The sequence below is a fragment of the Ascidiella aspersa genome, chromosome 3, assembly GCF_963924565.1.
Source record: "Ascidiella aspersa chromosome 3, kaAscAspe10.2, whole genome shotgun sequence".
Lineage (NCBI taxonomy): Eukaryota > Metazoa > Chordata > Ascidiacea > Phlebobranchia > Ascidiidae > Ascidiella > Ascidiella aspersa.
The window spans coordinates 19,305,478-19,376,308 of NC_139449.1; the positions used below are offsets into that span (position 1 = coordinate 19,305,478).

Sequence of the window (70,831 nt, forward strand, 5' to 3'; positions counted from 1 at the left end):
AAGTATAAATCAACCGAACTTGATGCTGTACATCAGGGATATTTTTATGCACCCAATTTTAGGGCCAGGTTGAAGGGAATTTTTTGCCAGTTTTTAGGAAATGTTTTAAACAATGTGCAAACCATTATGGCATGTTGTGCCATGTGAACGCATAACTTCTGCAAAATTAGGCTGTATTAGTGCTCTATGATAAATCCCAATATATTGAGCAAAATTTTAATATCTTTGTGCTCCCAAGAACGGTCAGCGTTTTGAAAGTTAATTGTATTATGGCGTCACTTTACCAAGTAACTTTGTGATATACTTCGATAATTTTCATTAACTGAACTCTTTGTGACTTGTAAACTGATCATTTTCTATATAATTCCAAAAAATGTTAATTTTTGCCATTTTTTAACCGAAAAATTTGACCGCTTGCGGTAAATATAGGTATGACCACCACACGGTAGTTCTCTTTGGTCAAACCAAGGCTTATATCGCGTATATATTGTATAGGTATTGGCAGTTGTGGGAATCAAATATATTTTGTCAGCCGGTTCTATCACAAAAGTCATATGTTTCAGTCGGTTCTGTTACAAAAAGTCTATTTTTCAGTAGTCGTCTGAATACTTGTACTTATGACGCAACAATTCGATTTTAGACAAACAATCACAAAGAAAAATACTACAATTATAAAAATTAACAAAAAGTTGAAACTTGACTAACCGCAGTCCGCATGCGAAACAAAATGTTGTGCTGAATTTATCAAATTTACGTAATATGACGTCATACTTGACGCTATAAACCAAGCTAAATACCATGTTATTACGTTGGGATTTGTGCGCAAATGTACAACTGTAGACGATTTGAAGGCGACAAGACATCGCGCCAAGCGCAAAGAAATCGCGGCTTTTTGGTTCAAAATGTTTTAATTTATATTTAGAGGGGGCGTCACACATTGATCACAGATAAAAATATATGTACATTTTTTGATATGTTGTTATTAACCAAGTGGCCAGGGGCGTTAACTCATGCAGCTTTTGAGGCTTTACGTTGCCGATGTGTTTGCCAAAATATTTGACATATTGAAAAACGGTATAAATCGGGAAAAACAAAAACATGGCATTAAGTAAATTTGGTTGACAAAATGTGATTCGGATGTTTCAGAGGTTGGAAAACGTCCGTTTTACTAATTTCGTTTATATATTTTTAAGACGGAATATTAGGCTACGTTTGACAAAACTTTCGTTTAACAGAGTCACAGTACAAAGGGCGACTTTTGTTTAAAAAGACGCCCCAAAACGCGTGGAACTTGGCGAAAAACAAAAGAGATTCGCGCGAAACGCGAAAACAATTACCTTTTCTGTCTTTAAAACAGGCTGAAATAGAGTTTGGCGGGGTTATAGATCCGTCCTGGAAAGAGTGTTTATTTGTGTTACAACCAAACATGTGAGTCGCCCTGGTTTTTATTTTAAGAAAAATGAGTCGCGGGCTAAATTAAACGGCTTGGTGGACCGTATTTTGCCCAGGTCTGATCTAGGGCGTCAAAACGTCGACAGCAAAACGGCCGATGCCAGACCAACGTTCCCCGATTGTCCCAAACCCAGTACCTACATCTTCAGGCGTTATTTTAGCTATTTAGGCCATATTCCGATGCAATTATGTTTAGGACGTATTCCGGCAGATTTAGGTCTTATTTTTTTGATATTATTCTGTACTGAATATTAGCCTATACTGCGTATTCTCCCATATTATGTCGTTGGTCCAAATCAGGGGTTGGCAAATATTTTTTCACGCGGGCTGTATGAGAAACTTAAAATGTTTTGGCGGGCCAGGTCAAAGTAGGATTTAACTTTGTTGACCCAAAGTTAAGATTAGACGTAAAAAATTTCGCACAAAAAACTGACAATGTTTTTTTTTTGCTTTTTTGAGGCCTTAAGTTACCGATGTGTTTGGTGGTCAAAACGTGAGTCGGAATGAAAAATGTGAATGTTTCAGAGTAGAAAACGGTCGGTATTTCGTTCATATTTCAAAGACGGAATACTTTCGACCGAAGCGGGAAAAATATACAAATATTAGGCCAAGTTTAAACTTTCGTTGGAGAGAGTGCCGCTATTTGTCTTTAAAGATGCCCAAAAATCCCGTGGAACATACGGGAAAAGCAAAGAGATTCGCGCGAAAGGCGTAAACATTTTCCTTCTTAGTCTATAAAACAAGCTAAAAATAGAATTGCCGGGGTTATGACTAAATCCGTCCCTGGACAGAATGTCTATGATACAAACAAACATGTAAAAACTCGCCAATGTTTTCGTTTAGGCTATGTATTTTAAGAAAAAAAAGCCACGGACCGGATTAAATTACTTGGCGGGCCGGATCGGCCAGCGGGCCGTATGTTGCCCAGGTCTGTTCTAAATACTTTGGTTTTATACATTTTTCTGCTTTAAGTACTGTTGCTTTTTAGGTCTTATTGTGTGTTTCCATGCTAACCGGTTCGCTGATCTCATACAATTTCGTGAGACGGTTCTATGGAACCGGTGCGAACCGGCTGAATCCCACCACTGGGTATTGGCCGTATTGGTGTCGCCGTATGGACGCCCTAGCCTAGTTAACACTTCAGCTATACGACCGAGATAGGAACAACATCAACGTCGGAATAACACCAAAATAGGACTAATACCTAAAAGTCGTAGTAGGCCTACCGTCTAAATCGGAATAAGACATAAACGGTCAAAATCAAGCCTAAATAAAACAACATTTTACCTAAACCCACCCCTAAGTCCATCACTAACTCTCCTAATGACTTCACCCCTAACCCAATTTCCAACCCCACGTATTATACAGCAATAACCAAAACAGGGGCAAAAATCCGATACCACAACAGCGGCGCTGGTCAAACTAGGGCGTCTAAACGTTGACACCTAAACGGCCAGTGCCAAACAAATGGTCCCCGATCGTCCAATATATTCATACGATTTTGATCTTATTCTGTGCATTACTGCGTTTGGCTTTATTATGTCGTTGGTTTTAATACTATGGTGTTATAGATTTTTCTGCGGTAGCCTAGTTATTGTTGCTTTTTAGGTCTTATTGTGTGTCCCCCTAGCAACTTCCATAATAGGCTCCGTTACACACTTGATATTGGTCTCATATTAACGAACACGTGTAACAAAAAGTCAGTTAGACCAAATATATTGCTTCAAGTTATGACGTCATGCTGACGTCACGCATAATATAATCCAGATAGCCAATTAATGTTTGCGAGAGTGGGCTTTTAGGTGCTGCATGCAATAAGTGCCTACGCTAAATTGCAAAATCATACACAGCATTTTTTTATTAATGAAACCATTAATTTGTTTTATTGATTTGGTCTTATAGACTTATCTGTTCCCTTTCCCACAGTATATTTTTCCAAATGACTAATCTTGAGCGTTTTAAAGCATTTTGAACTTTGAAACCTATAACGAATATTAATGACGAAAAAAATTATGACACCTTAAACACGGGATTTTCCGGGAACATTTTTGGGGTAAGTCCTGGAAATAGGGATCTCCGATACTCAACATTTTAATCCGATACCCGATAATTTAGACAAAAAGTATCTCGATCCGATACCAATGACGTCATTACTATGCTCAAATAAGCAAAACAAATTACGTTAAAACGTTCAAAGATATTATTTCTCAGGGAAAGTTAAACATTTTTCGCTTTTTTAATTAGGAAGTTGAATTACCATCAGTATTTAACCTACTCTGTTTTGACGAACTTACCTAAAGGTTCATTCGAATTAAGGAAACTGATGATGCCACTTTGGCGAAATATATTTTCCTTTTAAACAAAACGACTGATCCTGTTTTTACTCATGTTTTTAACTATGAGTTTTACTTGTTACTTGTTACCTAAAGGTATAACTAGCTGTTTTGGATGGGAAATCATTGCTAAAATACTTAATTAATTTGGTATCGGAATCGGCACTGATGCCACCCTAGTATCGGGCGAGTACCGATACTCCCGCTTAGTATCGGATATCGCCATCGATCCGATATTATGGCACAACCCTACCTGGAACCCTTCCCATGATAAATTAACTTAAAAAAACTTAAGTTGCAGTTAGTTTGAGATTTGGGCCTTTTTTACCCATAGGCCTATATAGGCTATTTACTGACCTAAGATGTAAGAAAGGGTCTTATTGCTAAAACGCTGGATATTTCGTTTAGTTGTAATAATTCTGAAGGTAACTCTGTTTACCAAATAGCCTACAAACCCTAAAAAATTAAAAAAATGACTGCGTGAAAACAAAATTTATTGTAAAGAATATGTAAATCTTAAAAAATATATGTTTTATTTGCACAAAAATATTGCTAGTTTTGAAGAATAAACGTAACAGGGTGTTAATTGGTTAATTGAGATTCTCATTTCCACACTCCAACTTCGTTTCTTCAAATGCCAAAGTCATTCTGTCAACCGTTTCAAGCAAAAGTTCATAGACCTGGAAGACAACATTATTTTTGTTTGTTTAAAAATAAGGAAACACATAAACCTTAATGTTACTGTTTTACTAACAGACATAAAAAAATATATGTACAATTTAACTGAAAGCTAACAGAAACGTTACCTGGCTGTACATTTTTTCTGTATACTTTTTTCTAGTAACAGGGTCCAGGCTGTCAGTAGGTGCTGTTCGCATCGTAGACGGCGTTTTTGAGCTTATGTCCCTCTCACTCAGCTGCAGCTCCTTAGTGGGGCTTTGGGCTGACAGTTTGCCCGCTCGTCCTTTTGGATCTTTGCTCTTTGGACGCTAAACGAATGAAATCACCAGCAGGTATTAAACCACTACTATTAATTTAGATTATTACACAAGGGTGGGCGCCAACCAATTCTAAGGAGGCGCGAATTCTAGTGCAATGTTTAACTAATTATAGATTTTTTATGGTCGTCTGCTGTACTCTTGCTGTTAAGTCTACTTTTATGCTGTTGTATGCTTCCCATAACGAAAAATAACGAGTATGTAGTTGAATAACTGGAAGAAATGGCCCAAGATTTTGCGGTTAGCGAGTTTTTCGGCAACTAAAAATTTTGACATTAATAACAGGGCTATATTCTTAATTGGTATTTGCTCCTTTTTACGAGCAATTGGGGCTATGATTCAGAATAATCTGCTACAGTTGGTGTAATAAATGGTGTGCAAAAGGATGTGAAAACAATACTCAAGTTGCTTATTTGTGCACAAGTTCTCTCGCGAACAGCAGGTTTCTTACAAAAACATTTTCAATTAAAAAAATATACCACTGCATTAGCTTAATAGCATATGACACTAGCCAACTTACGTCTGAGGTTTCATGTAAAAATAAATGTCGCTTACTACGCGCAAATAAGCTTACATATATTTCATAGGCTACGAAGCTTTGTAACCCACTCATTATCTTGAAATAATTATAATACACTTATGATTTTCACTAATCACTTCAGCTATTCTCTTTTGATTTAAGCAAAAAAAGTTTTGTCAAAATTTACACGACAGGTCAACATTTTAAATAGTCATAAAAAGTCTAAATTGTATACAAGATTAACAAAAGCTGTAGAGAACTTTTGAAAATTGTCGTGTAGTTTAATTATTTGTGAAATTTAGTTTTGGATTGCACTAACAACATTCTAACTGCATTATACCTTTATATACGGTATAAGCAAGCTGACAGAAATCATCTCGAACATTTTTGCTTCAGATAGTCTTGTGTTTTTAATTTGGACAATAGTATTGAACAGTAGGCTACTTGCTGTGTTTTTTTTCGGTGGGGATTTGGAATTATCGCATTTCCTACTTAGTTAAATGGTATGCTAGCTATTTGTTTAATTTTTCCAATTTTTTTACGCTGTACTTTAACTATACTGTTTGCTCGACCATTTTCGAAAATAACCAGCGTCTTGTTTTTGTTTGGCATTTTGATATGCCACAAATATCAACTAAGAATTTTCAAAAGTTTGCACACAAAAAAACACAGATTAGTGTTGGTTGTCGGTAAACACTAAAAACAATGCTTAACGACGCACATGCACTACTGCAGTACTTCATACAACAATACGTTAATTAAATCAAAGTTTTTCTTGTATAGGTTAAAATTTAGTCAAGACATTGATTAATTATTTTTAGGGAAAACTTTTAATTTCATAGGTCAAAAAATATTCGCCCTGCTAATGACAATCTACCTCTTTTTCGTTTTTCTTTCCACCTTTTTTCCCCTTTGCGTCGTCTTTTGCGTCTTTACCTTTTTTGCCTCCTTTGGCCGTCTTTTTATCATCTGTGTGGTTTAAAACGTCCAATTAAAAGTTAAAATAAAAAAATAATATTAAGCACCAATAATTATTTAACACAGCAAACAAACCATGCACCTTTCAGTTTATTTTGTAGCTATTATTTCTGCATAGATTTGGTTTAATTTTATGCTTTGGCGAAATTGCTTATATCAAGACAATTACTTACTTCCTTTACCTTGGCTTGATGCTTGTGACAACTGTGACTTGGCTGAAAGCACTGATCAAAATAAAACAAAATTTTACTACTTACTTCCTCTTTGCATAACTAACTTCTTACTATTGAAATAAACTCAGAAATGATGAAAAACCTCATGAATATTATCTATTTAATCCTGCCTCTCTGCTAGTAAGTTAAATGTCAACATTCCCGACCCTGTCTTGGAATCTCTCGATGTGTCTTATTACCTTACAATATGCCTGCCACTTGCAATGTTATTTTCTTGAAGTGCTTTCTCAAATAAATATTTAAAAAAAGCATGATCAGATTATGAATAAAGTGAAAAAGCACAGCAAAACAGAAATCACAAAAAAGCCAGCAAACTAAATGACAACTGCAGCGACACACGCTTGCCTTTAGGATCTGGTTTCGGAGGTGCTGCAACACCAGTCGCTTCTGCAAGGATTTTTATAAAATATTAGGAGGAAACATGATGAGTTGAAACGTTTGGTAAATATTTTCCCCACTAAAAAGCTTCTTGTCAAGTTTTTTAATTTAAAATTCCAAGCGTTCTTAAATTTAAACACACAACTTAATATTAAAGCTAAATTTTCAAAAATCAGTTTATTTCATGTTTTCTTGCTTCGTGGTTCAAAACTTACGTGTCTCTGGTTCTTGTATTGTTTCCACCATCACTATTTCAGGCAATCCCATGATGTTGCGGACCATCATCGAACAACTCACAACACCATCAATCGTTTCCTGTAGAAGCCGATAACTGCAGAGAAATGTAACCAAACTTAAAAAAGTCTGTAAAAAGAAATGATAATTACTTAACAATACAGGAGTTGGTCTAAAACCAGACTGGTTAGATTCTCCTGGTCACGAAATCAAGCTTAAACCGCGAACTGATAACATGTGATGACAAAAAACGTTAGCTTAAACAAGGCTGAATGAAAGCTAGGCAAAACGATATTATAATCCCCAGGGAATTAACAGGCGGTCCACCAAACTTTCTATGGCAATTTTGGCATCAAGAAAAATACAACAACTACATGTAGAACATTGTGCTAAAAAAATTTTTAATTGCAAAAGTTAAAAGTCTAAGTTATTTGCAATCAGCTAAAAGTGCATAGAATTGTTTTAATATATAAACTAATACCCACTATTATCTTGAAAGTTTTATTTCATAAAAAAAACATACCAGTCTGCATGCATTTTTCTTTGTGTTGGTGACAAAGGCGGATAGGATAATCTTCTAATAACGGTGTTAAGGCCAGACAAGAGTTCTTCCCTGGCATCCTCATCGGGAATCGCGGAAACACAATCTTGCAGTTCGTCCAGAGACAAATTCCATTCTTTACCATCCCGGTCCTCTTCTCCGAACAACTGTAGGATCATACAATACAGCAAATATATAATCAATTCACCTTTTTTATCCAACTCTCTGTTTGCATGTATAACAAAGATGCACAGAGATGTAAAGTGCCTGGCCTATATTTGCCAAAAACATAAGTGGATTACACCTGCAGATATATATTCTTCAGTTCCATAACAGTTTCGTGGTCGTAAAACCGGCCCGGATTCTTTCTTACGAACAGCTCTTCCTCCGTGACATAGGCATCGATTGGCGATGGTGGCCTAGATATGTATGGTGGCAGTACAGATTTTATTCGCCAATTTGTTAAAATGATCTCTCAAGTGGGAAAATGTTTTACCTGTCAGGCGTCTGAATGCCCTTGATAAGATCTTCAATTATTTTCTTAACGCATACACTTGCTTCTCGTTTCTCCAATTCCTTTTCAAGCTTAAGACGATCTTTGGCAGAACTCTCATCTTGCTGCGCAATTCCTTTCAAAGTAACCTAGACAGGATGGGAATTAAATTTAAAGTCGCACATGGTTTATTTTAAATGCAGTCTATGGAAAACCTGAAGTGCTGCTCCACCCAATAAAGATGGCCGCGTCAACAACTCCCACGTCTCCGTAAAAATGCCCGGGTTTGGTGATTTGAAAACAAAGGGAAGCTTTGTAATGTCATTAGGAAGAATGACTCCTGTAAATGAAGTTGGTTTGTAAATTTCGAAGAAAAAACGAATTATCATGGCTCCGCATCGCTCATAAGCTTTGCTCAATTTTATATAGATGCTTTAAAACCAGCAAAATCACACTAATAAAAAGGGTAGTGTACTAGGCAAATAAAACATATTGCTTTTTATTTCTTATCTGTCTTGTTTTATATGGCGTAGCTAGCTTCTTGGACTTGTCATGTAAAAAAAAACAAATATATACCCAAATAATAGCAGATAACAGACGTGGTACAATATTTATTGGCAAATCTGTTCGAATTTCTGCCTTTTTAAATCTATATGTACATTGTACATTGTAAGTCAGTCATTACTAGAAGCAAAATATGTTAATTTTGTATGTGTGCAGATGGGCGGAACTAGGGGCACTGGTTTGTAGACATACCAGCGGTCTTTAACTGCGAAAGTCAATGCCGTTCAAAGCAATAATGCACGGAGCTTTAGTTATCAATTTCGTATTTTGAAACCGTTTTGGGGCCAACTTTACCTTCAAAATGGCCCATTTGTTTTTTTCGTTTTGTCTTTCTAGAATATTTTAGTTTCCCGTGACGACTATTTCCACCGCAGAGCCGTGCGATGTAAAGCTAACTGTATAAATGTATCTTTTAAGCCTATTTAATAACAATTTTGCATGGAGCATAACGACCCTGCATTTTTTTCTCCCAATCTAAACCAAATGTACGACAATATATCTGTATTTCTGTTATACCTTTTACTGTGTGACTATAGCCTACCCAGGGGACTAACACTCTTTCCAAGCTGCAGCTTTGCCAACTTTATCCAGCTTTTTAGACGCAAATATACAAGATCATGTCAATAAGACCGCTGTATCAAGACAATACTTGACCACAACACAATAAAACAACATCTGTGTAGTTATATTGCTGTAAATATGTGTGTAGTAGAACATAAAATTACCTTCGCCTTGGTTAAAATAGAAACGCTGCACACTATCAGGTGATAAATCCTTGAAAGAAGGGATTTTTGGCTTTTTTCTCCACTCGTAGTATATTGCTGTGGTGCCGTTATTTTCCAAATTTAGATACGAAATTGTTCTTTCATTTATTCGCGACTCGAACAAAACTCTTTCTACAATACCAACTTGGTCCTAAACGGAAGCAAAACATGTTTAAGTAAAATACTTCGAATGATATGAAAATGCAAAAAGCGTATTATATTACCTTCTGGTTGTCACTATATCCTGTCCATCCAGCAGGTTTTCCACCAAATAAAAGTGATGGACCCAAAATTGGCGTTGGTATGGTGTCTGGGTACATTCCGAGTGGGTCGTGACATGTCTGGGGTAAATAGATGGTGTAAGTATATAATACCAGACGCGGTACCCGTCGTTATTGACGGTTAACTTTTCTTCAAAACTGTAGTATATCGTTGTCACTAGGTTAAGTAGTAGATGTATGGCTCGTTCTATTGTGTTTGATTTATAGTAGTGCATCAAACATATACCTTTACCTCTACTGCAATAATATAATAATCAAACGGGCTACAACGTTGAAATTTGTGCCAAACTTTTATTCGAAATTTATTTTCGTCGATCGCGCCTAAAAATAATCGCTTGTTAAAAATAAACTTTCGCTAACATGTTATAGGAAAAATATATAGACTACAATTCCAAAAGAAATAATAATTAGGTTGAAGAAACAATAACTTTTTAAAACAAAGGCTATTTTTGATGATATATTATGTTATTTAAACAGATAAAGAATTAACTTACAGGTTCAATTTTTTCAAACAGAACACCAGGTTCGAAACCAGAACCCGGCCTCGGACTTGGTTCTTCTCTCACGTTTCCAACAACCTCGATCCTGGACAAATCCTTAAAACATATCGATGTGTTAACAGTTAACACAGAATATAAAATTATTCCGCAGATATGTCTCCAAATACAATCAACGGGATACACCTGGATGCATTTTATTGTAATCAAACAACTATTTTAATTAATCAGTTGATTTCCAATTATGATCTTTTTTTTTACAAAAATGCATATGAAACCAACATTGCTTGTTAGTGGTAGAAGTCTTACATCCATGTCTCTACAATTTTGCCTTGTGAGAAATCCCCCATCCTTATTAATTTTATGATGATCAATTTCCAATATTAGATATTTTAAATTAAGAATAAACATCGCTAAACAAAATTATAAAAACTTTACTGGATTGTATGGGTTAAGCTCCCTCATGACAGTTTCTAGTTGGCGTGATCTCTGTTTCAGATAATGACTAGATTGCCACGTTCTTCTTAAATCTACTGTGGGCCTTTGTCCAGCTGTTGTTGCTCCTACCTCTTCCTTTATGGTGGCAGGTTTGCCAATGTGTTCTATAAAGGGAAAGGGAAATGGGTTTACGCTAGTAACAATCATATAGTCCCTGTGTAACAATTACAGATTAGCTGATGTTGCACTTCACCAGGTTTTAAATGTTAGTAATTTGGGATTTTTATAACAAAACACATCCAGTAGCGTAATGGTTTACCAAAATCAACAGGACTGCCTCGTTCCGTTTTAGTGAGTGTCATTTTGATTCCATTTAAATCATCGCCAAAACTCTCGTGCTGTTTCCAAAACTCGCTCCCAACACGATCTAAAAACAGGCAGAAACAATACTAAATATGTAATCCAAATTATTAAATACTATAAAATGTATATCTTGTTAATAAAAAAGTCCAGAATGAAACTTGAACGATTTAAAACGCTTCTTAAGAGATTAAAACCCGGGGAGATATATTTCCCCAATTATAAAAACAACTACTATAATCGTATTTTTAAACTGATATTTTCTTACATCCTTTTCCATAATCCACGGCAGGGATGGCTCGGTCAATTAACTTTCTTTTCTCCTGAATGACTCGATACATGTCATCTTGGTTCATCAACAGCTGGTCTGTTGGCTTTTGAAGAAGATCTAGTAAAACATAAATCAATAAAACTTTGAATCTGAATTAACCAATAGTATTTTAAACATTCATGTGCTACAAAAAACGTTTTAGTCATTCATTTGTGTTTGTGATATATGGGTTGAGAAATGTGGAAAAGTAACAACTCTTATAAATTAAAAGGTCGCCTAACGTATCATTGTTCTTATTTTTCGTTATATAAAACTTGTCTTAGTTCGCGTTACTTTAGATGTATTTTATTTATTTATCTATTTTACATTTTTAATATTTGTTACTATTTTTTTGTATAGAAAAACTAATGATACCATTTACTTGGCGAAATGCATTTTATTTTGTAAGTTTTAACACCTTGCTGGCCAATTTTCGTTTGGTTGTGCGCTTCTCAAACTACAAGGTCTTTGTTTATACTAGGAGGATTTTTACATATTTTTTATTGCTGAAATCACTTACTTGATATATAGCCCTGCTGTTTTTTGCGATCTTTCATCTTTTTCTGCCAGTTTAGCAATGCATTGCCTTGGTTCATAGCCATCGGTATTACTTTTTGATAGGCTGTGCGGGGCCTATCATAAGTCTTTATTTGGAGTTTGTCATCCGAAATGGACAAACCTTGAGCTGCTGGTGAGTCTGGCTATAAGGTTATATATCAAATGAAGCTAAATAGTAATGTCTGGAAAAGTGATTATCATGCACACTTGGTTTATATGGATTAAACAAACAAACAAACCAAAAGCAAAATTTAGTTGAATTGAAATACAAAGACGCTTAAAAACATTCATATACACATGTTACATAAAAGTTGTTATGTGATGCTATTGCATTTATATTTTTATCGTAGACCTAAAACACATAGTTTGACAATTATTTATAAATGATTAACTGTCTCGATTCTAAATTATCAATTTTGCTGTATTTTTGTAATGGGAGCTCATAAATATAGCATAGTTGTTTTAACCAATTATACTTACCCTTATGTCATTTCGTTTTACTGCTTCATCCACAAAATCATGTACCGATCCCAATAGACTGTAAGGAATAATTTGATTGTTGGCATCATATCTGCAAATAAATGACATTAAGAAAATGCAAATATGTTTAAGCTATACATAAAGAAAGTACAAAGAGGCCGTTATATGATTATCATGCACATAGTCTATTAAAACATTAAACAAACAAAAAAGTCAAGTTAAGTTGATGTAATCTCAGAAACACAAAAATGTTTATACTGTTTTATACCGTAAATGCACTCCCAATGTTTTATACCGTAAATGCACCCACCTTGGCCCATTTGGACCAGAGTAGTCAATAGTTTTTAGTGGTGCATTTGGGGGTGCAGGTCTTGCAACAACGACTCTCCTGGTTTGCTGTGCGGAATGAGGCTCGTGTGGTTTTACCTTCTTCACGTTGTACACGCTCTTCGACACTTCAATGTTTGATTCCGTTTTGGGGTTTTGTAATGATTGACGTAGCTAAATTAAGTAAGAAATATAAACCATAATTGAATAAACCACAAGAAAACGTTAACACTATACTAACAATACAACCTGTTAGTTGTGCTAACAAAAACATTAAGTTAAGAAAGAAGAACATACGACACATAACATTCAGTGTACTGTACTTTAAACGCTTCAGTCGCCAAAACAACAAAATTAACAAAAGAAGATATTAGGCGGAAATCAAATCGTCGCAAGAGGCAAAAACCGATAGCACATAAGTCCATTTGCAATGTACTTTATTTTAAACTTACCTTCGCCAGATCTTCGTCTTTAATGGCAAGAAGTTGGATCTCCTTGCTGTTGATGACGACATCGCGCACAGGGGCACCGGGGCCAGGCGAGGTGGACTTGTCCGGTGTTCCGGGAGCGCCCTTTTTCTTGTTTTTGTCTGTTGAAACAAACAACAATAAGCACCGCCAAATGCATGGCTTTAAATAGTGATATCGATCGTAAGCATGTTTAATAGTACAAAAACGTACGATTATAACTTTATATATGTGATATATATTTCAAGCTAAAGTGACGTGCGTACATACACATTCTGAAATCACCGCTTAACGTAAAACAACTGAAGTTTATTAAGAACTATTGTTGTTAGCCAACTCGAGTATATAAAAGAAACCCAAAGAAATGCAGAGTAAATCAAGTTAAAAAGAGCATTATATATTACGATGCAACTTTAACGGATAATAGCGAAACTTTTACGAAATCAGATTAATTATCTTTGTTGGCGAAAAGAATTAACCTATAAACCTATGCTTAGCCTACTGTTTACCCACTAACGTAAACTATATTCTCTTCAGCAAACGAACTTTCGTAAGATATCTTTCCTGGTTTTAAGTTACAATAACGAGAAACGTTTAAACGACTTTCAGCAAACTTACTTCTGTGAAGCAAAATTCGCGCGGTAACTGACATATTTCCTGTCGTGCTGTCGTTTCTGTGAGACCAGCCACAAACTTTCACGTCACTACGTTTTGGACGTCGTACTCGTAACAGCCGCGAAACCGAAATAGGCTCCTTGACTACCGTTATAAGAACTTGTGAAAACACGGGCAAGAGGGTTTGAAAGCTGGCAAAAGAATGTTTACTTAAAAGTGAAATAATGCTCGCGTGCTAACGTTCGTTCATTCAGTCAGGCACAACTAAAATATCCCATTCTTCTGTCTGTCGCAACAATGGACGGGCTACACTTATTTAACCGCGCATTCCCCTTCCTCGTACATTTCAGGTATAGTGGCAGTAATATATGTATAAATTGACGTTACTGACGGCTGCAAGCAGCTTTTCGTGATCTATTTTATAAACTATAATGTTTGCTGTCTGAAAGAGGCCTTTACTTTGATTACTAAGATGAATGAAAAGTATTAGTAAGAGTTCACAAAACGTTGTCCCATTTTAAGTTATATTAAGTTTGTTTATAGTGTAATTGCAGTTTTGCTGTTGGCAATGTTTACCAGTGGCATAAAGTTGTCGTTAGTTATGACAAACGCGTTGCTAAACACGACTTTCAATTTTGAAATAAACTCACAAATCTACTGGATTTCGCAGTATGCCAAGATAAGCACCACACGAAGCATAATCAGAATTTAGCAAATCGTGTATGAAGGCATGAACCTTTCGACATTCTTTTGAATATTTGTAGTTTTTTGTCACAAGGAAATGGAGATGGCTAATGTCGGGAAGTTGTTCGTCATACGGTGTCACACATAATAACTGACGTGCGCGATGTCGTATGTGGGCGATAGATATCTGCATTAGTGATCTGTGTGGAAGTGACATTACCAAATACTTTTTACAAAAAAATCGAATTAGCTGTTGCCTAAGCGTTCATTTCAAGCATATACTTTAAAATACAGAAGATAAAACGTGCTGGAAGGGAAATCGATCGAAGCCCTTGTTGCGCCTCTTGCGCCGACCAAACTTAACGGTTAGGGCAATTGCTCAAAGTGCTCAGTTTGCGAGTGGCGATTGGCTGTAGCATCCCTTAGTTTTATTAAAATTCTCTACAAGCTTTCGCACAACCGTGCTTTATCAGGTCCATGGTTGTGCGAAAGCTTGTCGAAAATTGAATACAATTTATCTTTATATAGATCCACCTGATTATTCTATTTAGAATTAGACGAATACGACCATTTACGTAAATCATTATAAACTTCGCTGGCTCGCGCACAGCACAAAAGCATTAAACGCCGAGCAAAAGCAGATAAAACTAGACGGGGGTGCGGTTGTTGTATATTTTGTCAGGGGATATATTTTCAGGGCTTAGTGTTTATTTTCAATTTTTACTTTATTTTAATTTTTTTTTTTTTAATTTTTTTTTTAATATTTTGTATTGTGTACTTTATATTATATATTTTGTTTTTCATTTTCCTTAACTTGTTTCTGCAAGCAAAAACAGATATGGGCCGAAAACTTCCCCACTTAAAATATGCCTTTGATGCGAAAGTGGTTCAAATATGGCGTAGTATTTGGGGAATGATCGAAACATATATTTGATAAATAGAATTTACGTAGATAATGTGTATGGCCATTTTATTACATTTTGGCCAGCTTACGTGTTTGAAAAGCAAATATTATCATTCTCCTAAAGACTTAAATGGTTTAACACCTATGGTTTGCAATACTTTTGCAAACTTTTACTCGGTAAATTTTTACCATGGCTTGGTCCGAGCAATCCTGTTAAAACAGACTTTAAATCTGTAGTTTCAAACAATATGAAACACACTATTATGTGCCTAATACGCAAACTATTAAATCAAGAGTTTTGCTAGATGTTTAGGCCTGATGTTGGTAGTATGCTGGTTGAAGCAAGATGCACGACAGGTGCTAACAGAGAGGCGTAGACTGCCTTAAGATTTCGCATTTAAACTTGCGGCGGTAAATACACCCTATTGACACTTAATTATTAGGCGAAGCTTATCGCGAAGTAATTGGTCGCCCCCCCCCAAAAATAACGCCGCATTGAAAGCAAGCATTATAAATGAGTCGCTGATATTCTGCTTTGAACATCCCTACTCGAAATGCTTCCCTGCGTTAATTGTACGGTGGGTGAAACTTTATTCACGGCCTTACCTCTTTTTGTATTACCGCGACAATACGATGAAATACGATTTGAAGAATATTTGAAAAAATCGTATTTGGAGAATATTTGCTATTTGCACCTGTATAGTATGTTACTCCAATCCAACATATCAACACACAATTTTAAGTTGTGTAGGCCTGGTGTTGATATGTTGGACCAGATTTCGCATTTAAATTTGCGGCGGTAAAATAAGTTGTTTCTTAACAGCATTAAGTAATTTTACTAAAGAGAAGCCTCGTTTGAAAATGCAAGTCGCACGAGCCCAGTTGGACGTGCAACTTCGCACAATGAAAGTCTCACGCGCGGGACAATAAAGCGCAGCAGGCGGTGAGTCGCTTCGTCACTTCACAAGCTGGACAAAGCAAGCGAATATGAACGAATTCTGTATGAAAGTTTTTCTGCTGCTAGATGGCAGTCGTTAGCTAGAAAGTGCTTAAACGCAATATTTCAGGTTTTTACCCCCCAAGTAAAGGCCCCCTGGGGGTGCAGCCTCATAAACTTTTACAAAGCACCTACATACCACTCTACGCCATGTCTAAAAATTTTAAGGTTCTACGATGTCTACTTTTTCTATAAAGCTTCGGACAAAAGTCGGTCTGAAACATACCATAGGAAACCATAGGAAACCATAGGAAACCATAGGAAACCATAGGAAACCAAAAAAGAATAACGGCAAAAACAAGATATGTCCCGAAAATAAATTTTCGGCCCATATAAAAAAATAGATGTCACCCATAATGTATCGCAAGAACCAAAAATGGTAGGAATATCAAAAGTAAACATGATTCTAACCAGCATCTTCATGGACGTTGTCGGCATCAGTTACAGTAGAGGCGGTTGGGGGGTGGCTTCCGCCAACTAACGATTCTGACGACTTTTTATCCTTTCCTTTTGCGGACATCACGGCATTTTTGGCCGAGCCCCACATTTTGTAGTAAACAGGCTATTTCGTTGTTTGGTAAGATTACTAGTAATAAGGTTACTTCAAAAGGTTTTCTTTGCTGTAATCTTAGGAATATAAAAAATGTTCGTAGAGCTGGTATAGAAATTTCGTCCTTTGCCCCAAAATTTTCATTAGGTAATATTTTAATAAAACCAAATAATAATTGCTGTCACGCGTATAGACGCCATAGGAGCAATACAATGCTTTCAAAGGAAAGTCACCATGAATGGGGGACAACGGAACAAAGAATTTTACGTTGTCACCACGGCTTTGTTCATTAAAAATAAATGCTTCATAGGAAAAAAACTAAGTTACTTTGCAGTAAAAGAGGCAGAATGCGATCAAAACATGTTAAAAAGGCAACTGCCATATTATGAAATAATAAGAAATATGTAGCGAATCTAAGTAGTTATTATACCAAGTCTAAAATTTAACTGTTATTTTATATTTTGGCACCACTAAATCTGTAACTACCAGATTTGTCACGTATTCCTAATGTTCCGCGTGAGAAATTTAACAGTCGCAAACTGAAGTCAGACAGAATATAACTAACTAAATTTGGGTAGATTGAAAAAAAATAATAATAAAAATAAAATAGTATGATATATTGCATTTGACCTGTCTGCGGGGCTACAAGCAATCAATAAGTAATGTATAACAGGCGTGCAGCATTCAAAAACAACTTGAAACAATATTCTATATTTTGTCGTAAGTTCTGCATTAATTGTTAGTAAATAAACTGTCAAGGTTCATAAACGTTAACACAAGGATTCGTTAAAGCATAACCTGAATTAACAATGCACTTGCCTAACCCAGGTGGACCCCTTTGGATCCAATGGCTGGGTATCAATATGGAATAAGTCTCATACTGAAATAACATTTAAAAAAAATAGTTTTGTATCAAATAAACATTTCGCAAGCAGATCTCTATATTTTTTGTTTCTTTCAAAATCGATTAAAAGTTCTGAAATCCATTTATTTAAAATTTACAACACTGGGGTGTAAAAATATTAAAGCTAAAAGGTACAGGAAAAGGGTGATTGCAAAATAAATTATCGTTATAAAGTACCGGTACAAAAAAAATCAACTCTTATTTGGGCCTAACAGTTATGCTGTTCTATCAAAAACGAGCTTTATATTGTTAATCTGTAAATAAACCAGCGAGCGGCAAACTACACATATTTTACAAAAAAAGCGAATTTCGTAAAAGTGTAAAAAACATTCACGGTCTAGGTAAAGTATTACTGGTGACTGCATAAAAGTTTACTTAACGCGATATCAGGGTAAACGCTTGACGAAATGATTGGGAGCATATACGCATCTAAGTTTATAACCTAATCAATCAGTGCAAAAGACTAAAAACAACTTCTTATTAAATTATAGATCAGTAACAACCAAGCCAGTAGCCCTCTTCAACCTTTAAAAACTACCGGACCACTTTCAATCAATTAATCTTGCTCTACCACGGTGCCATAACATCCCCGGCGAGCTGGGAAAAGTGTGACGGTAAATTGCGGGACTTTATTCGATGGCGGTATCCCGTGCCAACTGTCCAGCTACAGTTACACGACGCGTTTAGGTTACAGTACGTATAGAAGAAGAAAAAATCAAGCCACAAAAGAACGCAATTCTTGTAACGCGATAGTATTGTTACGTGGCAGTTGCTACACATTGGCAGTTTTAAGCTCGGTAGTCTTGTAAGATAGTTCATACGCGTCTAATTTACCTGTTAGAAACGACAGACAGGTCCCAGTTAGTCAATTGCAATTCTATCGAATCTTTAGGCGAACATAATTTGCCAGCAACCTTGTATGCAAGCCTGCTGATCAGGAGACAATAGTCAGGAGAGGACGAGTCCAAAACGATAACTCTAAGTTCGTTGGAGACCATAACTCGAATAACAAAGCCTCGGTATGCCAGTCGATCTATGAGCATGGACTTTGCTGTTCCTCCCGCCATCAGGGGCAACAACTTCGGATTAAGAACTAATTTGTCAGACAAGAAACGTAATCCTAAATAGCCGTAAATAACGCTTTGCAAGTATCCACCTATGCCGGTGAGAAAGTTAGTGGCACCAGAGCCGTCAGAATTTTCCGACCAAACCATGAAGGGCGCCTGAACGTTACCGAACTGGCGTAAGTATGTCTCTGCTGCGAACGAGTCGTGATTCAAGTGCAGAAAGTTCACGCTAAACATGCTCCAGGTCATAGCGGGCCCTCTCGTTGTTGTAGCGTTCCAGTAAACTAACAGGTCGTTCAAACGCACCTCGTCTGACATTGGGTAGTTCAACGGAAAGCCAAGCATTATGGTGTCCGCCTGTTTCACATCGGTCTTCTTTGGATCAAAACCGTCAAACTCTGGGTGATACCTCTTTGCTGAATCGAGAGAAACAACAATGTTTGTGGCAATGTGCTTCCATTTCTTGGATAGAAGAGGACAAGCATTCAGGCGATCGGCGACCCGGGCAGAGAATGCCAAATTCGAAGCAGCGATGACATTCGTAAACGCTGAGTTATTAACAGGCGCATTCCACTCATCTGGTCCCATAACGTAATCGATGATGTAACCACCGCGGCTTTGCTCGAACCGAACACGTGACTGCCAGAAAGCCGCAGCGTACTTGACCAAGTCCCATGCGGTTAGACACGTGGTAAGCGTGCAAGCTTCACAGTTGTAGGTTGGTGGATGCGGTGTTGCAGTGCATCCTAAAAAACTTCCATTAGGAGAAAGTGCGGGGACTATTTCATGAAATATATCCCAATCATCAGTGGCGTACACATACTGCTGTAAAAGGTGGATGATGTCTGCCGTGATGTGGATTTCATCCTGAACATAATTTGGCCCAGGACATACGTCATACCCAGTAAAGGCGGTCTCCCAGGGAAACATGGCTCCTTCATACCCAAATGCCTTAGCCTTGATGCAAGCAGAGGGCAGTCTTGCAACTCTGTACTGCAACACCAGTTTCACCAGCTCTGTTAGAAGATACAGTAAGTGTGACAGGATGTCTCACAATTAATTAGATCAATGGAAGAAAAAACTTTGGGTGAGAGCATGCAGGGTCCAAAAGTTAGCACCAAATTTTTATATGTTTAAAAAGGATGTGGCTGGTAAACATACTCCTGTATGGCATCAAATACTGATAACATTTTATTGGATATTTTTTATTTTAGTTATCATGCAACAAAAGTTATATTACCAGGATAAAATGGTAGGAGACTTGGCATAATCCAAAAATCCTGATCCCAGAACACATGTCCAAAGTAATCCTGTCCGTTGCCACCATTTCCAAGACCTCCTGGACTGACACCATAAAACTCCTTTTGGTACACTGATGGGTTTGATTCAGGAAAAGAACTCAGCAAGTAATAGATTGAGGATGTAAGCAACTGATTTAGATGTAGATGTCCAGGTGCAATTAAGTTAGCCCCAGACCGTCCCCATCTTGAAAACCACTTTTCCTTATGCATTGGCAACAGCTTCACATTCATTTTGATGGCTTCTTTGTAGTAATATTCTGCTTCCTCTCTGCTGTGACCAATTGCAGTGACAAAAACAAACTTGCCTTGAAAATTGTCTCTTCCAACAAGGGCCCTGGGGTATTGTGTGTAAATAACATGCAGCTCAGATGTGACTGAATACTCAGTTTCTGGCACTTTGGTGCAAACATGTAGGTATACAGCCTGTGTGATGTACTGACACTGCGAACAAGAGGCGTAATGAGCCTTAGAATGTTCGTAACAAACACACAATGCTTTATTGAAATAAATTTGAAAACGTTGTATAATATTTATGTCACTTGAAAGTATTCCTGATGAGTTATAAAGAGGTATGCTCCAGTTGCCAACTTGTTGAGTTTTAACAGATAGCTCTGTAATAAGCAACTGGTGATACTGAGCATGAGCAAAAAATCTTTGCTGAACTTTAATGTCTTTGTTTCCCTCGCAGTCCAACAAAAATACGCTGCCATGCATGTTGAGCTCAAAAATGCAGTTTTTTAGAGCTCTGGAGTTGTGGAGTCCAAAGTAAGGAAGAGTGGATTGTAATCTTGCTCGATGGCTTTCGCCACCCTTGCCATTGTACATACCACTCACAAATATTGTGCTGCCAAATAACCTTACTCCAATAAAACCATTCGTAAGAGTTGGGAGATATTCAGGATTATCAGGTAGTTTACTTGTGTTTAACCTAAAATTTAAGCTAACAAAGGCTTTGTTGTTGTCGTTGAATTGTTGTATATTTGCATTAGAAAATCGTTGTCTTCTATGTGTGACATGTGAATGTACTGCATTTCCAACAAGTAAGTATCCGATTACTCCAAAAAAGGTTAAGAAACCCATAATCCAGTACCACTCGATGAAAATACCTGATAAAAATTTGTTTTCAAGTTATTTATATGCTCTTTTATATTTACCAATTAAGAAACATGGAAGACCATAATAAGTGTGATGTAACATGTAGGATTTTCAAAATAAGAAAAAAATGTGCAACTTTTGCACTGATAGGACTAATGGGAATAACTTGCCTCTTGGTATACTTTGACAGTAACTACACACATAAAAGAACAAGGCAAGAGCTGCATTTGAAAAATACCCTAATAGGATGTTCAAACATTGCTGTTACAAATTCACAAACTGAAGAACTTTTGGTGTTTAGCACTGATCCAGCATTAAAGACACATTTAAAAAAACCAAATTGTAACAATTTGCTAAGCAATTTGACTGTTGGAAAATGGGTATTGAAAATCAACCAGTCTAGTGAAATTAACCTTACGCTGCAAAGAGCACATCAAAATTTTCGTATAAGCATGGGAATTCCTCTAAAGCAATGGCGCTACGATAATTACTGTGGTTTCCAAGTAAAACATTTAAAAACAAGTTCTGACTGGCCCAATGTTGCCAGTTTTTGTAATCCCAAAGGTCCAAAGCCATGCTGCAACAACATAAAGAGTGGTGAATGTACTGCTGTCACAAAAGACTACAATTGTGACTGCCTGCAATGTGTTGACACCAGAAGGTATAAAGATGCATTACAAGCAGAATGGGTTACCAACGATCAAAAGTATGTAACAATTTTTTTTAGGTCTATTGTTCAACTGACATGTTAGACATTAATGTCAGGCTGAGGCTGACCCATACCATCACACACTTTTTATAGGTGTTTATGGATTACTTACTCAGCACTTGAAGCATGTGCAGTTTTAAACAGACTGTCCACAAGGGAAGCTGCGGCACACATTTACTTTGTTGGAGATTCTTTAATAAGAAATATGTTTATGGGTCTAGAACTAATATTAGCAGAAGACTCGGAGTCACAGTCACAAAAGAAATGTCTCTACAAAGAGTTAAAGGTATTAAAGTAAATAAAAACATTGACATTATAATTTATTATTATTGCTGCTTTATTTTAGTTAGAAGAGTTTTGTTTATAGCAATGTTTTAAATCCTTTGATAAACCATTTTTAAGAAACTCTATTTGAAATTTAAATAACGTTTTTATTTTTTATTTGCCCATTTTGTATTATATTTTTTACAGCAATTTTTTTTAGTGCAGTATATAATTAGTTAACATAGTGTATGAATCATTATTGAAAAGATTTCACATAAACAAAACAAAATTAGTATAAAAAATAAAAATAGTCTAAAATGTTTAATTTTTGACTAGAGCTAAAATATATTTTTGGTAGAGTTTATGTCATGGAGAGAATATGTTTTTTCTCCGTCAATGCCATATATTAGCTGCATCATATTCCCTTGATGAATTGGAAAATGATGGAAAAAGGTTGTGTAAAGGTGAAAGGCAATTTCATGCTAGTTTCAAAGAAATTGGAATGCCATCACAAAAAGAAGAATTCATGAAGCTTATATTAAAGTTAAAAGGAAAGCCCAACAGCTACATTGTGTTAGGAATAGGTATATTATTTTTCTTAAAAAGGATTCTACCCATAGATAAAGCAGTTTATTTTTTATAAAGGGTTACATTTCCAATTGAAAGCGGATGCTGTTATTAATTCTTTTTTAAAGCCAGCCATTGAAGCTCTACAATATTCTTCAAGAAACTGGCCTCGATTCATCTGGGTGCACCCCTTAAGTATTGGTTTGCTTAAACCACCAATCTACATTACTACACAGGGGGATCAAGCCAATCATATTTATATTCAAAACATTAACATGTTCCTTTCACAACATAATATCCCTGCATTGGATTTTAGAAAACTAACAACTGATGTCAACAGCTATGATGGTACGCATTACGGTAGTGGAGTTAACATCATGAAATCTCAAATTTTATTAAATTTTTTGTCATCACAAGTATTTGTCCAAGAAACATAGAAAATAAACTGTATTCAAAGAAGTTTTTTGTTTAATAACAATTAGACACTGAAGGGGTTTTAATACTATAATGTACTAGATTTTATGGCAAGAAAAATTTAAACTATGGATTTTCTTGTATAACATTTTGCGCAAACATTTTTCTTTAGTGCAAAATTTTTACTTGTTAAATATGCAATACTGATTTTAAGTTATTCGTAAATTGATATATATGTATAAATTTGTACCTTGGAGAAGTGGAGGACTTTTAGATCGTCCAAAGCTTTTTATTGAAGCTTTAATTCCCACTTTACTGCTTCCATCTTTAGGAGTAGGCACTCCAACCATTTCTAATGTTTAAAAATATTTTACTATAAATAAACAATATAATAAACTTGTCAATTTTGAAATATAGCAAAATCATTGTGACAAAATTTTAGCTAGAGATGTGTTTGCCATAATAAATCAAATGTGTGATGTAACTTTGCTGCAAACCCTGGACAAAAAAATATTGGCGCTGGTCTAGAATCCTACCACTTTTTTTAGCGAAATGAGTTGTTAAAACTGAAATTGCAAGGAAGAAAGAAATATGGAAGAATAAATATTTACAATATTAACATTTGACCCAGCCAAGCTAAAGCGATAACTCGCACCCTAACCCACATATTGTTAGCAATATAAACGCCTGGACAAAATGTGGTAGGATTCTAGACCAGCGCCATAATATTTTATGCCATTCTGAGTTTTTTTCCTAGAATTTAAACAATTATTATTGAATGACATTATTTGGGTTAGGCGCTAGGTGTGGGTTAGCGGTTGGGTTTTGGTGGGTTTTATTATACTCATTAAATAGCCTTTCATTTTTGTGATTAATTATCCGATTTTTAACCCTAAATGTGCAAAGTTGTCATTCTATGTGCACAGGGTGACCATTTTAGGTTAATTGAGTAACAATAAATATAATTTAGGATCTAGAATGTTTATCAGTAAGTTTTAATTTAGAACGATACATTTTTTATCGTATTACTAAGTTAGTTAGTTGCAAACTAATTCTCTTGCCGTGTACTGATTCCTTTATTATTTATTTACATGATACCTTTTGGCTTTTAGGATTTTGTTGAAATGTTAAACCTTTTTCTATTCGTTTGAGAGTTTTGGAATTGCTGTAACGATGATTGTTTTGACGCGTTATATTGCACCGTTGTACGTAAAACATTTCTAAAAAAAATGAAAAAAAACATCACTACAACTACACTCTTGTCTTAGTTTTACACGTGATAAATGTCATTATTTTATTGTTATTTATAAAACATGTGGGATACTCGCAAGCATAACCATGTCCTTATAATAGGAACAACCCCAGCACGAATCAAACGATTGTTTGTTTACTTTCGTAGAAGCGTCGCGGTGAATTTTTCCTTGGCAACATTTGGGTTTTCCAAGACTATAAAGATAAACAATCCAAGGCGATAGAAATTGCATATGTTTTTTGTTGTTTAGTAGCAAGTGTTTCTCAACTGATTTCTGTATTTTACGGCCTCTAATATTAACCAAAAAGTTCCAGCTCACCAGGTCTGGGAAAAGCAGCCATTTTGGATCGAAATGGCCGCCAGGGACATTTAATATTATGTAAACCCTGGTTTTAAATGCTAAAAAATGCTAGTAAATTGCGTATAACAAGCCTTTTTTAGGAAAATGTAACGTATTTATTTTTTCTCAAATCACATATAACCTCCTGGACGAGAAAATATCTTATGTCCACCTGAGTTTGGGTTTTTTTCCAGCGTTCAAATATTTATTAAATCAAAGCACATTTGAGTTAGGATGCTGGTTATCACAATTTTTTTGTAAGTTTTCAGCCCTAAATTGTTTTTCTCTGCCAGGAGTTTACCTAAAGGTCCAATTAGTGAATGGCTACAACCCTCAAGGGTCTAAAAGTCAAAACTTTCCTATCCTTGGATGACCTAATTTTCTTAGATCTTTTTGTCTAGAACTCAACTTACTTCTGACGGATTGGATGAAGTATGTTTCAAACGGTAAACAAATTTTCATTCAGTATACCGTTACTCTGAAAAAAAAAATCTTTTTAAGTTTTAACGTGAGGCAAGCGGATTTAATTACAAGTCTCATTAAACTAATTTGCCTCGGCAATCAACCTCATTATTGCTTCAATAAGTATTGCTGTTGTCTGATTACAATTCCACACAGTTTGTGTTGGCTATTATGGGCAAACCGGCAAATGCCGGCAAGCACAACCACTCACTGTATTGTCTAGACAAGACTGGATATATTGATATAAGGTTTCGCATATATAAGTTGAAAGTTTGCATAAAAGAAGAAAGGCGACACCAAAAAGCGGAAATGATTTATAATCCAGCGCCTTTTTGGCAGCCGGGAACTTTAACAATAACGCGTTCACACAGGTGAAATACTTTTATCTATAACGGAAATATATGTGTCACGATATAACATTATTCATGTGTGAAACAGTCGAATGCTTTGTTCTCAGTGTAACAGCGAGTGTTTGGTAAAAGGCGTGAAAAAGTGACAAATCATAAATCGTAACATATTTGATAAATACACAATACTATAAATTCCAAATTATCCACTAATTATTACTTATGACGCTACAGACACTTCAGCACAAAAGTTCAATGTAAGCACAAAAGTTCAATGTGTTTAAAACTTCGTTCAATGTAAGTTTTAAAATAACGACGCATCACAAGAAAATACGCTTTGAAGTTGTTGCTTATTCACTATTGCTTTCAACAAAAGGCAGGAAATGGGGTGTTCCTAAAGTTGTGATTTGAAAGCTAATGTTTCGCGTGTGGATAAATCATTATGCTTGATACGAGATGTTTAAACTCGTGTGTAAACGCGGCTGCGTGATGAGAGAAAAACAGACAAAAACCCAAAACGTACCAAATGTTTAAAAGAATTCGGAAATTTAACACGAAATTATTTCGTGCACAACAAAATTAAGTCGTGATTCACAAGTTTAACGCGTTGATTTCAAACTATTGAGCTCCAAGCACAAAAATTAAGCTCTTTTAACATTTATCAAAAGATCGTGCGATCGACGTTTAAGCTTAGACTTCATAGATATAGACTATAAATAATTTGCGAAATGCGATACATAATGGTTTAATAGAAAGTCGCATTAAAACAATTTACAGACCTTTCAGTCGATATTTTTACTTATTATATATATAATTTTGTTTTTATTTTAAAAGTATGATAGATTTTTCACCTGATAAACTAGGCAGAATCGCAGTTATAGTGAAATCCATGTGCAATTGCGTTTTCCATGATTCCAAACGGTGGTGATGTCTTATCGGCAACGCTTGTTTGTATTTAGTATTTCGAATTCCAAGCAAATGCTTTGCTGACGATATGGAGCGTCTTTCGACGTATAATTCGACGAGATCAATTCTTCTAACAGCTAGCTTCTCCAAACATGGCAGTTTTTAGGCGATCGTTTGTATGTAGTCCGTACAGATTAAGGTACATCTTCTTTTTGAGCTTCGTTCGACGACTTTTCTTGGCCATAAGAAATAGAGTTCTTTTTTTTCCTCACTCGCGTGGCAACAATTTGAGGCAAGCGGATTTAATTACAAGTCTCATTAAAGTAATTTGCCTCGGCAATCAACCTCACTATTGCTTCAATAAGTATTGCTGTTGTCTGATTACAAATCCACACAGTTTGTGTTGGCTATTATGGGCAAACCGGCAAATGCCGGCAAGCACAACCACTCACTGTATTGACTAGACAAGACTGGATATATTGATATAAGGTTTCGCATATATAAGTTGAAAGTTTGCATAAAAGAGGAAAGGCGACACCAAAAAGCGGAAATGATTTATAATCCAGCGCCTTTTTGGCAGCCGGGAACTTTAACAATAACGCGTTCACACAGGTGAAATACTTTTATCTATAACGGAAATATATGTGTCACGATATAACATTATTCATGTGTGAAACAGCCGAATGCTTTGTTCTCAGTGTAACAGCGAGTGTTTGGTAAAAGGCGTCAAAAAGTGACAAATCATAAATCGTAACATATTTGATAAATACACAATACTATAAATTCCAAATTATCCACTAATTATTACTTATGACGCTACAAACGTCAACGATTTTGCCTATTGTAATGGCGTCAATTGGTAGCGATCAGATTGCGATATTTTTGCTCAAAATATCGGGTATGATTTTTGGGACAAAAAAGTTTCCTAAAAAATTACGTAAATGCCGACGTCATAAAACGAGTAACCTTATGAGTTTCAGTTTCCTTCCAAATTCTATTAAGCCTACATATAGAGTTAAAACAGGCAAAAAGGTGGTTATAGTCACAATGGCCTCTTGCCCCCTCTGCAACTAAAACTGTAAATAAAATAAAGGGACTGTGTGGTGTTCTTAAGGTTAGTTCTTCATGACGTCACGTTTGAACGTAACATTTAACGTTACGTTATGATTAGGCCTACCATATGTCCTCTTTTAAGAGAATTTGTCCTATTTTCTCAAGAAAAGTTATTTTTCCTCCGAGGACGCTCAAAAATGTCCAAATGTCCTCTTTTATCGCATTTCGAGTTAGTTGCTCATATTTTCAACAAGACGTTTAGGCGAGACGTTGTATTTATTTCCAAAAAATGACAGTAGCCATGAAACATACTGAATTGCTGGTTTAAAAAAGGTTTGCCAACAAACTGCCCTATCAGCCCTACCTTCTTGATTGTTATTGCCAACATTGAGCGAGAAAAATTGCAACCGAACCTCACATGTAAAAATTAATAAAGCAAAGGTGTGAGTTTTGTAGGCCTAGCCTTCTATCAGTGTTATTGTATGGTAGACTATGTTAACACAATTCTACTTGTTTTACACGCCGTCAAAAAATGTCCTCTGTTTGAGTGCTAAAAATATGGTAGCCCTAGTTATGATGTAACTTTGTGACGTCATCTCTGAAAAAAATCATGGCGGCCCCAAACAAAAAACTCAGATCAAAATTTCCAGGGGCCATTTTTATATTTTCCTAAACTATTAGACACGCCTTTAAATGCCATTACATTTTGTGGGAAATGCGTCGACCGTAGTGCCTGGCCCCACCACTAAAATATTCATTTTGCCAGAAAAAAGTTACTTTTATTGTTGCACTTACATTTTTTTCGATATTTACGGTCTGCCTTAGCTGGTACAAAAATCACTAAACGAATTGTTTGCATATAGAAACCGAAACTGATTTGTTGCAAAAACCTTTTAATAGAACCCACAAAAAACACTAAAAATTAAAACCTTTTTTACATTCGTCTTATATTTGTCAATTGTTGCATGAAAAAATTGCGACCATGTTTGGTTTAAAGTGTAAGGTTAGATTTAGAGGGGGGCGTGAAGTACCGGTATTAAGAACAGACAAAAATAGTACATTGGTTGATATATTGGCGTTTATCAAGTTATGGGCGCGTTAGCCTAAAAGTTTCATACAAAAAACTTACAATGCATTTTTTAGGTTTTCAAAGCTTAAGTTACCAACGTGTTACTTGTGTTAAATCGGCCATATTGGAAGTACGATATATAAATCGGGAGAAACACACAACATGGTATAACTAAATTAGGTTAACAAAATGTGGATTGGTATACTTTATTAGAATCTCTGTGGTTGGAGAGAGTGCCACAGTGCAGAGGACGCTATTTGTCTGCAAAGTTGCCGAAAAATAGCGTGAAACATACGACAAACACAGAAAAGATTCGCGCGCAACGTGAAAACAATTTCCGTTTTAGTATTTAAAACAGGCTAAAATTCGGATGTGGCAGGTTCATGACTGGATCCGACCCTGGAAAGAAGGTTTACGATACAACCAAACATGTAGAAACTCTTCCTTGTTTTTGCTTAGCCCAGTGATTTCCAACCTGTTTGTTGTTGCGACCACCTTGCCAGCTTGCAAGTAGCCTACCTACGCGACCCACACTTCTTCTTTGAAGATTTTTTAGTTTTAATTTGAGATTGATATAAGTGCGCAAAAGGCAATTTTTATTGCGCAATTTGTCTGGTGTGGCTGCGCAATTTCGCAAAGAAAACTGTCTGATTGGGGGCAATTTTCTGTAAATCATAACAGGTTTCTTTTAGACATGATTCATTCTAACATCGTGACAGTTTGTCCATTTAAGAAATTAAAGACAAACGGGCGGAAATAGTCTAGATAAGAAAACCATAAACAAAGAACCTCCTTTGACAAAACAAAAAGTCCAAGCAAAACATCGATAGTTAGAGTTACAAGTTTATTGGTCGCGTACTGCCATGCATAAAACTATTATTCGCAATCCTAAATATAATAATAAACGATAAGATAGGAAATGTGAAGCAAGCGTCAATTCACAAGTTACATGGCACAAATATATTTTTTTTTTTTTCATTGGTTGAAAATAAGAGTAAAGTTGACTCAAAAACAAGACTGCATGGTTCACTAAAGCAATTGTCGTTAACATCATTTGTTATTTGTTGGACTGGCGCATTCCTTTACTCCACTGCTAATTGGTTTGTATTGTTTTGTTTCTTGTCAATTTTTCGTTCGGCAAATAGTATACGGCGACCCTCCTTACAAACTCTTGCGACCCCAGGTTCGGAACCAATGGCTTAGTATCCATAGGCAATACCATTGCAAGTAGGCCAAATACGAATTTTTGTAAGTTCTATTTTTCGAATGTCAACTTAACACAGTTTTCTACCTTTTTAACTTGCGGCACATCAACAGGGTTTAAAATTAAAAAAATAAGAAATCGTATGTTTTTTACTATTTACTTTGAGAAAATAGTTAGTTTTTAAATATAAGTTGGAGGCAGTGTTCCCTCTAAGAAAATTTTCTACTAGGCAAATATTTTTATAGTGCGCAAGAATCATTTTATGCTGATCGAGTTGGCAGAGGCCCGCGGGAGATCAATGTTTCTGTATGGGGCGAGTCGTGAAAAATTTAGAAACGCTACCAAGCGCGACGTCATTAAACAAACATTCTCAAGAAACTTGTATGACGTGCAACTGCAATCGAGTTAAATAAATAAGTCAAGAATATGGCAACAAAGCGGTCGCGCGAAAAAAATGTCCGCTTATTTGGGTTAAATTGACAAAACAACAAATTTAGCAAGAAAGGATATGTGATCCCTTTAGAACACAATCAAGAATCGCGAAGTATTCTCTCATTTGCATTTAACAAGAAGATTTTGTCAATTTGTGAGGGCAATTGATCCCACAGCTGTATCTGCACAGAAATCACGTAAAAATTGCGGTTATGTTAAAAATAAGTTCCAAAAATGCATTTCGGTTTCATCTTCCCGAATTATTGGTAATCATATAACTGCTGTATTCAACAGTCTTCTAAACTATTTTTTCTCCTGTTAGCTTGGTTTTCCCGTGTAGACAATTAATTCTACGTGTGATAAAAAACATATCACCGATTAGACAAAGTAATTTACAGCAAAACATGCATTACGTTACAATCGGCCAATGCTAAATGCTGAAACTGTTGTGGCAAAAAAGTGAAGATTTTTTAGTTTTAATTTGAGATTGATATAAGTGCGCAAAAGGCAATTTGTCTGGTGTGGCTGCGCAATTTCGCAAAGAAAACTGTCTGATTGGGGGCAATTTTCTGTAAATCATAACAGGTTTCTTTTAGACATGATTCATTCTAACATCGTGACAGTTTGTCCATTTAAGAAATTAAAGACAAACGGGCGGAAATAGTCTAGATAAGAAAACCATAAACAAAGAACCTCCTTTGACAAAACAAAAAGTCCAAGCAAAACATCGATAGTTAGAGTTACAAGTTTATTGGTCGCGTACTGCCATGCATAAAACTATTATTCGCAATCCTAAATATAATAATAAACGATAAGATAGGAAATGTGAAGCAAGCGTCAATTCACAAGTTACATGGCACAAATATTATTCACAAAAATGTATATCAAACTCAAAACTACATTTGGTCGGTTGTGAGAAACACTCGCAAAATAACTTATTATACACTACAAGATATGCATCACGCTCTTCAAATTGTGCAAAACTTCGCCGAATGTGCCGTTTGCAAAATATGTACAGTACAAAACGATGGTTTAATAATTTTTTTTAAAGGAAAACAAAAACTGGCGTTTTTGTAATGCGAAGTTCTTTTAAATTTTTAAATAATGCCGAATATAAGATACTTACAAATGACGATCCTAAGTTTTCATAGAAGTACATTAATTGTAACACACATACAACATAAACTAACCGAGCGGTAAATTTATAGTACAAAAATGTATTTTAAGTAAAATAAAAAGTTTCGTGATTTTCGCTGTGACAAAGGTATTATATCAATACACGTGTTAAATAAATTCTATAGGCACAAGGATACTTGGGATTGAGTATTGTTTTTACCAAAAAGTTAACTTGCAGACCGGTGTTCGGCATAACAGAAGTGTCACAGCTATATATCTGTATGACACAAACAAAATAAAAGTCAAATTACCAACAGAATTAAAAGGTTAATCATAACGTACCTTTTTTTCGTTCAACCGTCGCCTATAACTTACATTTATAAATATAAAAGCGCACCAAGCTTGTGTATTCATTTTTCGTTTAGGCGTTGATGCCCAGAAATCAATTTGTCGACTCTAGCTAAGTTCAAGCTCTCGCTCAAAACGTTTGTGGCTCTAACATATATTTATACTAAATGAGGATTTATTTCGTTAAGAGTCGAAGTGTATCATTTAAGCACCATCAAACGACGATCCAGAACAATTTTCGCATAAAACAGTTTCAACCAAAAAAACTCAGTCGCTGTTTTTAAACACAATAGCACACGTTTTATAGGTCAAATCGTAACACCTATACAAAGAACGAGAATTGATCTTTGAATGCGCCGAACAATAAATATAAAAAATCGAGACACTTAAATAGGACTAGTCAACAAATCACAACAACAATTAACGCCATAATCAAAAAAACTGTTTTGCGTAGCGTATAAGTATACGTATTTTTCTCGTTTTATTCGATCATTTTTTACCAATGTCATCTTAAATGTCAAGAAATCGTGATGATCTTTTTTAAATTGATAGCTAAACTGCAACAAACGACAGTACCCTTGTATTAAATACTGAGTGTTAAATAGTATAAACTGGATTTCCTATTTTAAAACATATATCAAAAATCCATACACGAATGCACCATCGGATTCTAAAAAAATAGCTCAGAAAGCCAACAGTAATAACTCTCAAATAAAATGTATCAAAGTATGTCAAAAGATTCTAAAGGCATTCTATATCTATACTAGTTTTGTGAAAACTAACTAGCTTGGTAGTGCTACGTGTACAAATTACGTAATTTATCGTTCTCTTACTGTGCAAGCAATAAGATATATTACTAAGGGAATCGTAGCAGCGCTGACCAAGGACACACAAGTTGAGTGATTGTACATTGTCTAAAAGTGTGATCGTGTGATCCAAATGCGCGGCAAGGGTATCTACAAAACATATCCCAAACGGGCGAAGAATGATGTTGGAAGCGACCTACTGGCTCCCAACAGTTAGGTTTCACTCTCCAGCCAGGACGGCTTTTCCCCTCCGTTCGGCTTGATGTTGAACTGTCGCAGCGCCGAATCGAGTTGCTCCTGGTTGCCAGCAAAGTAGGCGGTTATTGCGTTATGAAAAAGAAGCAGGTGCTTCTGCATCACTTTCACCTGCACAAAAATAAGCAATGGCGTTATTTCTATTAAAGAAATTGCGTAGTTGGTGATGCTAACTGCTTTGAACTTAACATCCGTATTTGAAACCATTCGGCCAATGAAACAACCGATTATAAAACATGATGCTTGAAGAATTGTCCAATATTGGACTAACATGACCAATCTACTTACTAAACAAATCACATGTTCGAAACGTACGCAATGGAGCTTTTTCACAAATCAACATTCAAGCGAAAAGCCTACTTCCACTTATATACAAGCGGATAGAAGTCTATAAGCTGAGAGAACATTATTTAGTCGGTACAAAGGGTAGTTTCCAATATATAATGCAAACAATAACCACCTTAATGAGGCCACGTCAACTAAATCTTATGACACACTTAAGAAGACAGCGTTGTTAAGAATTTTAAACTAAAGTGGCACAGCAGATGTGAATGGAAGCACACTATCGATTCACATAATTAAGAAATTTAATTACTTCCCTGCCACTTAAACGCAATAGAAAGCACAAAAAATGCAATAAAAATGCACACAAAATAATTGCGAGTTTTTTTCTATTTTTAGTTGCGGAGGTGGTTGTTTATAATGATAAACTCGGTAGTGAAACAACAGCAATCCATTATTCTATGCAAGGACGCAGTTTTAAGATATATTGCAAGAATTGCAAAAGCAAAAAAAAGTATCACAGAATACTTTCTACTATTTTTTTCCATTAATCTATAAAAGTTTCATAAACCCATTAAATTTGGGTTGTACTTCGTTATTAATGTAATCTCTTAGCAGACCTGCTACAGCGTTACTACCAGATCCAAATGATCTTCACCTTGTATTTTTAGAAGTCGCTCGCTTAATAACATTTGATTGACAGGTAATAATGGTGAGGCGAAGGGAATCGCATTCGGTAAGTAATTGGTCCCCAAAAATCTATTGACGCCTCACTACATAACCACATTTAAAGCGAGCACTGTAAATGTTTTACCACAGCAACTTGCACTTTTCCAAACTTACCACAAGATACAAATCAGATTTTGCGGTAAACGATGCGTTTTTAAAATAATTTTAGCGACTTTTAGGGATTCAAATGCCAATGAAACCATTATGGTTCAGATATTCTACCTCTCTAACTTTAGCCATTCTATGAATAATACGAATTAGTAAGTACCGAACATAAAACGACCTTAGCAAAAATAATTCCTAAAAGTAAAACTATAGGAAGGTATAACATGACATTAAAATATAAACTTACTCGATTTTCGTCCAAAAACTGCAGTTTGACACCGACGTCTGCGCGCAGTTTGTCGTAGACCGTCTTGCCAGTGTTAAAAGTGGCCTGGGCGTTTGCTTGCTTTAAAATGTTTGCCTCGGTTCGAGGGGCTAACTTTAATACCTCAAGTTCGCTGCGATAGGCGTCAAACTCCAACCTAAAGTTTTAAACAATTATTATTGCAATTGCATGAAAATTTGAGCGAAGTTAAATCTGAGAAGCCGTTGTCCAAGAAATTTCACATAACAGTAAGGTTTGTCTTCACAGAATTAAACAAGAAATTAAACTGCTCATGACAGTAGGGATTCGACAGTTTGCTAATTTTCAAATACTGAGCCAAGCCACAAAAATATTTTTGTGTTTTCGTTTAGAAAAAACAAACAAACAAATATTTGATTGCTTTTTCATTATTACTCACCAAGGTAGTAGGGGTCGTTTTAATGGGCTAACGTAAAGCATAGACACAATAAATAACACAGCAGGTTTAAATAATTGTAACCAATTTATTTATAAAAGCAAATTATTTTTTTTTAATTCAGGACTATTTTAAAAATAGACTCGGGAAAAAGACTGAAACAGTTTTGAAGCCATGGAAGAGTTACAGAAAAAGTTGTCATTGCCGAAACAGACCAAAGTATGGGAGACCAAAGTATCGTAATTTGCGTTCCCTAATTGCATATAGGTAACAAACTGTGGCAGCACACTGCTGGTTCACAATCGATTGGCCGCGTAGCTAAATGCAATGGGACTGGTCAAATTACAATCTGTAGTTTGTCTGAAAGCTAAGCAACAAGCTATTTTAAAGTATTAACAACATCAACGCCTAGCAATAATCTAAGTAATTTAATGGATATGGAACTACATCTAATTTTAGGCATGTCCTGTGTTTTAAACAAATCGTCTATCTGCACGAATGGTCTTGTTTGCTACAATCCTATTAAACTTTGAATTGGTGACGAAAAAAATGTCAGACAGCAAGCAACGAAAGTACTAGTAGAAAACTAGCCGCGTTAAGGGAAATCCTTTAGCAAACAATGCCTTTTCGACTCGGGCTTGTCGGTCATCGACAGAAAGGCGATCACATTGTATTGATTCCTAGGTAAAACTGGTATTTTCCCGAACCGTTTAAATCAACTTAAACAGCTGAAAGTACTTGGATGTTACACATACCTTAAAAAAATGCACCTTGTGCCATTCAGACACCGCTTGGAACGCGCGAAATATTTCCGTGAGCTTAAGCGGGCAGTAGTGACACGTCAGCACAGACGGACTCGTGTTTCGCGGATCACGCGCAGCACATGTGGCGCTACCGACTATTGTTGATTTTGGTGCGACTGTTCGAGCGAGCCCACTCACGCACCACGTCACACTACTAATCCGAGCGCGAGGCGTATGCTTTACCGCCGATCGTTGTTCGACTGGCGAAAGCTACTTGGAAATTTTAAGCCCAGCTGTTCGCATTCTGATATCTTTTTAGAAACGTTCACCTCCGTTATCTTTTAAATACACGTCCCACACATAAAATACATTGAGGGACAAAAAACCTAAAATATTGTGACGTCCCACACATAAAAAGAAATTACTAGATGGGAGTCGATAGCTACAGAAAGCTAAAACGATGACGTCACAATATTTTAGGTTTTTTGTCGCTCAATGTAAGGTTCCTAGGGGTGCAGACCGAAACATTCAACGGCAAAAACAAGATATGTCCCGAAATAAAATTTTCGACCCATATAATACCAAAGAACGAACCTGGCGGCCTCGTATCGCTTAACGGTGATGAGAGAGTCCTCCATAGTCTTGGTGCACAAGGTGGTAACACCAGAGGCGAAAAAGTTAAGAGCCGACAGCAGGGCCTCGCCATTCCTTGCAAGCACGCTCTGAGTCTCGGCGTTAAAACGAAACTCTTCCTGTAACACGAGGAAATCTTCTTTAGCCAAATGACGTTACCACTTTGATGTAAATATCAAGCCTTGGTTGCATAGATATATGACAAAAACAGGGAACAGTGATAGCTGAAAGTAGCAAACCTGTCAGTTCGGCCTGGCGCGTGAACACGTGGTATTCAACTTCATACGCGTTCCACGCTGGCCAAATGCGGAAACCTGTGATATTTTGGTGCTCATATCAACATACAAAAGTTGCATGTTTATAAAATTCGGAAGAGCTTCTTTTTAGTATAGCGTGTTTACGTAACATATTATTTACCGAGCAGTTATTTCATTTAAACTGAAAAACATAAAACTAGATTTGTTTCTGTCAACACTTTTCTAAAATACTATAAAACCATGACAGTCGTCGAGCCTGCCACAAGTTTCATTAAGTCACATATATTAAGTAGGATTACGTTGTGTATAATTTGGTTTTAAGTAGGCGTACCGAATGCATTATAATTGAATTCATTAAGTATATTACTACTATTATAATCTTGAGTACTCGGTTATAAAATCAGCGTTGCGCGACGCAGGATTGTTGGGACAATGTACGAAATGCAAAACAATGCTATTTGGTCTGGCCAAACAATAGTCCAAGCGCCGCGCTCATATTCCCATTCAGAAGTTTCTATGTTACAGGATATAAACGTCCTGCGGATTACCAAAGCGTAGAACCATAGCATCAACCCCTTTTATGTTCCTGTGTAGCGATTATAATGGCGGCAGTACTTGAACATTATTGACTATGGGCTGGGTGAAGTTGAATTGATACTAAGACATGGGCGGCGTTCGGAAACTAGTTTTGCTTTATAATAAATAAACAATGCCAATCTACCTTTTTTTTGAAATAAGTTTATAGTGAATCCGTTAGGCGTTCGAGAATTGAATAGAAAACACATAATAAGGTAAACACGTTGTTAGTGCCACGCACGGACTGGTTTATGCCTTGGTCGACACTGTCTAAGGCAGTGGTTCTTAACCGTTTTCTTTATTGCACCTTTTTCAAATCACAACCAATCCTGCCACCCTTTCTAGAATTGCTTAAATAACCAAACTATTGAAATTTAATTTTATACAAGTAACTGATAACACAGTAACACAATACCAAAACGTAAGTTTTACATTTACATTTTAAAACAAAGAAATAAATTACAGTAAAACATTTTCTGTGTCTGATTCAGCAACCCTTAGAACAGTTTGAGCACCTTTGGTTAAGAAACCCTGGACTAAGGGTTGGAAGTCACGCTGCACTTTATATATTTAGAGAGTTTCACAAAGTGACGCGTTAACACTGGGAAATCCAACAAACCACTTGTATGAATAGCCACTTGCTTCACAATATTAGGTACCATTCATTGAACTCTGTTTTGTGAGGGGGCTTTTGTATCCTCAAACAATACAAGTATTATATTTTTAATAAGATTTTACCATTGCTAACTTACTTGAAGATCTTGAGACTTTCCTGCAAGCTGATTAAACGTATCGGCAAGAACTTTTTGCGTTTGTACTACAGAACTGAAGTGGTTGGAAAGCGTCTTAGAAAGCATGAGCAAGTTTTCGTATCTGTACAATAACGTCACACGTCTTTAAACGCAGTGTGTAATAAACACAAGCATGAAATCAGTATTGATATGCTTTTATTAAAATGATCCAAGATAACCACAAGGGCAATAGAGATTTATTTTGCAATTTAACTGGTAATGGCGTATTGAGGGGAACTGCTGTATTTTGTGTTCTGAATAAAGTTGTTTTAGACTTCTTTAGCCTTTGTGGTTCCGTTTGATTTTACGATAATCTTACGAACAACTGACAGTGTTGAAACAGGCATAGAGCGCAACATAAACAACATACAAAAATAATAGTGTTATTATTTTATGAACTGTTGTTATAAGATGATGTAAAGACTGTTTATAAAAAGTGGTATAAAACATAAAATCATCTCTTGAATTTTATAGATATATATATATTTTGTCTTATTAATAGGCATCATCAGTTTCTGTACAAAAAGCCAGCCTGCATAAAATGCCAAAATAGTAGTAATATCTTTTTTTTTACTTGTTTTTACTACTATTTTGGCATTTTATACATGTTTGCTTTTGTACAGAAACTTATGATGCATATTCATAAGGTGAAATATATATTTCTGTAAATTTTAGGAAATTATTTTATGTTTTATACCTGTTTTTGCAAACAGTCCAACATAATCTGATACTAAAGCAAGAATCTTTTTTTTTACATGTTATTGTCTGTGGGAGATTCCTTACTTATGAAAGTATTTCAGCTGTTATTATAAGTGAATAATTTACTTGCTAAGTCTGTTAAACTGAAGAGTTTACATTCTTACTTTCGTTTGGTATCTCTAAGAATCTCAATTTTTGCTTCCAGCTCAAGGTCCACTGTCTTTGTGCCTCTTCCAAGTCGCTCCGACAGAATTTGCTTTGTACACTAAGGAGCAATATAATGCTAATTATAGAGTAAACGCTTTGTAGAATTAATTACATAGTCATGCATCAATCCTAATAATGCTATGCATCAATCCTATTAATAATACATAAATACTTTTTAAACTCATACATGGTATTGCCAACATTTCACACATATTGTACCCGATATGTCTTTACACTCCATGTTTTTATATTTTCAGCTTTTACAGCAGCAACTTGTTGCACCTCTTGTAATGTGAGGTTAGACAGTTTGTTGTTGCTTTGAGAGTCCAGGGAGTTTCCATAACCTGCTGAACCAAACATAAGTTCATTTACCACATACATGTAATAAAATATATAATAAATAAAACCTATTAGAATAGAAACTACATTTTAGTTACCAAGAGTTGGCTTTGTACTCGACTGGAAGGGTGCTGCTGGTTTGTAAACTGGTGATTGGTGAGGGTCTTTCACAGATTGTGTGTTTGCAGTAACATTTGCCGAAGCAAGTCTGCTTCCAACTGCATCCCCTGCCAGTCTGCTTCCAACTGACATTGACCCAGCATAGTTTTGTCCACCTAAAAAGTAAAAAATTATTATTTATAAATGCGGTTTTGCAGCATGATTACAACTAGGCAAAAAGTATTGAAAAACCTGACTTACAAAAAAAGATTGTTTGGTATTTGGATTTTTTGTTTAATTTTCAACATTTAAATTAAAAAAAGCCATTAGGATCCATAACTTACATTGTATTTCGCCCTTATTATTGAAAAGGCCTACAGAAGGCATTTTTTACTTGACTTTAAACAAATATGAACTCTTTTATTTAGACTTCTCTACGACAAATTCTGTAAAACCAGAGCTGATTTGTAACAAATATTAGTATTACTTTGCTGCCAAGACATTGTTTAGGAAACATTGGAAAACCTGAACTATAGGCCTAATAGATAAATTACTTGTTTCAAATCTATTTTGCCTGTTTAAATCTTGTCTCTTGCAAAAATACTATCACAGTGACTGATCACGTTACATGATGTATTGCTTTGGGAAGAACCTCAGGAAACAAACAGCAAAGTAAGAGAGTGTATAAAGACTCTGGTCCTAAAACGCAATTGACTAGCCTTGTAATACGGTGTAATTACTGTATGCAGTTCTCTTACTATATATATATATGTAGAACAATTTCTGGTTAGCAGATGTTCAGGAAATGCATCATAAAGGAAGAGAAAAAGCACCAGTGTGCAGTATAACAACCATTGGCATAATATAATGAAGGAGAACAAATTTCTTGAAGTTCAACAGGCTATTTGAAAATCTCAGTATAGATTATAAATTACAGCTTGGTTTGCTAGAGACTGACAGTATAACAACATAAAAAATGTTTTTTTTAAACATAAAAAATGTGACAAAAATAGTAAATACACATTTTTTTCTGTTGGTAATTGAACACCAAGATTGGGAAAAACACATTAACAAAATTCCATGTGTAGCTATATTGATATACTAAGGAGGATTAGTGTTAATCAAGTTTATAAAATGTTTATTGTTTTATTGTTTAAATATATGCGTCATAAATGAAACAGTGTCTTATATTCATTTAAGGATCTTATAAACATAAACTTGTTACACAAATTTAAACGGATATATTGGATTAAGATGTAGTAACCGATATGCCAAACACCATTTGGCTACTCTTTCTGACTTAACAAATTGCCCGCTAAATACCTCTATATCTTTCTTATCTATTATATTTATTAATGCTACCTAAGTCAATACTTTCTCCTGTTCTATTGATTTGGTAATAATGAAACACATACTCAAATTTATGTCCATAAGCAAACAAATTCGCTTTACAATGATCACATTGCTTTCAGCAACAATTGAAAAATGGCCACAAACCTACCATATCTAACTTCGCCAGCTTTTCTCCAACTTCTTGCTTCATAGTCAGTCATTTTGGCAGTAATCATATGCCAGTTTTCCCACAAGATAGTTGAAGTGAGTAAACACTGTATGTTACTCTAGCGGTTTAAATACAAATATTTGCTTATAAATTTCAAATCAACTTTGCCCTAAACTCAATTCCAGATGCACTCTAGTTAAGGCAAAACATAGATAGTTTTTAAATATTAACATGTCACTCCTTAGTAAGTAAATCTATTCAATTAAACTTTTCCAAAACTCACCAATGTTATCCACATTTCCTTAGTGACACACTACTCTACAGCATTACGTCAAAGGCTAAACACTTGTGATCTGCTTCACTTATTTTCCATGCCCTAAGGCAAAGGTTCTATTGCCAGACCTAATTATCTTTATCAGAAAAAACTAGTGTGGCGTGTAGGCTGATAATTTTGTGAAGGGTTCTGAATATATGATTATTTTCTCAAAACAACTAAACGCAGTGATACCACTTTACTAACACTCACAGCAAGTGGCTCAAGAGCAGTCCAAAAGACTTGAAAATCAACACTAGTATTTTGTGAAGAGACCCATATCCTGCTCATATAACACTTTTCAACCACAAAACTACAGTGCTGGAAAACGTCATAGGTAATCCAGTGTTGCTGCATCTAGTGGTTTTTGTAATCTCTTATGAATATCAGTTTGCTTGATTTGTTATTTGTTCAAACTGAAAGTCCCTGGCACTCATGTAAAATTCTAAGTAAGTTGATTTGTTAACCAGGTCAGGTGATTCAAGAAGAAGTTCACACAATAGTAGAATGTTTAAGTGAGTCATGTGACATGAGTAAACAGAATAGAACATGAACATATCAGTCTTTTTGTCAAAACATAAATCAATAGTGTGTATATGAGTTCCTGTTATATCATGGTTAAAACTATTATGCACAAACTAATAATTCACAAGATGTTTATTTATAGAAATGATGAATTTATATACATTACTTACTTGGAGATATTGGAGTGTTTGGTAGAGAGTTTGAAGCATGGCTGGAAGTATCACTTTCGCCCTGAATATGTGTTTAAAATAGTTCTAAATACCAAGTTTAAAAAATAAGCTTTTGATAAAGTAGTACACGGAAAGCTATTGTAGACTCACCGAAAATGTTGATCAATGATGCAAGCAGAGCAGACTAGAAAAACAACTAGTCTGCAGTGAGGTGGTTGTTTCTCGACTCGTTCCTCTCTGAGCCTGCATAACTCAGTTGGTAGAGCGACGGCCCCGGCTTGACCAGAGGTCGTGAGTTCGAACCTTACTGCAGGCTAGTTGTTTTTCTAGTCTGCTCTGCTTGCATCATTGATCGACAGATTTGGTGAGTCCACAATGGCTTTCGGTGCACTAATAATGTGTAAGCCGTAATCGTTGGTCAAAAAGCAGCTTCAGAAGGGCTAGATCTCAGTGGTTAACATGCACATATGTGTGTTCATGTATCATTGGAAATTTTGATAAAGTGTATGATTTTGAATTGTTGTTATTCAACTATTTGCCTGACAATATAACATTTAATCTAATATTAAGAAAAACCTTACGATTTTTTCTTTATCATGTGGAAAGCTGTTAGCTGCTTCATCACTCGATCCATTAGTTAATGATATTTCTGTAGTTGCTTCAGGAACAGGTGTTGATTGAGTAATGTCGACCATTGTTGGTTTCAAGTCAGAAAAATAAAATAAATTTATGAAAAAGTAAATTGCTGCGAGACAAAAGAGACATTGGTTCAACATTACTAGGGGTGATAATATCAGATGAGAGCGGATATGTGATGCCGAGTGCCATCGGTGCTGATCCGATACCAAATTGTATACGACTTTCAAACTTGATTTTTGGACTCAACCCAAGATAGTATTTTTTACCATGAAAGTTAAATGTATTCAAAAATAGCAGTTGAACAACATGGGGTAACTAAATTTTTAAAGCTAAATAGTGCTTAGGCAAATATCAGACCACCAAACATAATTTAATTTGTTTACATAGCAATCAGATAATTTGGAATCATATCACAATACTTGTTGCGCAAAATATTTGCTATTGGTATAGCAATAAAATAAGCAGTATCGGATAAGTGTATATGCAAGTTTAAGTTTTTTTTTGTTTTTTTTCTATTGAAATGTCCAGTTATTCAATGAATGAAGGCTCTAATTTTTAGTTGTTTAAACCTTAAAGGGTGAATACTAAATATAATAAATACTACAGTCCATTAGTAGTCTTTAAAGGGTGTCTAGCAGATTTTAACAAAATAAGAAGCATTTTTTGAGGTTATGTCTTATAGAAACCTTTACATGGTTGCCGCACATTTCTAATTTCTATGCAATAAATTTAAATACTTTTTAAATATAATTTCTAGGTTGCCAAGGACTTGAAATTAGATCACTCTTTAAATTTAATTCAATCATATAAAAGTATGATTGTCTGGTCAACACAATAACTAATCATTTAGAATGTGTTTTACCGTCACTTTCTAAATACATAACTTGAGCTGCATATAAAGTAGATTTAAAAATGTTTGCAAAATGTAGTATTATTCAAATACTTTTTATTATACAAATCAATTCCAAGAATTTTTAAAGATATCAAGATTTTGTGGCAACCCTGCTTTAAAAAAATATTATAACTAATACGTTATTAAACACTTTGCAAAAATTATGAAGCACAATCAGGTTTTTAAGGGTCATTAAATAAGCTAGTCCACTTTGCACATACAAGTTTTTTTATATCACCATACCTGCAATACCAACAAATAGATAATTTACCCAGATTTGTTAATACATTAGAAAAGCAATTTTGGCTGTTAATGAGCTTAATTAAATGTTTGGAGCTAATATAAAGTAATTTTAAATATCATAATGACGTAATTAGGACACACCAATTTTGTCAGGACTCCCAGGAGTTTTCATTTTTCAATCCCGTTTCCCGGGAGTGAAAAAATCCGGGAAAAAGAGGAACCCTACCATGCGCCCACAAAATGTTCCCAAGATCTGCCATAGTTTCAAGACTGGACTAAATGACAATCAAAAGGTTAATATCCAATAAAATACCTTGTTATTTGGCTGTACCAGTTAGCTAATGGTTGAAAGTTACACAATTTAAAAATATCTAATGTTACCCAAGTTTGTCAGACATGATTTACGGTTTGCATTCCTTGTCCTTGCATGTAACTTGTTTTTAACAAGCTTGTAATATAAAGCCTTGAAACCAAGTTTACTCAATGAAAACCAAATAAAACCATACACACAAAACACAAAAAATATAAAGTAAAGTAAGAAATGTCATGCATAAATATATTACATCGTGTAAAAAACTTTTGACTAGAAAATCTTAAAGAACTAGTGAATTTCTACTCTGTAAATTTTGGATTAAGTTTATAACGATTTTACCCTTAACCACCAAATTGTATGATTGTTTGAAAACAATACAAACACAATAAACTGCACCTAAAAGTTAATAATATTTTTTTTGCATAGTTTGAAAGAAAGTAAGAACTTGTAAAGTATGTAAGTAAAGTATGTAAAAGCGCAAACATTTGTTGTGTAATACAAAAATAAAAATAATTATTTTCATTAACATATATGCTTGTTTATATTTAACTCAATAGGATAGATTCAATCTTCGTTTCATTACACTTTTGTTAATTTTACTACATTTAAGGTAATCTAGGTTTTAGGTACAATTTGATGTGTCATGCTAACCTTCTCTGTATCGTTTTAACTTTAACAAATGAATTGTCACAGTGAACCTAACTAATTTGCAAAGTTTGAATTAATGTTACATTATTAAATGAACTCTAAATGAACAGCTTTATTATCCATTATTAGCAATACAATTACAAAACTAGACTAACATTTTAGGTGAAAGAAAATATCAAGTTTTGACCAAGTGTTGGTTTCTGCATCAGGATAAGATATATTACGTTCAATAAAATCCTGTAGAAATATGCTGATTTTCATTATGGTTGAATACCATGATAGAATTACTGCACGCCATTGTTTGACATTTTGCTCGAATGTTTATTTGATATTCGTAAAGAACAAGTTCATTAACAAATACACTAAAACAAAATTAAAAAGACTACAACGTTTGTACGTCATATGTAATTTAAACGCTACGCTAGCACTTGGTCAAAACGTTGGGTATGTTAGTTTGGTTAGTATCAAATTGTCGTCATAGAAAACACTTTTTTTATTTCTATTATATTATTTATATTCTTAAACGAATACATGAACTTGAATGTATTAAGTCACCATTTTAAACCCTTGAGGTTTTATAACAATCGTGACTGTAAACAATCTTGACAACTGGAGACAACTTTTAGTATTAACTTTATAAATTCGACCAATGGGAATGTTTCCACCACTAGAGGTCAAAGCCTTGCGTGAGTCAGATGAACAGTCTCGGCAGCGTATTTTTATATGGGCCGAAAATTTATTTTCGGGTCATATCTTTTTTTTACCGTTATTCTTTTTTGATGTTATCGTTTGCTATGGTATGTTTCAGACCGATTTTTGTTCAAAGCTTTATAGAGAAACGTACATTTACCTAGGGCTGCGGAGTCAGTTAAAAATAACCCGATGTCCAAAATTCCCTGTAAATTACTCCGTGTAGAAAAATCATCTTGTAAGATTATCAATTGGTTAATCAAATAGATTCGCAGCTATATGCAGCTAAGCTTGGAGGCTAAAGAACGACGAATTTGACCCGATTGAAGCCATCCAAAGTACCGTAGCCGGATCAGGTGATGAAGGGACACCCGCTGTACGGTACGTTCAAGTATCGCCCAGAAACATTGCTGGCTCTAAGTTCCCGGTTTCCTTTTCTACTTCCTATGTATATAAGTTTATTTTGTTTTTGAACCTTGTTTTGTTTTCTTTAATTGTGTTTAGAGGTGTTTTAATGAGACATCATATTTGCCGACCATTTCAACAATCCTAAACTATTTCCATTGTGGCTTGGTTCTAACACTCTTTCTAAATCAGGGAAAATAAAAGTTATTTTGGGCTTCGCGTGGACCACGGTATAGGCAAAACAATTTCAAAAATGACGTCACAATACAAATAGACTTCACAAATCTGCTGATTTCGGTCAAAAAATGTGAAAGTGGAATGGAGTCTAAATACCCCGTTTTATTTTTAAATCAAATGTTTTCTATGACAAATTGATTACTTCTTAAATGTAGACTAACATTTCAATAAAGTCCTTATGGACCCCCTAAAACTGGTTTACGGACCCCCAAGGGGTTTATGGACCCCGTTTAAGAACCCCTGCCCTAAACCTTAAAATGGTCCTTTCCGAACGAAAAACAACCATTCATGTATACTCCTTTAAAGTCCAATTCCCATTTTAAACTTTTTCTGGAAAAGAATCAGAAACAAGTGCTTTCTTAACTAATTGGGTCACTTTGGGACGAAATATAAACGAAAGGTGGTCAAGCTTATCTAGTCTATATTTGTATAGGCCTACTACAGCACCAATTAAATTGACCGAAAACATAGCCTGCAATATCATGCCTATATACATATTTGTTCGTTCCGTTACCTGTCTGTTAAAGTCCTTCACCAAAACTCATTATGTTACATAATATTATGAAAAATCAATTGACCCTAACAAGAGAACACAACCACATGCAAATAAAGTTTTGTGAACGATTTGTAGAATTGTAGCTCATTGTTAATTTCAACACAAGCTCGCTTTTTAGTTAAGAATCGTATTTGTTTGCACAAACTTTATTGTTCATTTTGCAAAATAACAGCGAAAACCATAATCTTACGGTATTTAGCCGTTAACCAGAAAATCACACTGAAAAGCGTTCTTGTTTATTCCCTTTTAACTGGAATGGAATTGATTAAAAATGCATGTATTTCAGAAAACTTTACAAAATAATTTAAACCCCAATTTTTTTAAATGTGTTAGTCTATATGTTCACGTGTTATATATACAGTTATATCCTCATTTGTATTTGAAGGTATAACAAAAACTGATGCCACGAGCTAAATCAACATAAAAAACATGTCTAATCTAGTATAAACTCATCGCTGTCTAACGAGTAATCAAAATCATCCGGTAGAAATTGATCTTCTACCAATTTTTCGTTGTTTTCTGCGATATTCCGTTGGTTAGTTGTACCTTCAACTGTTTCCGAATCTTCGCCAGTTTTAGCTTGCCGAAGCGCTTCGTCAATCATTGCTTGCCTTTGACTGTTTACGTTTGTGATGTATACTGACACAATGATGATGGCGACAGCCAGCACAACCTCGCCAAAAATGTACATATATTTCCACTGCAACAGAGTTCTCCAGTCAAACGAATGTGAATCATCTTTTGCTAATCGTTCCTCGGCCAATCTTTCAAGCTTCTCTATGATTTCTTTCTCTGTTAGATTCTGTTTCGATTGTACCAGTCTCAGTTTGGCTTTGGGCGCTTGCTTACTAGTTTTGTTGTTACGTAAAGCCATTTACATTCATAGTAAGCAAAAAACACACAAAAAGCACAATGTATCTGCTGTGATAAAACCGAATAAGTCCAGCTAAGCCAATTCGATTAATGATTGACTAAAGCGTTGAGTCGTTGACATGATTGTTTAAACATATTTTAATGAAAAAGGTAAACGGTGAAATTACTATATCGTTATTTAAATATGATTCTAGTATATATTTTGCCAAGGGTGCAGTTTGGCTCTACCGCATTATTTTAGATCGTGTTATATATTAGGGACCGTACGTTAATTACACTTTGGGGACCAAAACCTTGCTACTATACTTTTATGTATCATACTGTATGTGTGCATAAATCAATAATTTTAGATTTTTAAATATATTTTACTAATTTAAAGCGATTAAAACGATAAACAACAATTGGCAGTTTGCTCCGGTAAGGGGCACAAATGTTTTGATCGAGAATTTTTTGGTAGAGAAAGTTTGGTAAAAAATTTCTTTCAAATAATAGATTGGGGATAAAAAAATAATTTAGACAAAAACAGCCTGGGAAAAAAACTTTAGGTTCTTACATAAAAAAATGGTATAGGTACAGAATATTTGTTTGCGTTCTATTTTGGTGATTGTGGTCCCCCCTTGTCCTCGCTCCACAAATTTCTAAGTAGTCCTTAAAAGCAGTAAAGTTAGTGAATTAGGTCTAATAAACTTTTTTATAATGGGATAAATACTAAATCAGAACTTTTGGTAAAGTATACCGAAAATGAGCTTTTCCGATTCTTCTACGAGGTTATTGTTTCAATCACATTTAGGATAAGGACCGTATAATGTATTTTAAAATTGTTGCCGGTTTAAGCAACCAAGCTTGTGCTGTGCGGACCTTTTCTCCTAAGCTGCTCAGCGAGAAAAAAGGTGACTCGTATAAAGACTCGCTTCGCTTCATATGGCGGCATATCAAACTTTATCTTGTTCAAGAAGAAACAATTGTCTGAAATGAAATTTGGATCGTTGGAATTATTTTTTATATTTGCTGTTTCATCTCAACTAACAGTAAGTAGTATATTTTATCTTAATAATTGCTTAGAGACAAATTAGAACGCGAAATGAATAGAAGTTAAAAAGTAGTATACGTACTGATGAAAGTAGCCATACTATAATCAAATTAATTCTAATAAAGTTCTCATTTTACTTTTTACCGTGTATAATTGTTTTATATCTTGGTATTGCAAGATAAATTGCATTTTCACGTATAAACTAATATATCATATTATCGCAGAGCGTTAATGCTGGTTTTAAGAGAAAAAAGTACATATTACGGAAAGTTCAATAAAAGTATAGACCACGTCGTTTATTGTTATCGCGGTGTCGATGATTTGCTAAAATTGCGATATGAACACCAATCTCGCGTTTTAGAAGTAAAAGCATACGAGGTTCAGCAACCGGACAAGTGAAACCAACCGAATAAAAACTTCCGCTTTTTACCCTATACTTTGTGTCTTAGCGGCGTGCTGTCTCCGTCGGTATATAACTCACGCAAGTCTTGCGTAGGTGGTGTCTCAAGCGCAAATAAGACACGCAGCCCATTGAAATTCCTAATTTAGATTACGGCAGGTGTCTATTGTTGCAGATTGTTTGGGTGTAGGGCGTTACTACTTGTTGTGCAATCAACCGCTTCGATTTTTCTAGTGACAAAGAGTTGTTCTGGAATCTAAAATGTCAACGATGTACGCCCGGGTGCTTTTGGGGTTTTCCTTTATTCGTTGATATTAATATCACGTCGTATGAATGCAACTATAAATAGGACTAAAGGTATTTTACTGTACATTATTGCAACCATTTAAATTAACTGGAAAACTTCGAAAAACATATCAAATTATTAAAAAAAACTTATTATATTATTTCTTGTTAGGCAGACAACAATCACGCTATTGTAATTGCTTTTAGTGGTTAACATAAGTAATTATTTTAAGCGATTACATTACCTAGATAAAGGGCAAATCGTGCATGGACAAACCGAGGTCATAACTTTTGCACACGATGAGTCCACAAATAGACTTTTTCGCAATTTGGTCAGGACCAAATGAGAAACGCCTCTTCGTTTTAAATTTGCACAATGCTTGCGTCTTTAGCTGCGTTTGTTTTCGTCGTCCTGTCGACAAGTACAACGGCGATGACGTAGAAAGGTTTATTTTCAAAAACAGATTTTACATAACGTTTGCCTGTGTTAACGTAAGTGCTTCTTCCGTGACGTAAATTGAAATAAAGGGAAAAGGCGATTTTAAGGCACACCCTGTACAACGCGTTAAATTTGAGATAGTCAAAAATTCTTGTAAAATTGTACCACATCGAATGCAAATGTTTGCTGGGGCATTTAGTAGTTATGATAATACGTTATATTTTAGGAAACAAACTGAAAAAATTAAGAGTGAGAAATACCCTATACTGATCGCCAGAAAAAATCGAAATTAGGTCATTTTGTTTGTTTTGCCAAATACCACACATATTGACTTTGCATTGCGCTTGTTGTCTATGTGTTGTGAAATACAGTTTCGTTATTATCTCGCGTGTATTTCATCATTATTTGTTTTGTCTTTGGGGGTTTCAACAATCCCAAAAGTTGTTCCATATTTAGTTTACTATTAGTAGGATTACCTAACATTTATTTATAGGATTTAATTAAACCGGTCACAAGATCAAAATTGTTTTTTTTTATTACAGATCATATGATTAGTTGTTAAATTTTCCGAACCATGGTGTGTTAGTAAATATTCCACCTGATACTACATATGAATTGTAAAGTGGATACCTAATCATCCAAACGAAACTGACTAATATTTAAGAAATTTGTTGAGTTATTTGTCACTGAAGCAAATGAAACAGTTAAGTTTTTTGGTGGCCGTGGCGTCATAGAAATTTTGGAATTTGGTTACGAAATACTCAAACCAGTTGGACATTTTCGTGCGGATGGTTATCCTATTGCTTTAATTTTGTTCGAATAATCGTCGGTTCTTTAAAACTGTATTGAAATTTCTACCTGAAAGAAACGCTTAAATCAACCTAGCAAGATAAGGCAAACTATAAGATGCCAAGAAACTTCGAAACGAGTCAACGACACTTATCCTGGGCCATGTGCTCAAGAATCTAAATTTGTGATTAAAGACAGAAACATTTATAGTTAGAACATTCGATTCATGTCGTATATAAGATGCATTTTTATCAATCAATTGTAAAATGCCTGGTACAATGCCTGGCAGCAACACTATACTTAATTCTCAATCAGTCACTTTAAAGTTAGACGAATTAAACATTTCCACTCGACATTTTTCCACTAAATGTTTACCAAACTAACAAGTTAAAAGTAAAAAAAACGTAAATATTCTAAAACGGTCTATTTAAAGTGACTTTCTTATACATATGACAACCCTGCACGTTTAAACTAAGTTTTTTTTTTGGTTTCAATTTTGTTTTTGTTTTTTGCAGGAATCCCGCGAGCATCATAAGTATTGTCCACGGGGATTTTATTCGAACTTACTAGCGCTGCCCAGTTCCGCATGGAGTGAAAGGTGTCTGTTGTGCAGCAGTTGCCAGGTGGGATTTGGAATCACTAGAAAGTGTACGTCCTCGTCCAACACCAAATGCAAAACCTGCTTGGCGGGGCGGGAATACACGGCGGCTTGGGGTGGCGGCAGCTACTGCAGAACGTGTAAGAAATGTGGACCTGGTAGGGACGTTGTGAAGCAATGTACAGCGTCGAGCGACACCCAGTGCGGAGAATGCAAGAAAGGTATGGAAATACCATAAATGGCTTTAACTGAGAGTAAAAAGAGTTAAAAGCTTCGTTTGATTCTAATAAAGAAAGTACATGTTTTTTGGGTGCATAAAACAATATGTATATTATAAAGTCGTTCTTGTATTTTGATACATTTTTATTGTAAAGTATCAGACCGCAATAGGAAAGTCGTTTGCTAAATAGGAAAGTCGTTTGCTGATACACGTGACTACCTTTTATAAACAAACGCCATTGGACCGATAGGCAAACAAACTTTTGACGAGCGCAGCAAAGTTCGTGGAATTGGAAAAATCCCTCTTAACCTTCTTACACCTAAGAATCCAACATCAATTACCTAGAATGCGTCTGATTTCTCGTCACTCTCTTGTGTAGGTTTTTATTGGAGTTCGATTCGGGCTTCGTGTGAACCATGCTCGTGGTGCTTCCCAGAGGTTTTCCCACCCAACCAGTATTACGTGGCACATGCCTGTGCGGCAGCTGGCATCGATACAAATTACCAATGCATAAGGTTACAATTCGATCGTCCTCAACCCACCTGGTTTAATCACCTTGAAGGTATTTCACACTAATAAAGTACTCGTTTACACACCTTTAAACTGCCAAAATGAGGTAACGATAAAATTTGTTAGTTCTTTACCCCTTATGGGCACAGCAAGATGATGTATTTGATATAACAGATTATACGATCTTTAATCCTTGTATGTAATGATTTTTACAATAGGTTTAAACTGTGTCGCTGCTGAGCGATAATTGACTTCACCTAAAATGTGACTTAAATGTCATCACTTTCTCTTCCGAAAATTACTGGATTGACAGCTTGTGTGATATACCGTTACCCGTCTACTTTTACTTTTATACAGAGATGCAAAAGAAAACCAGGTCCCACGAATTTCGAGGTGAAGTCGGTGAATCGTCCGGAAATTACGGATCAGGAAAAGGAGAAAATGGCTTCGGAGACACGGAAATATTAGCATCGGGTGACGCCGAACGAGGCTCGGGGGTCGTCACTTCACTTGTGGGCGACGACGAAGATATTCCACGTATCAGGGCTGAAAAACAGGACACTGTAGTTCACTCGGATAAACAACATACCGACCCCTACGACGAACATCGCGCATCAACAAAGCACTACATCATCTCTGTGACGCCACGAAGGAGACCACCCCCCAAGTTGACCCATAATACTTCGGTTTCGCCCGCAACTGTACTTTCGACTGTTGCGTCTCTTAACGTAGAAATTGGATTGCGAAACGTTCTGAAACATTCAAACAATGTCAACGCCGCAGATGAAGAAGCAAATACTTTAAATCAAACTGTAGCGATTCTATCGGCCGCCTTGGTCGTGATTTTGCTACTGTGCTGTGCTCTTGCCTTAGGTGTTATACTATTATATAAGCGCGTTTCGCGGCTAACAACTACGTTCGGTAAAAGTTTAGAAGACAATGATACCTTCGTTGAGGATTTATTGCTAAAAGATTATTTGCCGTGAGGTATAAAAATCCCGTTTTAAACAAAACTTTTAGGGTTCTTTAGGATGGTTCTTAACAATATTTTTGCATTTGCATTGCCATTCAAACTCTAGATATAACAAAATGTTAAATTCCATCGAAAATATCCATTGCCAATTTTATTATAAAGTTTTGTAATCGCGAGTGAAACCTTTGGTTATAACAAATATTTACAAATCACGGTAGCGTATTTATTTAGTCGTTGTAAGTTAATTAGTTGAAAGAGAAAACTATTTGTAGCACACACAGATAAAGTTTTATTTATCGTTAGTTTATGTCATTTTCTTATGCAAAACATATTTTTATACATTGAACTTTCAGTATTATTTTTCCATTGGTAATGTTGTTTTTAATTAAGGTGTTTGCAGTAGCCCGCTTTAACCTTAATTATCGCTTATGTTCCAAGTTGCAATATTTTTAAACAAACAACAATACACGTTTCCCCCAATACGAGCAGCTGTGTTTGCATGACGTATACACTGTGTACATTAAAAGGCCGCTACCAAAATATAAACTAAACCAATAATGTTATTCAGATGGGTATCGCAGGTCATATTGGCTTTCTGGAAAGGAAAAAGATCACTTGGTCTTCCATACAAGTGTTTAACATAAATAATTAAGTCCCCTTGTGGCGCATTACACTAAATTATTGAATTACTAACCACGCTTTCAACTCTTTGTTTAACTTAAATTTTTTTTGCTTAGCAACAAAAGCTGTCATGTGTTAAGCAGAACGAAGAACATATGTTCAGCTGCGTCACGGGCCTTTGTGATATGAAGGTTTCGTATTCCTTCCGCTTTTGCTCTACCAATTTGCATCCAAATTGTATACTAAATTTCGATTTGGCAACGGACAATGACATTCCTGAGGAACTGTTCCCATCAGGAAATACTTCGGGGAATGTGCTGATTAGGAACGACGCTACAACACATCCGCGCATTAATCAAGACATCGTAGTATTGATTTACTTTAACTTTTGTGATTGAAATCAGACCACATATTACCTACACGATTTGAACAATAAAATACGATTAGGATATTGCATCCCTTCTAAAATGTCAAAGAACGGCGTCGATTTCGCGTTGTGGACGTCTGTCTTGTCCAAATTAGGGTCAACGCTCCAATGCTTCTTACTTTCGTCCATTGTAAAGATCTATAAATTCTCATATGCAAAATCGATTGCGATTGGGCTGCAATCTGCTTCTTCGAAAGAACCGCAAAAATCAATGCAACTGTTACGTTCTGGTTTGACCGATATTCACTCAGTTAGTTTTTTCGTCTTGGCAGTTCGAGCCTTAGTTCCGTCATTTGAAGAGCCTAATGGAATTAGCTTTATAAGCAAAACCGTATCAGATAACTGCTTAAATCTCAAGTCCATTCCTGATGTAGCACATATTTTAGTTTACGTAAGCATAGCTTTAAATCGATAATAATAAGTAATCTAAATAACTACAACGAGCACTTTAAAAGACACGCAGGTTTAATTTTATTATTTTAAATGCTTTTTTGCAGTGCTGCTGGATTTAAAAAAAAACTTTTCAGCTTGCGCTCTAGAGGCACAACGTTTCGTTGCAAGAAGTCTGGCATTGCGCATAAATATTTTATAGACCTAAATGCCGCGCAGTACGTATATACGTACAGAAAGTCGCCAACGCAACGTATAGAAGCAGTCAAAGTGTAGCAAAATGTCTAGGTTGGTTAAAAACTACTATAATTTTAACGAAAATGTATTTAGATATATACAAAAAAACAGAAAAGTCTTGTGCAAATAATATATAGGCCTATGTTTGGTAGTATAATGTATTGTTTTATATACTATAGAAAACAGAAAGTCTAAAGCGAACTTTTGTCAAGTAAAATATAACGTTAGGCAAGAAAATACATTTCTGAATCTTTGCTTCTAGTTTACGTATTAAATTAACAAATGTTATCGCTAACTGACAACGTTCTGAAAGTTATGTTATAAAATAGGTAGCTTTCTATCTTTTTTAACAAAACAAGAATAAATACGTTATATCTTTGTGAATATAGGTACTTGTATATCATCTATCGCAATGATTGGATTACCGAAACTAGGTCTAGTGTTTCTTCTGCTGGGTTTGATGCTGTCGGACGCCAGAGACACATCGGACAAAAATAGGCCGCTAGGAGACCTTCTCGCTGTTTCTGAAGAGAAATCCAACTTGGAGTCTTTCCTTGGGTCGAAAAAGCTTTCCAAAAAAGCTTCACGAAAACCTGCCGGTATAAATCTTGATGAAACTAAAACTTCGCATCCGACTTCACAGGAGCGTCTATTGAACAATTCCGCCCTCGTAGTTACGCCAAAGGGCCTTTCTGGGACTCTAAAATATATTTTAACGACCGGTATCCCTATGGCAGAAACAGAAACCAGCACTCTGGTTAATGCGGATCTTGCAGAAGTTGTGAAGCGAATCAAGGCCAGTCCAGGTCTTAACTCAGGAATCGAGGCGATCCTCGTATTGCTCGTAATTCAAACGATGCTTGGTCTGGGATGCACCATTGACCTATCGCAGATAAAAGAGCATATATTGGAACCGAGTGGTAAAAGATTATGCTAAACTTCGGTAGTCAAAAAATAGAGAATAGCGAAAACTTACTGGTGTTTCTGCAATAAAGAAAATATTATTTTTTCAATAAATTTCCACAGGGCTGCAATTTTGAAACGTCTTCTATTTTACAGGTGTGGCTATTGCAGCGGCTTGCCAGTTTGGCATCATGCCTCTTGCCGCATTCGGTATGGCAAAAATATTTGCGTTGGACAAAGTGGCAGCAGTGGCAGTCCTGGTAACTGGGAGTTGTCCTGGAGGAAATCTTTCCAATCTGCTCACCTATTTTTTGTACGGAGACGTGAACCTCAGGTGAAAGATTGTAGTAAAGGTTGTATATGGCCTTTGAAGAATTTCACAAAAAAAAAGCACAAAAAACAAATATTGTTGTTTTATAAAAAGGCATTTATTAGGTGTTATTACATGCAGATACAAGTCGTTCAAAAAGTATACATTAATAAATAACTTAAAGTTCAAAATTGTCTTTGGTCTATACTACCGTATTAAGTTGATATATAAACTGATATATATACATAATTTTGAACTTTTATATAATTTAGGCTATATATATATATATAAGTTAGGCGAAGACAAAGAAGCACATTTTGTCAAAATAACCTTTCCTTTTATCGAGTGGTGGACAAAGGTTTGTTCTTATCGATTTCTGTTACCACCAAAAGCTTAAAGCTCTAGCAGATGTGGCCAAGTTTTGAGCGAGCAATATCAGTCCATTGATTAGCACCATCAGGCTTTGCGCTCAGTTTGGCTTGATTGCTTTGCCTATCGTTTGGGCAACGAAATCCCGCAAGTCGCACCCAAGGGGTTTAAAACAATTAACTTGAATAACAAAGAACTACTTCACTTAAAAATATTAAATATAAATACCGAAGGAATAATAGAGAAAATTAAGTAATTGCAACAAGCTCAAATTAGGCAGAAGATTGCTGCAAAAATCGCTTTCATTTACTTAATAAAGTAATTTGTTAATGATTAAAAGCAACAACGAGATAATTTGTACAACATTTTTGGTATATTGAACTTTAAAAATTCGAAACGACACGAAGCCGTATTCACCAGTTCCACAAATTACAACCTGGAATTTATTTATTACTTTAATTACAAGATCAGTTAGGGAAACGACCATCGTTTACCAATTTATTTTTATGATGTGTTCATTCTTAGTTGGCGGGATTTATTTAACAGTTATCGTTTAATATTAAAACATGTGACATGACATTTTATTCGTATTTCACCCATTTTATATTTTAAGACCCCAAATACCTTAAAACGTGACTTTATTACGGAGGTTTTTGTTCAACAGCGTACTGATGTCAACAGTTTCCACTCTACTTGCCCTGATTTTGATGCCCCTCTGTCTTTTCATTTACGGTTCAAGTTGGATCGATGTGGTCGAAATCGGCTCCCTTGTGCCGTTTGGTGGCGTCGTGCTGACCTTAATTATGACCTTGATTCCAGTTGGCTTTGGGATCGCGTTGAAAGCGAAATACGAGAAAGTAGCAAACACTGTTTTAAAGGTAATAATTTGCAACATCATCATCATTAGATGTATGAACGCTTATTAAAATAAAATCCCGTATTATATTTTAAAGGAGATTTTAAAATGGTTGAGTAGGTTTATTTTTTCTATTAGGTCACCTTTAAACTCAAATATTTTTGTAGATGTCCCTGTTTAGTGTGGGCGTGTCGTTCATTGCTCTAATGACTTTATCCGGTATTATGTTCGGCACTGCCCTCTTTGCTGCCATTTCCGGTAAGACTTACCTGATCGCAATCATCATGCCTTTGATCGGATATAGCAGCGGTTACATTCTTGCGACCGGGATCCGTCTCCCTGACGCCAGTCGTAGAACTGTTGGTAAGTCCTCCACTCCTATATGGTCCCGATTTGGGGCGGATCTAGGATTTTGTTTCAGGGCAAGAAAAAAAATCAGGGATGACGTCACAAAGTTACGTTCTAACGTGACGTCACAAGCTACGGTATAAAGTTAAAAAAACGTGACGTATTTTTTATATTAAAAACTATTAGGCAAAATTTTAGCAAGTTTCTCAACAATTCCTACTAGAAACATAAGTTAGATACATGGACATGTGTCCCTCCCTTCGATGGATCCGCCCCGGATACAAGTCCACCACTATTGCGATATTAATATTGATTTCATCTTCTGATGTACAGCTATAGAAACCGGATGTCAGAACAGCCAGCTGAGTTCGACAATTCTCAAAATGGCGTTTGCAAGTGAAGCGATGGGAGCCTACTTTCTCTTCCCCATATACTATGCACTCTTTCAAGGTTTAGAAGGACTCGGGATGGTTATTGCCTTTCGAGTGTACCGGCGCTATTACGCAGACGAAACTATGGCGCCAGCGCACACAAGAATCACCTACGATAAATTCGAAGGAGGCTGGGGTGCTGACGTCGACGGCGAAGATTCAATGCCTCAACGTCTTTACCAGCAGCCTTCTTCCAGCGCCAGCGAAGGTTCAATGTACGGTCGCATGGCTAATGACGTCGCCCCAGATCGATCTCTGGTTAGCTCCCTGCCCTTAAAGCACAAGTACTCCCCTGACGAATCGGCTCAACAACGACCTGCACCTGGAAAGTCGTACAGCGACAAATCGGCATTGGTAACCGACCCTGGTCAGTCGACAGACGGTGTTTTGGACTATGGGGGTCTCGGTGACAATTAAGTAGTAACTACTGATGTGAAGTGTGAAGGAAAGCCCAATGCGATAATGCTAAACCATTGACCAAATTATATCTACTAGATTGTTAATCTTTTCACTTGCTAGCGTTATACAGTAACTCCCAAAACAGCACAGAGTAAACACAGGACCGCGAAAGGCTTATTTGCTTTATTTAAAACATTTTTGTTACGTTATGGATTAGTAGCCTACACTTGCTTTCGAAAAGATTAAGCCCGTATTATTCGATATAAACATCAGGCACATTACTTGTAAGACTACTTGTGTCAATCATTGGTCCCTCAGTTGTTGTTTTTCTGCGATCTACGTGAAATGTGTTCAATATTTTGAAGAATATTTGCATATACAATAAGTTGTAAAATGAAGTTAAGTTAAAATATTGCTGTTTTCTTTTAGAAAATTATTGATGTATTTTTAATCCATGTAATTCGTGTCAAAGAAATAACAACCAATTATGTGCGGGTTAAAATAAACATTCACGTGACCATGTGTATTTAACAATACTTTACCATATAATAGGCTGCAGTATACCGGGTATAGTTATGAATGATATATTCGATGTTTAATTTGATTTGGCCAATCCGTTGTTATTTTTAAAGTGGTTATGATAGGGCTTCCGTTCAGTGGAGAAATACGTTCATTAGATTATGGGGCGTTTTCTTCTGACTGTGTGACGTAAATCAGTATTTTCAAACTTTCTTGAGGCACAGAGCAATTAAGCATTAAACTAATTTTGCGGAACCACCAACGAAAGTTTATTATAACGCAGTGCTCTTCAACCGGGTAGGCCTGCTATAGTGTACAGCCAATTGAGTTTAAATGTCGAGAAGATGCCCATCCCTGAACTAGGCTATATAGTATACGCTCGTGGACCCGTGAACACCATCAAACGACATTTAAACTTAATTCCCTCTTAAAAAACAGCACCTGCAATATTCTTATAAATAAGTCAATATACAAAATACATAACAAGCTCTTTAAAGTGCAAGCATTTGAGTCTCTATATTCTTAATTACAAAAAAAATATTGATATTGTTTATATACATTTAATTGAAAGCAATACATATTTTCGAAGTAAATAGCAAATAGCGCTCATAAACGCTTTGTGACCTAACAATAAGGAATTGATGTGCACTTCGGTCATAAGTAGGGCGACTATTTTTGAATTTTAGTTAAAATTTACAACCAATTGGGTCAAAATTTGTCAAAATTATTTCAAATCGAAATCGATTAAAAATGCACATATATCGTTTACAAAATTTGAAAAACTATAATCATCTTTTTGAAATTGTGTTTGAGTTAAAATTTTATCAAAAAAAAAAAAATGGTTTTGAGTAATATTCAACGACATTTTAACTGTATTATATCTTCATTATAGCAGTGTACGGTATACCGGAGTAGCAGAATTAACTACCCAGGCCTAGTTTTACGCATTAGGTTAAGCTCGAACTTTGTTTTTGCTTTATATAGTTTCGTATGTTTCTGATTTGGACAAATGTATTAATCAGTATTGCTGTATTTTTTCGCCTGTGATTCGCAATTATCCCATTTCCTATTTCGATTAATAGGTTTTTGGTATGTTTTCTGCAACTTTTTTTACGTCGTATTTCAACTGTTTACACAAGATTTTTTTTTTAAATTAGCGTCTTGTTTTTCTTCGGCATTTTTATACTTTTAAGAGTACTGCTAAGTCCCAACAAAATATTTGATTTGTAAACCACCAATCGTCAGTAAAACGTGTGGTTTACGACGCCAAAACACTACAGTACTTCAAACGACAATTTGTTGTTTAAATATATGTATTTCTAATAGGTCAAAATATTGTCAAAAAATATATTTTTAGGTAGAAATTTGTCAAACTTTTATTTTTTTTAGGTCAAACAATAATCACCAGTGTTGTAAACAGGTCATTTTGAAATGAAGTCCCAGTCAAGTCATTCGTAAAATAACTTAAGTACAAGTCAAGTCTTTTTAAATAAATACCAAGTCAAGTGCCAGTCCAAGTCAGCGGTTGCCCAAGTCAAGTCCCAGTCAAGTCATAGTTAGAGCAAGTCAACTTCAAGTCCAGCCTTTGTCAAAAAAATAAAACTTTAAATTATGAAAACCGGCAAACTCTCCGATTATTATGAACAACTCAAGTAAAAAATACATAAAAGCATTAGCAGCATATTACAAGCAAATTCTTTTATGTGCAAAGATTGTGATAAATAACGCAATTTTACAAATAATTGCTTAATTAAAACAATTTATTTTAACCCCAGTCATTTGTCCAAATGACTTAAGTCAAGTCAAGTCATTTGCCCAAAAGATTTAAGTCAAGTCAAGTCATTTTGCCCAAAAGATTTAAGTCCAGTCAAGTCACCTAAAAACAGTGACTTAAGTGCACTTAAGTCAAGTCATAGTCATTACAACACTGATAATCAACCTATAGTCATAAGTTTTTCTCGCTTGCGAAAAATATCTGTAGGCTTCTGTTTAGATTTTTAGGTGGGTTCTGTTCATAACTTGTTCCACTATGCATATGAAAGCGAGTTTCACCGCCAACTAAAACGGGTATTAGGCCTATTGCATAATCTAGTTATGCCTATACCTTGGTGTTTAAAATTATTTATATTTTTCGGTTATTTCCCGGTTACATATTGTTTGGTTTCGGCATATTTTCGGTTAACTGACTTAGGTTACATGATGTATTTGGCAAAAAGACCAGCCGTTGCTCGTTTTTGCACCAAATATAGCTACTGATAATAAAAACACAAAGTTCGATTCTTTACACAAAATGCAAATTTTACCGTGACACTTCAAAATTCTAACCAAGAGGGGGTGTTGAGAACCTCTACTCCACGAGAACCGAAGCCCATATACGATAATTTGCGATTTTACAACAACGTTCATTTATTGCTACAAAATCTACCGGGGACCGGTAAATGTAATATAAAATTTTTCCAGTATTTTTAAAATGTTTCACTTGTAATCATATTTATCTGTATAAATTTGTTGCAATGAAAGTGAATGGTTTTAAGCATATCATTTCAAATTCCTGGTAATGAGCATTTCTTATGCCTTGACAAAGCTGGTGTAGCATTCCCACATAAATTTCAACAAAGTAGATTTGTAAATTTAGGAACTGAACTAGAAAAGGCAGTCTGACATAAGTTTGTTAGACATTTACGCCTTTTCGAAAGTGGAAAATGTCTCCTGTATTACCTAACTAACAAAACAGTTGTCTCAAACTTACCCGACATAAAACTGTGCCTCTCTGGCAAATCGATGTGTGCGCGCGAATAATTTGTATTGGTAAACTAAAGTTCGTTGCTCACTCGATAACATTTGCGGGGATGCAAGCCAAATTTTATTTAATTAGCTGAGATTTTTTGAGACTGGCCTAGCTGCGCTGGACGGCCAGAAAAACACATCATGCTAGGTAATGTAATTTTTGCTTATTGCCGCGTACAAATCGCAGAGATGTGATTGTCACATTTGGCATGCGCACCTTTAGTTGGACCACACTGTTTTAAAGGGTGGGATTAGAGACGCACGATGCCTCTAACTATGCATAAACGACTTTATAAAAACGGGCCAAGACATACTAGAAGCGTTGTTTTAAATTTGCACAAAAAATGCTTTCATGTCTACAGTTCAAATCGGGGAAAACCCGTTTACGGCATGGCATCGTAATATTTAAAAATTGCTCGATGTCAAAAACTTTGCATGTAGAAAACATATTTATATATCGATTTGGGTCATCAATTGTCTAATTTTCCCCTGGATTCGCCAGTTGTTTTGACTTCTTGATATTTTTTTACGTTTACCATTATTAGAAATATTTCTGACAAAACATGGCGCTGAAACATAAGCCAAGATGACATCGGTAACTTGTTTTTAAAGAGCGGTAACAGCACCGTTTCGCATAGCGTTTGCAACGCTGTTTTGATTGTTGTTCAGTTATGTTAGATTTTTTTTTCATTTTTTTAACCAGACCGAGTAATTACGATCAAAAGAGAAAAAAACACATTGTTTGGCGATGTTCTATAATCCTACCACAACGCACATTATTTGGGTTAGGTGCGGGTTAGCGTTTGGATTGGACTGGCCGCTGGGGTATAGGTCGAGTATTATTATTAAATAATAAATATAATAATACTTAACCCACCCACACCCTGGCCTAACCCAAATATTGTGCGTTGATTTAATAAATGTTTCAACGCTGTGAAAGGATTCTTAGACCAGCGCCCATTGTTTTTGAAGCGTTGTAATCCAACTCTCCCTTAAAGTTAAACCAAATGATTAAGCTAAAAAATCGTAGGCTTCAGCCCTCATACTATTTTGTCACCAAACATACATTCTTTGGTTAAAAAAAACATAAAGAATTGGCTGTTTGCCAAGATCCCTAGGTTATGCTCAAGATCGGAAGCTCTAGCCATCTGAAATTAAACTTCTGATGGTGGATATATGTGCATCAAACTTAGTTTTTTAAGTACTGTCCATGGCTTTAGCAATAGTGCAATTCAAAATGAAATTATGATTAGTTGTGTGTGTTATTTATTTTAAAAATTAGACAACCTGGATACTTCTACTAGATACTGTTGTACACAATATGAAGAAATGATACTTGTCTTGCTGTATAGCGCTTAAATAAAAAAGTGAATGGAAGCAGATCAAAATTCTGAATCAGGTAACACCCTTTTTTACTGCATACTTATAAACTTTTATTAGAATGCTTGTTAACTTTTTTGTTGTCTTTTTTTTTTCAGAAACTGCTGTTTGTGAGTCCTGTGGAAAAGTTGGCCCACGCCATTTGTTTTATTCTACAACAAAGCGCTTTTGTGGTGCTCATTGTGCCCATAGTTTCTCAGCCAAACACCGTAAATTTATTAATTCAAGATTAAAGCAAACTAAAAAAAACGAAGAAGCTGTTAGGAAAAAGAGAAAAATATTGTTAACTGACAGGTTTTTTAAATCCTTGAGTACTTGATTTAACATTTTAGAAATATTAAGCTGCCTAACCTACCCAAATCTTGATTACTAAAAATTGTATGGGCTGTTTTTTGTGATCGTTTAGTCCTCTTGAATTCTAATGTTCATTTTACTTGCAGCTTAACTTCATCTGGTCTCAAACTTCCACTTGTCTTACCATCAGAAATGGAGCGCAGAGAATACTCATGTCAGGGTTTTGATTGGGGAAAGCACCTAACAGACAATAACTGTGAAGCTGTCCCGGTTCATCTGTTTCCACATGTAAGAGTTTATGCTCAAATTGTGATGTTTACTACAGCAATTTGCTTTTATACTGTATTGACATGCAATGCTTTTTTGGTAAACTTTTGTATGATTTAGGCTCAAATGTCTGCAAATTGGGCCGAAATTGATAGTGGAATGAAAGTGGAAGTTTTAAATCTTGACTGCCCAGTACCAACCAAAGTGTATTGGATAGCACAGGTTAGTTTCACCTAAATTGTGTTATTTTTGTTCTGTCTGCTACTCCCAAGCAAAGAGTGACTTACCCACATAATTAAGCTGACCCCTGGAGAGTGATGGCTGTGTGCTGTACACAATAGCGCCTTGTTAAAAAAATAGGTCTGGCCAACTATCCCATACAGTCTGAGGTCTGTATCTTTCATTTAAACAATACTATAGCGCTATGTGACTTGCATTTATTGAAAAAACTGTGCATTCAGCCTCATTAACTGTATCCTCAACCTTTGACTTGCACATTCCATTTAATGATATAGAAAAGTGGTTCGTGTTCGGAAACATCGTTGTTTATTATTTGTTTCATAGAAACATTCCATAGTATGCATAGTGCCTTTGGGTCAAATAGATTTGCTTAACACAGAGACAGAAACATAGTGAAACTGGTTTAAAGTTCAGGCTTTTTCTGCATGTACAGTAGTTCAAACTGACATAAAAATATAGTTTAGGGGGAGGAAAATGGCCTGCTACCCTCTGAATCCGCCTCGGAATCTAGAATAACGAATCCAGAATAGCGAATCCTAGTATATTTTTATTAAATTATTTAACCTCGATTTTGTTTGGGGAATGGATTTATCTTTTTCTACCCTACAGGGCCCACATTCACAGCAATAAATCGCCCAAACAATTTGCTAACATGTGTACATTATAATAAAAAATGTTTTACATTCTTAACAACTGTCATTTGAAGCAGTTGTGTAAACTGTAATACATGTCCATTTTCCAGGTTGTTGCCAAAACTTATATTTTTGCCAATAGTGAGTACAATGGAACACTGCACACAAAAAGCATTGTTGGGTCTTCTTTTTTGACTAACATGATCTGTTATGCAGTCAAATAATGTACTGCAAAGAATACAAAGTTACTATTGACATAACGAATACTTGATAATTTAAGCTGTGCATAACTGCATAACCTCGCTGAATATTGGCCTGAAGTTGACCTTAAAGTAACCCTATAGCGCACGCATTTTCTCGATGTTCCGCACGTGTTACTTTTGCAACTTAACGCATTTAGGGAAATTGCGAACTCCGCTCCTGACATTACACGTTAGTCGCTCGCCCAATAACGCTTGATTGACACTTAATTATTAGACGAACGTTGTCGCCAGACGCGAAGTAATTGGTCGCCCGAAAAAACGCTGATGGCCATTCCGTGTCAATTCACACAGTCAAGAAATTCAACCTCTCCGATTTCCCTTAAATTTTACACACCTTTTCACTATCCTATATAATGAACACCTGCAAAATTTGAGCGTAATTTGTCGACAAACGCCAGAGTTATGAAGCTTTTAGTTTGGGGGGGTCTGCCGAGGGGGCGCAATTTTTCTATTTTGGACCATGTTTGACGCCCTATTACTGCTAAACTAAATAAGGTAACAACCCAATTTTTTTACAGATGATAGTACTTCTACCAAATATTAAAAAAACAACATAGTTTACATTGTCACTCTAACAGGTCAAAGGTCATAGACATCCAAAGTTGGCCATTCTGACCACTCGGCTAAAATTTTCCCTAATTTTGAAACCTCGCCACGACCCCATTTTTTATTGCAATTGGCTAAAAATGGGTTGAAATGTTGTTTATAGAATTCTCTCTGAACTGCCAAAATTTCAGTACAAAATATTAAAGGGGTTGGGAGATATTTATTGTGAAAATGGGTTGAAATGAAAAAAAGCAAAAAGTGGGGTCCTTTTAATATCCCGGTTACCCATGACCCCAGTGAAAATTTGCACTGAAATGTTGTCCACATATTTACTAAGATATGACAAGTCTACCATGCAAAATTAATTCATGGTTCTCAATGTTTTCTGATAGAAATTCTGTGTCAAATTTGGACAAAAATGCGAAAGATTACAAATGAAAAAAAATTAAAATGTATTTGTAATTCTGTTTTTAACAATTGTTACCTCATAAAACACAAGTGTTATACTTGATAATTGTAATGTACAAGTGTACAACTTAATAACTGGAATATTTTTTCATTTTTTGCCATATTACTGTATAATTTAAAAAAAATTTGCATTTCTCGCCAGGCACGCTGCCACATTTGTTGTGCTATGTAAAACCTTATTTTCTGTAATGGCAAAGAATTTACACTAGCAAACTAAAACTCACTTTTATACTATTCAAAATTGTGAAATAATAAACAACTTGATTCTGATATAGATGTCGACATAATTACATTGCCAAAATGGGAGGGGCAAGAGTTTTGAAAAATTAAGCTAATGGGGGTGCGGCACAAAAAGTTTGAGAACCCCTAAATAGAGGTTATCAAATTTTTAGTTTAAATACAATATATTGTTTAATGTTATAAACAGTTAGATGAAGACATCAGAGTTATACCTTTCATAATAAGGTTCAAGCAATAGCCTCATAGTGATCGAATGAACTGAACTGAGCATCTGAAAAGCCTAGATGACTTTATTGAATCATTGTGTGACACCTTTTTCTTCGAAGACTCATCACTTCATTAGTTAATCACAATCGAGTTACTTGAAACAAATTAAACGTAATTTAGCTGTTGATGAAGTCGTAATATTACTTGATTTTGCTGAGAACTACTCATTTATTGTCCAAGATGTCGTGGAGCGGTTCAATAGTAATCACTCAACAATCCTTCGCCCTTTTGTAATATACTACAAAAAATATGGAGCTTTAATGTCAAAAAGCTTGCGCTTGCAATATCAGATTATTTGGAACATTTAACAAGCACAGTGCATGCATTCATTGACCAAATAATTCCAATTATTATCAAATCACTTGGTTCTCCAAAAAAAAGATCTTTTTCAATGATAGTGCTGCTTTACAATACAAAACCCACAAAAAAGTATTTTTGCAATCATTCAATGGATTTTGGAACTGAAACTGAGTGGCATTTCTTTGCTAATTCTCGTGGCAAAAGTTCATGTAATAGAATTGGTGGAACCACCAAAAGATTAGCTGCATGTGTAAGTCTTCAAGCAGCAACCAACAACCAAATTGTACCAATCAGAATCAAATCTGCAAGCCATATATTGGCCTACATTTGTATTTTTTTCAGCAGTTGTAATTGACCTTGTTTCACATCCACAAGGGCAAGACAGTCAACGCATTTTTAAAGACTGACATGATTGTGGAATGAAGCTATGATTTGATCTTTTGCCTGTTGTTGTTTTACACCATGCATATATTTTCCAATTCAAATTTTGTGTTGAGGTCTTTAATAGTTGAGGAAAAGCCAAAATATATTAAATCCCAGAACTGAGATCTTGTGCCCATTGGAAAAGATCTTGTGGTGTAAAAATTTGGTTGTTGGTTGCTGCTTGAAGACTTGCACATGCAAAAAAATCTTTTAGTATTTCCACCAATCCCATCACATTTACTGATGTACAAATGGAACCCCTACACGGCATCTTGGACAACTCAAAAAAATCAAGTAATATTACAACTTCATCATCAGCTAAATTCTGTTTATTTTGTTTCGAGTATGTTTTTTATGAATTGCTAATGAAGCAATGGAATTTAAAAGCAAGAAAGGGGTCACACACTGATTTAATAAAGTCATCCAGGATTTTAGATGCTCAGTTAATTTCGTTCTATTAATATGAGCCTATTGCTTAAACTTATTATAAAAGATAAAAAACTGGTGTGAGAAACCATGAATTAATTTTGCATGGTAGACTTGTCATATCTTAGTAAATGTGTGGACAAAATTTCAGTGCATATTTTCACTGGGGTCATGGGTAACCGGGATATTAAAAGGACCCCACTTTTTGCTTTTTTTCATTTCAACCCATGTTTCACAATAAATATCTCCCAACCCCTTTAATATTTTGTACTGAAATTTTTGCAGTTCAGAGAGAATTCTATAAACAACATTTCAACCCATTTTTAGCCAAATCCAATCAAAAATGGGGTCTTGGCAAGGTTTTAAAATTAAGGAAAATTTTAGCCAAGTGCTCGGAAAGGCCAACTTTGGATGTCTATGACCTTTGACCTTTTAGAGTGACAATGTAAACTATGTTGTTTTTTTAATATTTTTTAGAAGTACTATCATCTGTATAAAAATTGGGTTGTTAGTTGTTACCTTATTTAGTTTAGCAGTAATAGGGCGTCAAACATGGTCCAAAATAGAAAAATTGCGCCCCCTGGGCAGACCCCCCCAAACTAAAAGCTTCATAACTCTCGCATTTCTCAACAAATTATGCTCAAATTTTGCAGGTGTTCATTATATAGGTTAGTGAAAAGGTGTGTAAAATTTAAGGAAAATCGGAGAGGTTGAATTTCTTGACTGTGTGAATTGACACGGAATGGCCCGACACTGCACTACCAGGTTACATTTAAAGCAAGCACCATAAATTGGTCGCCGCAGCGACAGGCCAACTTACCACACGCGTTTGTGCAATTAGGCGCAACAATCGGCGGTAAAACATTAAATTATATCGGTTCCAATTACCCGAAATAAACGACAGAATTGGATTCGATATTCTACTTTGAGCATCCCTACTGGATTGTGACTATCATGATTGCTTTTTAATTAATATAGGAGTATTCAGTGTGGCAGAATGCTGGTGACTTGCCTTTTTTATTTTTAGGTGGTGAAGGTTGGTGGTTACAAAGCTCTCTTGAGGTATGAAGGCTTCGGGGATGACAGTCGGTGTGATTTTTGGTGTAACCTTTGTACACATGATGTCCATGCTGTTGGCTGGTGTGCTACCATAGGAAAGCCCCTTGTGCCCCCTAAAAGTGAGTAATAATTTCAAACTAGTGTAAACTGTTCAGGACATATTTCTGTGCAGCTGAATATAACGCTACTCTTTATTGTGATAGCCCAACCAACACTCGAACTTATTTAATTAAAAAACTATTTTTTTTTAGCAATCCAATTCAAATACAGCAACTGGAAGTCATTTCTTGTCCAAAGACTTACTGGTGCTAAGACACTTCCAAATGACTTTCAACAGCGAGTAGTACAAAGCATGGATTGCCCATTTGTGGTCAATATGAGATTAGAGGTTCTCTTTACTTTATTATTTTAAAGTTTTAAAAATTGTATTATGGTATTTTTCTTCTAAGATGTATTTTATCTTTTTTTGATTTAATGACAAACACAGTTTATATACTTGTATAAATAGATGATATATTTGACCTGTATAAGTATAATAATGCCTGACACTTGTTATAATTAATTTATTTATTGTGACTAAACACAGATTTTAGTAGCTTTCTCATACCAATGCTAATTTCACCAATGTATCTAATTGCCTACAGGTGATGGACAAAACCCAAATATCAAGAATGAGAATAGGAATTGTAGAAGAAGTTGTTGGTGGAAGATTACGACTGAGATATGAAGACTCTGACGAGTTAAATGATGACTTTTGGTAAGTTTCCAACAAAATTCTAAAAAATTATAAATGAGGTGCAACAGTTTTCAATAGGGGCCAAATTAGTTAAAAAATAAATTGATTTACTATTAAAGCTTAACTACAATTATAGGCTGATTGTTTTCTATTACACCCTATATTAATATATAAAAATGTGGCTAATAGAAAATTAGAAAAAATAGAAAGCATTATGCTGTGTCTTTATATACAATTAATACCATTGTTGTACTGATTTATGTCAATGACTTGCCTTAAATGCACTAAGATGACTGTTTCCAAATGACTTAACTTTAGTCATTTAGACAAATGACTTGACTTGGACCTACGCCATTTACCCATATGACTTGAATAAAAGTAACTTGCTGTTTTTTTCAGTTTTTGGTGTTAGCTATGCAAAATTTGATCAAAGTAGAATACACTCAACGATTTTGTAAGTTTATGATTTATTTTTAAGCTATGATGTGACTTGAATTTGACTTGCTTTGGCAATGACTGGGACCGTCACTGGGACTTGATATGCTATTTGTTCAAAATGACTTGACTTGGATTTAAGACATTTTAAAATAACTTGTTTACAACCCTGATTAATTCATACTCAACAAAACATTTTGTCATGTAGCTCCTGTAAAAATACAATTGCCATGCCAGGTACATTTTATTAACACCTGTACTATATGGCAGAAGGCATGGTATGGCACACCAATTAAGATACTCAAAAAGTTTATTTTTAATTACAGTGTAAGGTAACATTAAGTTAAAAATTGATTTTGTATGAAAACAACCCATGATAAATCGTCAAATAAGCTACTTGCTACTTGACACAAGAGAATTTGTTGAAACCGCACCAGTATGAAACCAAATTATTTTAAGTAGTCTTGTTTTTTGGTTTAGTTTGAGAAGATAAAAATAACATTTTAAGCAAGTAAAATAAAATTATGCCAACCTCAAAAGAATCGTGATACTTTTCATTTTATTACCAAAGGCTAAAACAGTGATAACAAATTCCAAGACTTATTGCCTCAATATTTGAAAGTGCTTACGGTCATATTTGCGAACTGGGATTTTTACAAGGTTCACCAAATTTCTTCTTGCCTAAATAGAGTAATATTACATGTACTTAAACACCTTCTTCTACATATCTAAAATAAATTAATTAAAAAGTGTTAACATTTTATAGGTGCCATGCTGGTTCTCCCCTTATTCATCACATCGGCTGGTCTGAAAAAGTGGGTCATCGAATCTTGGTTGCCAAAAAAGAATACAAAAACGTACCTGGATTTACAAACTCCAAACCAGACCTTTTTGCACCAGTAAGTGACTTGGCCCCGTATTTTGATATCTTAAAATGCACTGTTTTTAATAAGAATATCAGTGCCAATTTAAGCAAGGTTTGTGTTGAATGGTAAACAATAACAAGCAAAATTTTTAATGATAAAATGTGGACTCTTGTCAAATTGGGTTTATAAGAAACAGATTTGATGTTGGTCCATATAACTGTGCACTTTATGAATAGAACAAAAGCAATTTCACAATGTATGATATATATGACATCCACCTTCCGTTGTACACAACAAACATCTAAACTTCTAAAGCAATGTTCCTTCTTAGCGTATTTTTTGTGGTAATGTGCAAAATTTGGGGCACTTTAAGAAATTAAAATATAGGTTGTACCTATTTTGAATGTGAGTCCTCTTTTGTAGATTGTATTACTATTTTGAAATTGTATTTAAGTATAATACATTCAGTAACGAATTTCACTTCACCAAAGTTGCGTTAACATTTAGTTATGCGCAAAAAAAATTAAAAAATTGCCCAAATTAGGCTTTTTTGAACTAAATACGAACAACAAAGTCCGGGAATTAGATATATTTCAGCGAATAAAAAAGTGAAAAAACACTGTTGGGATTTTGCAATTGCCTGCTTGCCAATGCGAGCGCAATTCGCTCATACAACAAGAAATCAAAAGAGTGGCTAAATTAGTTTTATTAAGCTAACCAAAAGTGCCCAGATTTGTACTAAAGTACCTTTTGGATTCTAATATTGAGAAATATATACTTGTCACCGCTAAAAGTTCTTTTTTAAGCTTTTATGGCTAACAGTACATTGCAGAAAATACCTTTCTTTCACTATTGTTATGCTAAATCAGCATAAACTGTTTAATTAATTTTTGTTTTCCCTCTGCGTAGATCAAGCCAGTCAAGTTTGGTGGCTTTAAGGTTGGAATGAAGTTAGAAGCCATTGATCCACTTAACCTCTCCTGCATTTGCGTGGCAACTGTACAAAAAGTTTTAAAAAGTGGATATTTGATGATTGGTAAGGCTATTAACCGGTAGTTGTAGTTTAAAAGTAGTTATCGTTACTACTTAAAAATAGCATTTCTGGAATAAATTTTTAATACTATGGCGTTTCTTTA

The 70,831-nt window shown here is 35.3% G+C and overlaps 7 protein-coding genes across 10 annotated transcripts in view; 4 read left to right on the forward strand and 3 right to left on the reverse strand.

The window, feature by feature from the left end:
• Positions 1–4,326: 4,326 nt before the first annotated feature.
• On the reverse strand, positions 4,327–17,474 carry LOC146160605 (MYCBP-associated protein-like). Its single transcript, XM_083385862.1, has 20 exons — positions 16,818–17,474; positions 13,192–13,328; positions 12,723–12,913; positions 12,413–12,503; positions 11,895–12,075; positions 11,333–11,452; positions 11,024–11,131; positions 10,705–10,868; positions 10,264–10,365; positions 9,713–9,829; positions 9,450–9,639; positions 8,376–8,500; positions 8,164–8,309; positions 7,972–8,086; positions 7,650–7,834; positions 7,108–7,223; positions 6,860–6,901; positions 6,181–6,272; positions 4,592–4,774; positions 4,327–4,465 (listed from the first exon to the last, which is right to left on the reverse strand). Exons 1-20 carry the CDS (start codon positions 16,951–16,953, stop codon positions 4,376–4,378), a joined length of 2,631 nt encoding a protein of 876 aa, XP_083241988.1. The 5' UTR covers positions 16,954–17,474; the 3' UTR covers positions 4,327–4,375.
• A 184-nt stretch (positions 17,475–17,658) lies between these two features.
• Positions 17,659–23,762, reverse strand: LOC146160606 (protein-glucosylgalactosylhydroxylysine glucosidase-like). The gene is made up of 3 exons (XM_083385863.1): positions 23,528–23,762; positions 20,168–21,334; positions 17,659–19,943 (listed from the first exon to the last, which is right to left on the reverse strand). The coding sequence occupies exons 1-3, from the start codon at positions 23,625–23,627 to the stop codon at positions 18,691–18,693; spliced, it is 2,520 nt and encodes an 839-aa protein (XP_083241989.1). The 5' UTR covers positions 23,628–23,762; the 3' UTR covers positions 17,659–18,690.
• On the forward strand, positions 18,688–24,523 carry LOC146160607 (uncharacterized). Of its 2 annotated transcripts, none has more exons than XM_083385864.1 (4): positions 18,688–22,029; positions 22,126–22,318; positions 22,655–22,880; positions 22,942–24,523. In XM_083385864.1, the coding sequence occupies exons 1-4, from the start codon at positions 21,365–21,367 to the stop codon at positions 23,298–23,300; spliced, it is 1,443 nt and encodes a 480-aa protein (XP_083241990.1). In that variant the 5' UTR covers positions 18,688–21,364; the 3' UTR covers positions 23,301–24,523. The 2 variants fall into 2 exon arrangements, with proteins under 2 accessions (XP_083241990.1, XP_083241991.1); XM_083385865.1 differs by having other exon boundaries at positions 22,707–22,880; positions 22,942–23,080.
• A 6,558-nt stretch (positions 24,524–31,081) lies between these two features.
• LOC146160608 (arfaptin-2-like) lies at positions 31,082–42,257 on the reverse strand. Of its 3 annotated transcripts, none has more exons than XM_083385992.1 (9): positions 42,098–42,257; positions 41,517–41,577; positions 39,007–39,183; positions 38,789–38,913; positions 38,527–38,627; positions 37,625–37,745; positions 36,001–36,158; positions 34,231–34,405; positions 31,082–32,978 (listed from the first exon to the last, which is right to left on the reverse strand). In XM_083385992.1, exons 1-9 carry the CDS (start codon positions 42,209–42,211, stop codon positions 32,826–32,828), a joined length of 1,185 nt encoding a protein of 394 aa, XP_083242118.1. In that variant the 5' UTR covers positions 42,212–42,257; the 3' UTR covers positions 31,082–32,825. The 3 variants fall into 3 exon arrangements, with proteins under 3 accessions (XP_083242118.1, XP_083242117.1, XP_083242119.1); XM_083385991.1 differs by having other exon boundaries at positions 38,789–38,916; XM_083385993.1 differs by lacking the exons at positions 41,517–41,577; positions 42,098–42,257 and adding an exon at positions 40,509–40,925 and having other exon boundaries at positions 38,789–38,916.
• A 5,667-nt stretch (positions 42,258–47,924) lies between these two features.
• Positions 47,925–52,362, forward strand: LOC146160609 (uncharacterized). The gene is made up of 4 exons (XM_083383997.1): positions 47,925–48,040; positions 50,471–50,774; positions 51,153–51,335; positions 51,641–52,362. Exons 1-4 carry the CDS (start codon positions 47,984–47,986, stop codon positions 52,267–52,269), a joined length of 1,173 nt encoding a protein of 390 aa, XP_083240123.1. The 5' UTR covers positions 47,925–47,983; the 3' UTR covers positions 52,270–52,362.
• Positions 52,363–54,343: 1,981 nt separating this feature from the next.
• LOC146160610 (putative sodium/bile acid cotransporter 4) lies at positions 54,344–57,789 on the forward strand. The gene is made up of 5 exons (XM_083384972.1): positions 54,344–54,851; positions 54,991–55,168; positions 56,178–56,391; positions 56,537–56,732; positions 57,051–57,789. Exons 1-5 carry the CDS (start codon positions 54,344–54,346, stop codon positions 57,563–57,565), a joined length of 1,611 nt encoding a protein of 536 aa, XP_083241098.1. The 3' UTR covers positions 57,566–57,789.
• Positions 57,790–61,959: 4,170 nt separating this feature from the next.
• Positions 61,960–70,831, forward strand: part of LOC146160611 (MBT domain-containing protein 1-like) — a 12,418-nt gene continuing 3,546 nt past the window's right edge. The window contains exons 1-9 of the mRNA XM_083383830.1: positions 61,960–62,252; positions 62,332–62,527; positions 62,674–62,815; positions 62,915–63,016; positions 67,627–67,777; positions 67,910–68,046; positions 68,303–68,415; positions 69,596–69,728; positions 70,605–70,731. Of these exons, the coding sequence (XP_083239956.1) occupies positions 62,225–62,252; positions 62,332–62,527; positions 62,674–62,815; positions 62,915–63,016; positions 67,627–67,777; positions 67,910–68,046; positions 68,303–68,415; positions 69,596–69,728; positions 70,605–70,731 (1,129 nt within the window). The 5' untranslated portion in view covers positions 61,960–62,224. The remainder of the gene's footprint in view (positions 62,253–62,331; positions 62,528–62,673; positions 62,816–62,914; positions 63,017–67,626; positions 67,778–67,909; positions 68,047–68,302; positions 68,416–69,595; positions 69,729–70,604; positions 70,732–70,831) is intronic.

Coding starts and splice junctions, on each gene's coding strand:
- LOC146160607 (XM_083385864.1), top strand. CDS start 21,365: ATGCTCTTTTATATTTACCAATTAAGAAACATGGAAGACCATAATAAG. Junction 22,030..22,125: donor TGGGTTACCAACGATCAAAA/GTATGTAACAAT, acceptor CACTTTTTATAG/GTGTTTATGGATTACTTACT. Junction 22,319..22,654: donor GTCTCTACAAAGAGTTAAAG/GTATTAAAGTAA, acceptor TATTTTTGGTAG/AGTTTATGTCATGGAGAGAA.
- LOC146160606 (XM_083385863.1), bottom strand. CDS start 23,627: ATGGTTGGAGTGCCTACTCCTAAAGATGGAAGCAGTAAAGTGGGAATT. Junction 21,335..23,527: donor AAGTCCTCCACTTCTCCAAG/GTACAAATTTAT, acceptor AATTTTTATCAG/GTATTTTCATCGAGTGGTAC. Junction 19,944..20,167: donor TCTCCTACCATTTTATCCTG/GTAATATAACTT, acceptor ATCTTCTAACAG/AGCTGGTGAAACTGGTGTTG.
- LOC146160610 (XM_083384972.1), top strand. CDS start 54,344: ATGATTGGATTACCGAAACTAGGTCTAGTGTTTCTTCTGCTGGGTTTG. Junction 54,852..54,990: donor GCATATATTGGAACCGAGTG/GTAAAAGATTAT, acceptor TCTATTTTACAG/GTGTGGCTATTGCAGCGGCT. Junction 55,169..56,177: donor TACGGAGACGTGAACCTCAG/GTGAAAGATTGT, acceptor TTTGTTCAACAG/CGTACTGATGTCAACAGTTT.
- LOC146160608 (XM_083385991.1), bottom strand. CDS start 42,211: ATGGTCGACATTACTCAATCAACACCTGTTCCTGAAGCAACTACAGAA. Junction 34,406..36,000: donor AAGCGATACGAGGCCGCCAG/GTTCGTTCTTTG, acceptor TTAAAACTTTAG/GTTGGAGTTTGACGCCTATC. Junction 32,979..34,230: donor AGTTTTTGGACGAAAATCGA/GTAAGTTTATAT, acceptor ATTTTTGTGCAG/GTGAAAGTGATGCAGAAGCA.
- LOC146160609 (XM_083383997.1), top strand. CDS start 47,984: ATGAAATTTGGATCGTTGGAATTATTTTTTATATTTGCTGTTTCATCT. Junction 48,041..50,470: donor CTGTTTCATCTCAACTAACA/GTAAGTAGTATA, acceptor TGTTTTTTGCAG/GAATCCCGCGAGCATCATAA. Junction 51,336..51,640: donor CTGGTTTAATCACCTTGAAG/GTATTTCACACT, acceptor ACTTTTATACAG/AGATGCAAAAGAAAACCAGG.
- LOC146160605 (XM_083385862.1), bottom strand. CDS start 16,953: ATGTGGGGCTCGGCCAAAAATGCCGTGATGTCCGCAAAAGGAAAGGAT. Junction 10,366..10,704: donor AGCTTAACCCATACAATCCA/GTAAAGTTTTTA, acceptor ATATGTTTTAAG/GATTTGTCCAGGATCGAGGT. Junction 8,087..8,163: donor GGCATTCAGACGCCTGACAG/GTAAAACATTTT, acceptor ATACATATCTAG/GCCACCATCGCCAATCGATG.